This window comes from Talpa europaea, assembly GCF_964194135.1.
Source record: "Talpa europaea genome assembly, chromosome: 13".
NCBI classification, from domain to species: domain Eukaryota; kingdom Metazoa; phylum Chordata; class Mammalia; order Eulipotyphla; family Talpidae; genus Talpa; species Talpa europaea.
This window is the reverse complement of record NC_140080.1, coordinates 93,412,488-93,484,576: the sequence shown is the minus strand read 5'-3', so window position 1 is coordinate 93,484,576 and position 72,089 is coordinate 93,412,488. Positions and strand designations below refer to the sequence as shown.

The 72,089-nt window shown below is 34.1% G+C and overlaps 1 protein-coding gene across 1 annotated transcript; it reads left to right on the top strand.

The window, feature by feature from the left end:
• Positions 1-17,191: 17,191 nt before the first annotated feature.
• On the top strand, positions 17,192-63,773 carry CDH19 (cadherin 19; the record flags this gene model as incomplete). The annotated part of the gene is made up of 11 exons (XM_084251777.1): positions 17,192-17,386; positions 20,184-20,478; positions 26,294-26,413; positions 29,215-29,379; positions 35,135-35,316; positions 35,843-36,096; positions 42,996-43,117; positions 49,525-49,646; positions 58,394-58,511; positions 60,661-60,912; positions 63,283-63,773. 11 exons carry the CDS (start codon positions 17,192-17,194, stop codon positions 63,771-63,773), a joined length of 2,316 nt encoding a protein of 771 aa, XP_084107903.1.
• Positions 63,774-72,089: the final 8,316 nt, after the last annotated feature.

The window sequence follows — 72,089 nt, the reverse complement described above, 5'->3', positions numbered from 1 at the left end:
GCTTAATAGTTTAAATGCAAATAAACCATTAAAAGGTGGGCAAAGATCTTGAATGAATTTTGTCCACAGAAAGCATACACATAGCTAAACAGTATATGAAAAGTTATGCAACACAGCTAGTCATTAGGAAAATACAAATCAAAACCACAATGAGATAGTACCTCATATTGCTCATACTGTTAGGATGATGATGATGATGATGTGTGTGTGTGTGTGTGTGTGTGTGTGTGTAGTGTTTGCAGGATATAAAGAAATTGGAGCCTATGGGTACTGTCATTGGGTATGTAAAATGATGGAAAAGGATTTCTTCAAAAATGAAACTTGAAACTACAATTTGATTCAGCAATTGCATTTCTGGGTATATACTCACAAGAGTTGAAATCAAGATCTCGATGAGATATCTGTACTGTCATATTCAATTTGGTATTATTCACAATTTCAAGAAAACATAGAAATGTCTATCAATTAATGAGTGGATAAAGAAAATTGACATATATACAGTATAGTATTATTCAGCCTTAAAAAATGAAACCCTGCTGGGGCCTCCTGGGTGGCACATAGGGTTAAATTGCAGCACTATTGAGCTATCAGCAGCCACTGTAGCAAGAGTTCGATCCCTGGCCAGGGAGTTACCCACATAGTGCAACAGGCCTCTCCTGTCTCACCTGCTGCTCTTTTTTTCAGTAAATCTGCCTGTTCAGCTTCCAACTCTGTCTCTGGTGAATCCTTTTAAAACCACCACCACCCCTCACCTCTGGCCTACATCCCAGTTCTTATATGCATAAATGAAACCCTGTTGTCATATGCAATACTTGGATGAATCTGAAGGATATAATGCAAGTGGAATAAGTTGTGCACCAAAGGGAAGACACTGCATAGTTTCATTTATATGAGGTATCAAGATTAGTCAAATTCATAGAAACAGAATAGAATGGTGAATGTGAGGACTGGGGGAGGGGGCATGGTGAATTGTTCAATGGATATAAAGTTAGTTACTTAAGGTGAATATTTTACAATAGCATCTAGCATTTATTTGGCAAATAAATAACATCTGATTGTTGTTAATTCAAAAGTGAGGTAAGCACTAATCAGACATCATATAATCATTCTAGTTCTCACTGTTATTTGTAATACTTTTCCTACTATCCTTCCTTTGTCAGGATTAAAAATCATCCTTGGTGGCACAAGGGGTTAAGTGTCAGCACTATGAAGCAATCTGCAGCCACTAGAGCAGAAGTTCGATCCCAGGCCAGGGAAGTAACACATATGGCAGAGCAGACCTTTACTGTCTCACCTGCTGCTCCCCTCAGCAGTGTATTTCAGTCAAACCACCTGTTCTGCTCCTCACTCTGTCTCTGGTGAATCCTCTCATCACTCCTCCCGCACCTCTGGCCTATACCTGAGCTCTGGTATGCATAAATAAATAAATCTTTTAAAAAATAAAAAGCAATGAAAGTGTATACAGTTCCAATTTGCAGGACTCAAGTATTTCTGAACCTTGAGACTGTCTTCTCACAATAACTGCATATGTAAACATTTAAAACATTAAATAGAAATCAACCATAGTTTTAAATACTGTTCATGTTTTTAACCTATCTCTGATTTGGCTCCAAGATTATTTTTAATGAAACACAGCTTGAGTAAACAGCATGGAACTCAATATAATGCATTTTATAACAAATAACAGTAACTAGTTATAGCAAAATGTAATTATAAAAACAAGTGTGTTTAGGTAATAAATACACCAAGGAAAAGAAGAGGTTGATTCAGACATTGGACTCTCTTTCTGTGTCTTACATGACTTTTGAGCTAACATGACTGAATTAAGGAGCATCCAGAAGGCAGAGACACGCTGTGGAAAAGTACTTCCCTTTTTAGTAACTTTTGTGCCTGCTTCAAATTCATTATTTGTCTCAACAGCTAATCTTCCCCCATGGAGGGTATGGTATGTCCTTTCCTCTTGCAGAATTCTCTTACATAAGTTCATTATCCTACTTATCACTTCAAACCAACAAGTACTTTATTTTCTTTTTGCTTGTTCTTTGGAAAAAGGAAAAAAAAAAGAAATATAATCAACTCATACTCTCATACTTCTCGCTGAACTGTCTGCATTTTAATCCCTGACTATGAACGGTCATCAGAGTGCCCTTATGATATTTTGCACAAAAGACTCAGTGTTCCTGGCTCTTCTCAGAGAACCCAAAATAGCATCCAGTAAGCAGTGACATACTGAGGGTCGTGGTACTAAAAGCGCAAGCATCTGTATCTCAGAGCAGTGAGGCATGTACAGCTTGAGGAGAAGTCTGTGGAGCACAAAGAGACCCATCTCGCCACTAAACCTTCTGTCTTGACGATGAATTCTGAATTTCAATTTCTACAGAACTAGAACTCAGAGACACATAGGTAAGAATGTACCAGGCCTGTACTGAATCATATAACTTGTCTCTTGAATAGAGGAGTCAAAAAGTCCTTGAAAAGCTGTTTCTTAATTTGTACATCATAAGAAAAAAATATATAATATTTTAGAGTGTGATCTATATATTTAATTTTCTCTTTGATAAATGAATGTGAGAACAAATCTCCATCTCTAAAATTCAGTCTAAAGAAAATTAAAGTTGCTTATATCTAGAACATGTACAACAAGTTTCTTCAGGGGAATTTTTCGTTACTACTTTTTTTTTTTTTTTCAGGATTTTGTTGTTTAGTTTATTGTGTCTTTTCCTCTGCACTCTCAGATGCTCTAAACAAAGTTGTCATCCTTAAAGATATCAGAAAATAGTTGCAGAATAGTTTTTAAATATCAACTATCTTTCAGTAAATCCTATGCAGTATGAAGCTTTCCAGTATCTGAAGAACACTAAGTGTTCTGTTAAAAGACTATCTGTTTTCATGTAAGTATTTCATTGTTTTTCCTCCTTGCCAGGTTTCTTAGTCATGGAACTTTCTATTGGCATTCAAAATTTCTTAAATAAAGCAAAAAGTTTAACTAAGTAAACTATAATCATAACACCAATAAAAGGTAATTATTCAGAATTATTATGGATATGAATGCATGCATAGTCAAACATATGTGCATTTATTTCTAATATATTTTATCCATCACATGCACATATGGGCTAATTAATCGAATATGAGAAACATAAAAGTATAATAAGCTAAGGCATGCAAAATGTGAAAGACATTTAATATAGTTTCAATTCTATTTTGTTACAAATTATTTTAATTTTGGAGTTAACTAATTTCAATAATATCATGAAAGTGTTTAGAAAGGCTGCACCTAGCATCTATATAAAACACATGATCAAGTTAGCCACAAAAATACCTACAGTGACAAATGGATTTTTGTAGAGTCGTAAATTTATATTTTAGCTCTATGACTTCATGTTTAAATCAGTATATCAATAGAGAGACGATCATTTAGATAAAATCTTTGCAAATTTTATAACTTACTTTTCAGATGTATTTGCACTGTCAATACTAAAACATACACACTCATACAATTTGTAGAAGTATTAAAGCATATTATCCATTTATATTTTTTGTTTTGTTTCCCCTTTGGCATGTTTTCAGGATACCCTCAGGAATTTTCTTAATCAAATTAAATTATTATCAATTAAAATGCATATAAATATTCCCATGCTCCGCCATGCATTCTTAAGAAACCGGACTCATCTTTCAGGAATTTGTCATACTATAGCTGAATGTAATTTCTTAAATAATAATCTACAATGAAATCTAAGTTAACAATGTCTTCTCTTCAGCCACTCATACTCTTAACATATGCCTTTTCAATAAATGTTATATTTAATGTTTTATAGAGTAGTATTTAACATGCTATTGAGTAGTAATATAATACAATACAGAGTTTAAAAGTATACATTGATCTTTTCTTAAACCTTTCTTAATTTGGGATTTATTGCTACAAACCTAGGGGTTGAGAAGCATGCTGACAAATAAGAGAAAATGATAGAATGAGGTTGAAACATAAGCAAATATGAAACCTCATGTCCCCTGTGAATCCTTTCTTTTTGGTAGCGCCACTGACAGCTAACTCTTTTGACAAATGAGTTACTTTTGCCAAAGTGACCAGAAAGATATTTGACTCTTAAAAAAAAAAAAATCATATCATTATAGTTTGCTACCGACCCTTAGCATCATTCCATTGAGCAAATCAGCTAAAGTGCTCTGAATCCTGACCCTTCAAAAGTTACAAAAAAAAGTCAATTTCTTTTTGAAGTGATGTATGTCCTTTTAAAAGTTCTATCTGATCCAGTAAGAGAATTCTTGTCAGACTGAAAACACTCTAGAAACGCAGAAAAGTTTTCATCAGAAATTTGTCCCATTGATTGCTCAATAAAAAACATTCAGAATCATCAAAGGATGTCTTAAAAATAAAGCAAAACATAATTTTCAGAGACTCTTTGCTTTGGCATGCCAAGTCAAATTTGAAATGCTGTTATAGGACAATGATTCATCAACACAGAGGATCACTGCATTTGCATTTTGTCTATTCCTTCATTCTGAGAACTTACATGATAAATGAACCTTGTAAATTTGCAGGTTAGTGTATTAAAGTGGGAATAATTTTGGCACATCAGTTATAACTTACTATTACCAAGGTAATCTTCTCTAAGTGCAAAATTTAGAAGTGTCATTACTTTGGAAATGAACAAATTATACATAAATCACAGGAAAGGAAAATACCACCATTTTTCTGTCTTTTAGTTGGATTATAACTAAATTATTTCAGGGAGTGTGCCATTGATATAGTTTTAAGTATGTCTAGTGAAGTCTATGATTTCTTTTTTTTTTTAAGTCTATGATTTCTTTTGATAAAAAAAATAACACCAACACACACATACACATGCAGTGTTGCAGTGTACAACTTTAAAAATTTTCCCATTTCTGAAGAATTGGGCCTTTCAAAAAATCATGTTTGTATTATGTCTCTCTTCAATAACCAAATGATATTTTCCACGCCATTTGTCAGTGGTGCTTACTAAGTATTGCTTTTGATGGTAGAATAAATTTATAGATATTACAGTTATAAAGAAGATGTTGTAAAACTATTGATAATTGAAGAAAGAAACATTTGGATGATATATTTGACTCAGTATTATCTAACTACTAACACAACATCAGCAAAAAACATCAAATTTAATACAACTGCATCTTCATTTACTAGAGTAAGCAATGGCTAAAAAGATTTTCAACAAGTGAAAAACAAAATAATACCTCCATGGTGGAAATTGAAAACAAAAGAGTAAATGTTCTAATCAATTCTGAAACAGTAGAATACAAAATTGGCAAGAAGAAAGAGTATTTCTTCCCATACTTTGTCTCTGAATATGAGGTCAGTTCACCAGATATTATTTATGTGGGAGAAATGATTAACTGATAGTGTTTTAATGTTATCCAAAATATTGTTTAAGGTGGGAAATGCCTCATTTTGTGTAATTCTAAAATGGAGGAATTTTCAATTCTTTACATATAGTTAACTGTTCTGTCAAACTGCGATGATTTGTCATGGTTCATGAATTCGACAGAAGTGTACCTTATCTATCAGTCTTTGCTTAAAGATATTAATTAACCACTCTTTCACGTATTATCAGTATTGACAACCATTGTGTGTTGGTTCTATACTAACTCAAGGCTGTTAATTCATTAGGACTAGACAGACAATTAGAAAAGCTGGCTACCCACTACATTTCCCAGTTGTGGGTTCAGTGGGATGACTGAGTATATGACACTGTAGTCTTCAAACTGTGTGAACTGCACGCACACACAACAAACACACAAACACTTACATGCACACAAGAAGTCTGGAATAAATCCAATGTTCTGTTTGTTTATGCATGGTATTTTCTGCGTGTATAAAGCCATTAGGATTGCTTCCATTTATAAAAGTAAGAATAAAGCAGATTCAACTAATTGTAAAGGTAAAATCGACTTGGGATAAATTAACAAATAAGTCTACCCTCATACAATAAAATATAGTGATCTAAATATTTGTAATTCCTCAGTTCAACTATGTAGATGTGAGATCCTAAAGACAAACAAGACCAGTGTAGGGGAGAAATAGGAGAAAAATTTTATATATGAGCCTGAAATCACCATATGTTGTGTATCTATCTTTTATATATATATATAGTATATAGTTTATGTATTAGGTACTAAGATTTTGATTATATATTATATATATGTATATATACACATACACATAATTGTGTTTATATCAGGCATATAAAATGCATCAATATTATTGAATCTATTCTCTGTTCTGCACATTAGCAGATCAGAGGAAAAGAAAGATACAACATATTAATATCAAGCATTAATCTTAATTTTAAAAAATAGTCCTATTCATAGTAAAATTTTTGAAAACCAGCAACAGAAACTAACTTATTTTGTCTAATGCACTATTTTTGACAAACCCACAGTAAACATCTTACTTAATGTTTATTTTATTCCATTTATTTATTTATTTATTTATACAAGCACTGGGTACAGTCAGAATCATGGGAGGGTGAGAGAATTCACCAGAGCCAGAGCGGGGAGCAGAGCAGGCAGAAGGACCGAAGTACACTGCTGAGGGGAGCAGCGGGCGGCAGACCCTCCTCCGGTGGCCGGGGACCGGGGAGCAGCCGGGAATTGAACCGGCATTGCAGAGGCTGCAGGCAGCTTCGCAACCCAGCGCTCAACCGCTGCGCCACCGGGGAGGCCCACTTACTTAATGTTTAAACACTAAAAGCTTTCCCATGTGAGGTTATTGGAAAAGTGAGAATTTTGGAATTGTACACAAGTATGTGTGTATGCTGATTATAATACATAATATACAGATGTATAATATATATAATGTATATACAGATGTTGAAAAATGATGCGGTATACCTAAAACATGTATAGCATTATAAACCAATGTTGTTTCAGTGTCAATTTAAAAATCATCATAATTCTGAAGATTTGAGAATTTCTTGCAAGTTTTCATTTTTTTTAAAGATTTATTTATTTATGCATCCAAGAGCTCGGGTACAGGCCAGAGATGCGGGGGGTGAGAGGATTTACCAAAGACAGAGCTGGGAACAGAACAGGCAGACTGACCAATACTACACTGCTGAGGGGAGCAGCAGGCGAAACAGGAGAGGTCTGCTGCGTCATATGAGTTGCTCGCTGGCCGGCCGGGCATTGAACTTGGGCTGCAGAGGCTTCGGATTGCTTCATAGTGAGGTGCTTAATCCTTGTGCCACCAGGGAGGCCCACACATTTTCATTTTTAACAGTATGCCCAAAACTGATCAAAATATGTCCCAAATTGTAGGCATGCATATGAAAAATCTGGCTGTTTTGATGCTCAAGGAACACACCCAAATTTGTATGCACCTGATACATGGGGAAATCACAAGGAAAAACAAAACACAAGAGGGAAAATTATAAGCTTTGCTTTAAAAGCAGTGACTAATTGGCAGAAGAATTAATTCATTAGCGGGCCTCCCTGGTGATGCAAGGGGTTAAGACACAGCCTCTGAAGCTATCCACAGCCACTGCAGCATGAGTTCTAGCCCCGACCAGGGAGCTACCCCCATGGCGTGGCAGACCTCTCCTGTCTTGCCTGCTGCTCCCCTCAGCAGTGTATTTCAGTACATCTGCCTGTTCTGCTCCCTGTTCTGTCTCTAGTGAATCCTCTCATCCCCACACCTCTGGCCTGCACCCCAGTTCTTGTATGCATAAATAAATAAATCTTTTTTAAAAAGAATTAATCCAGTAGCTAATATAAAGTATTCTAGAAAGTTCAGCAATAGGTTGAGCCAGAGAAACCAAGTGTTTCCAAGTGCAGAAAGAATTAGCTGCAGTATATAGATGGTGGATATTGGTAGTCTAATTATGTACCCTTCACACATTAACTTGGAAATGGTTTAAATTCGGCTGCTGTCTGTGATAACGTTTATGATGTTATTATGCAAATGTATTTGTCCCTGGGCACATCATACTTCTCCCCAACTCTGACCCTCCTCAACCTCTTGTATTCTTTCAGGTTAGGCTTTTTATCTGTTCTATTACTCTGACAAGTCTTTACTCCAGCTATCATCTGTAACTGGCCTTTGTGACTCCCTTTCTCTCATTAGCTTGTATAATCTCGCTTTGATCTCCCAGCTTCCCTTTTTAAATCAAGGTTAATATTAGTATCTCATTGAGTTACAAGGAAGATTAACAAGGGAATGCATGAAGAATCTTTTGTGGTGCCAGAGACATAATTGGTGATTTATTGTATCTTGGCTACATAACCAAGTAATTCCCCAACTCTCAGGAACCCCATGCCACAAATATTTGATTTGAGCATCAATATGAGTCCAGTAGTAGCCACTGCTGCCTGCTCAGTGACCCAGTTCTGTTTGAAGTGCCACCATATCTTAATTTCAGCATCTGGGGCCAAAGAAGCATAAGACCAAGATAATGTGTTATTCATTGGCTTCTCGCTGCCTCACTTCTAGTTATTTTTCACTAGCAAAACTAATTGCATTGCCCTTCCAATTTTAAGACGGATAACGGTAATCAATAGTATATCTATCATCAGGACCAAAAGATTTTAGTTCCCTTTTTACTCTCTTATTTCATACCTTAATCACAGTCAGTCAGTTGACTAATCAATTTGAGGTTAGAGGTAGTTTATGAAATCCTGCAAATAAAAACTAAATTTGTCTTACAGTGATGAGGTTGAAGGAAGGGTGGAAACATTTGCAGGTCTCCCTGAGTTTGGAATCACCAAATTCTCATGTATAATTTTTTGCAGATATCTTGACCACATATTTCCAAGCCTACCTTTGACACTCCGGACACAAGCAGTCTCTCTTGACATGCAGTCCATCATCTTTCTTTGTCAATTCTGTTTCTATAATATTTATTGATCCCTTTACTCATGTCTTCTCTCTCTGGGGATGTGCTTACTTTGGACGCTTTCAGTGGGCAGTGGGTCCAGGGTGGGAGATGGGAGAAATAAAGTTACGCACCAATACAGGCTGCTTGTTTTGAAATGAATGTGGAGGCAGTCAGTGATATATCATAAAAAAAAAAAATCAGACTTCAAGGTATAGTCTATGACTTGTCACCAACCATCCATGTGCCTGCTCTGTAAATAATTATAAAAGGTGCTTATGGGATAACAGGGGCTGTTAATAGACATTTAAAAGACTCCATTTTATCCTTTTATAAATAATCCCTCAAATTATAAAGAAAAGAAAAGAATATCCAACTACTTCCCCTGTGATAATATCGCCACACATAGTCCCAAGAGACTCATTTTGCTACTTGATTCACACTGAGGTTTTATAGAGTTTGCTTGTGCCCCACATTTAGATCCCAATATAGGGAGTTAAACACGCTTCCTTAAAATGATGAAGAGAAGCATTATATCTTATTTTTAAAAGGTACCATTTTAGAAACAGATTTTAAGAGTTTTCTTATTTTTAAGCTTAGGAACTTCCTGACCATTGCAGTGTCTTTATAAATATAGTTTGGGCCAAGCCTACTCAATAGTTTTCTAAAGATGGAGACATTATATTAATTGCCATCTGCTTTTCTCTATGGGAAGCTAGCTTAGTTGAGCTTAGTTTCAGCTCTCCCCAAGCCTTCCAGAATACATTATATTTTTATAAGTCTTCACAGATGGAATAATTATCTTTATGTAACCAAGAAGAGGTCATAGAAAAGATAATTTCTAATTAGATTCAGATACAAACTGTATAAGTGCATAGATTATAATATTTTTCATCCCTGAAGTCATAATTAGTCTTCTTTGAAAACATAATTGTCCCGAGTCACAGTGGGATCATTTTCAGCCTATATGTGTCTATGCAATATCACATAGTGCTTGAAGCATGACAATGTTTATTTGTCATAGTCACTTAGCCATGCTTGGCAAAAAAAATAATGGCATTCAAAACATTTGAAAATATACACAGAATGCATACAGTAGGGAAATGTATCCACTATCTTGCAATAGTCATTTATAAAGTATTTATGTGTGTATTATTTGCATACATGGCAGTAGTAGGATATTTCAAAGGTTTTTTTAATAAAAAAATCATTAGATCTTTACCACCCACCTATATAGGTAGCTATTTTTATGTAGTTGGTTGATATATGCCAGACAATATTCTGGGCACACCAGCTCATTCAATCAAGAGAACAACTTTATGGGAGAGTCGCTAATATTATCCTCACTTTTCACTTTAGACAATTGAGGCACCCAGTGGGGAAGCCGTTTTGTCCAGTGACACAGCTGGTAGATGGTGAGGCTGGTCTAGTCGTTCCGTCATCTGATCCACAAGGTGGCGCCCGTCATGTCACTACGCAGCCTTCAGACTATTTCATGTCAATATAGCTGGGAAAATAATCCCAGCTAGTAAACAGTCATCTCTTGATTTTTTTCTTTTTGACTATGGTGCTAACTAAGTTTTATTTATGTAAAACAGTGTCATATATATTTCTTATAAATGTATGTGTGTATATGTGCATTACCTGAATAAATACGAAAAGGGAAATGCACACTAGGGAATTTTTAATTCATTTATAATTCAATTTAGGGATGATTTCTGTAGTCTTCCAGGTCTTCTTCTCAACATCTGACCACATGTTTTTCCTTCAATTAATGGAGTCATTTTCTGTGTACTTAATTTCTTTCTTTCCCCTAATAAAATGTTACAACTATATTTCCATATCAGTCAATGACTTTACAGCACCATATTTAATATAGTTTTTGGATACCATCATTCAGAATAATATCACAACATTATGTTAATATGAATTTGAAAATCTGTTTTTAATCACTTATTTCCTTGTCATCTATGAGACCAATTTTATGGATCTTTTGTAAATGAATAGAATTTGGCTGTTCCAGTGGAATTTTTTCAGTGTTTTCAAATTACACAAGAAAAAGCAAACTATAGATGTAAATATGTGAATTTCCCTCTTGAAATAATGTGGCATTAGGATAATTTTCCAGATGTTAGATATGATGCATTGTTTTATGTTTCCATGTTATGTATTTGCAGAAGAATATTATGAGAGTAATAAGTTTCAAAGTAGAAGGTTTTACAGATTTCATTGAAGTCACACAGGAAAATAAGTGTGAGAAATCACCTGTAAATATGAAATGGCTAAATTAGAATAATACTACAAAAATTTTAGAGACGAAATTAAGCTCTATATAGATTAATTGTATTGGCAACATACAGTGAGGATTATGGTCCATAATGAGCTTTAGGCAAATCTTCAATTCTGAGACATACAAGATTTAGTCTTGAAATAGTAATGAGCAATCATGTTTTGGTAGCTTGTGGAAAGCTCGGGGCAGGGGCTGGTAAGAAGGCTACTGGATTTTTTAAAAATGAGATTTTTGCCAGTGGGTATTTCATCAACTGGAATCTGTCTCTTCTTACTCTAAAACACTTTGCACTCTGTCAGTCTTGTCAAAGCTTTGCATCCGGAACAGGCACTCATTAATCCACAGGCCTCCTCAGAGCTCAAGGAAGTCGCCAGTGCTCAGCCCAGGATGGAAAATCACTTAGTCTGTACCTTGCACAGCCTCAGAAATAGTGAGTGGGGAGGGCTGTTGTCAAAGCTGTTGCAGCAGGGAGGATCGAGGTTCTGACTGTTGCTTTACCCACCACGGCACGTGGCTTTTTTTCATTCATGCCCATACCTCTGCAAGCTCTCTTTAATAAGAGTCCAAAAATGGGAAGGAGAAAGCTCATTTCACATAGGTCTGTGAAGAAAGAGTTGGAACGTGTTTGTTTGTTTTGATTTTTACAGATTTTTGGTTCAGAAATATTGCTTCCTCTTCACTTGTGTGTCCTCTTCACTTCACTCATATTTCTTTATTTCCAGCTAGAGGTTCTGAGACAGGCCTTTAAAAGCCTGTACGTATAGTGTATATGGCTGCCAAGGTTCCCTTGATTTTTAAAAGATCACAAATATGATTAAGTTTCTATATTTATCCTATCCACATATCCCCAGCTCCTACTTTTATCTCCCTCCACACAGCCACCAAATCCATCATTTTGACTGATTCTTCTCTTTCGTTTTTGACCTCAAGACTCTTTGTAACAAGAGAGAAAAAGGTGTCCTTATAGGAGATAACAGAAAACTTTTTATTATGTCTAGTTGCTAAACTGGCCAGAGTGTTACAATACAAGTTATAGATCTTCAGTCAATTAAAATAAGGTGAACTATGAGCCATAGATACTGTGTATGATTTTACCTAAATATGCCTTTCCTTCCGTTCAGTCAAACACAGTATATACTGTCCCCTCTCTGCCCTTAAGATGGGATTTCCAGTCCCAGCTTAACAGGCAAATAACTATTTGGTACTGGCAGTCATTTAAAATATCTTAATATAGGGCCTCCCTGGTGGCACAAGCAGTTAAGCACCGCATTATGAAGCAATCTGCAGCCTCTGCAGCACAAGTTCAATCCCTGGCCAGGGAGCTACCCACATGGCTCAGCAGACCTCTCCTGTCTCGCCTGCTGCTCCCCTCAGCAGTGGATTTCAGTCAGTCTGCCTGTTCTGCTCCTCACTCTGTCTCTGGTGAATCCTCTCACCCCCTGCATTTCTGGCCTGTACCCCAGCTCTTGTATGCATAAATAATCTTTCCAAAAAAAAAATAAAATTTCTTACTATAAATTTGTTCATGTGTAAGTATAACACATTAAATGAAATATGCTTTTCAGTAATAAAGCCAGATGATTCTACTTGGTCATAATATATTGCTACTTATGACAACTGTGTTATTCAAATATCAATACAATTATTTTATTATGCAATTGTGCTCATATCAAAGTAATTTAATTTCATGCACCAAAAATACTGATCGCAACATTTTATTTAATTAATATTTATAAATATGCTGCCAATGAGATTAAATTTAAACAAACTAATAGAAAACAAGTATTAGCATGAGTTTTCCATATTAAAATATGCAAGGTTTTAGTCAGTGTATTCACCTGATTCAAAAATACAGCCAGGATTGCATGGAGGGTGGAAATGCTACTGCTTGTTCCCCTCTGAGGCCCATTTCAGGAATGCTAATTGTTAGACTTTTTTCGTATTAGTTTGGACACAGCCCAGAATATTTCTCAGTCTGGCACTGCTGACAGCTGCCAACACTCTTCAATCAGAAGTGGACCATTATTTGAAACGTTTTTCCCTTCCCCTGAAATGTATGACCATTATGGAAACTTTGGAATACAGAAGAGTATAAACAAAGCCACCGTATTTCATCATTCAGACTTACATATTGCTCCCATTTCATTCTTGTGTTTTCATGTTAAGAGGTTCAAAGGAAAGGTTATTCATACTTTTGTTACAATTTAGTATTACAAAATGATATGTTAACTTTTAATTTTGAATTTATTTGAGAAATATTTCAATCATACACTTAAGCTATAAAATATCTATTTAGTTTATAACAGAAAAAAATCACCCAGATTTAATGAGTGGTATTATTTGACATGTTTACTTTAGACTGTTATAGAGGGAGGGAAATGTGACAGATATTTCTAAACTTCAACCTTTAAGCCAATTTCTCTTCTTACTAACACAGCAATTACCATAATCAAAATTGTGTGTTTCTTCTGTTTCCACACTCATTTCATAAAATCTATTTATGATGATATAGTCTCATAGGGCCTCAACTTGTAAGGATTGAAACTCTTCTATAATTGAAATGACATAGAACCCCAATTTAAACTTTCTTTTTCATGTATCTATACATCTTTTAAATTAATCCAATTTATCTGTCTACCAATGGAAAAATTCTCTAGGCATAAAACAGCAAAAAAATGACTTTTAGTTTCTATTATAAACTAAATTTCAATATACTAGATTTGGTCAATATTTTCTTTAAAATGGTTGCCCAAATTTTCAGTTTGATTGGCATGATATAGGAGTTCTGACTTTAATATATGCTTACTCATTTCCTGGAATTAGTTTTCAATATTTTGGTAGAAATACTTCTTAGATTGTTTTCTTTATATCATATTGTAACATACTAGAATTCATCTGTTATTTGCTGTATCATAAATGTTTTCCTGTTCCTTAAATTTTACCCAACTTGTGCAAAGTCATTCTGTAGCCAGATATTTGGCTCTTCTTCTCGAAAAAAAAATACCTGATTTGATCATCTCTGCCTTTTTTACTTGGTCTTTTACATCATTTACTCTTGGTCTGCTCATCAAGATGATCAAAATTGAATCCAGCATCTACCTACTTGTATATTCTTGCCATGTGTTTTTTGGTAATTTCTTTTCCTTTGGATTCTGTAGGCTTTGTCTCTTATGTATTATTTCATACAAACTTCTTTTTTACTTTAATTTTGTTTTAGGGTTACAGTATCCGTTTTATCCTTACTAGAGTATATTCTAAATTTTCTTATACCACTTCTTATATGGTTTCTAGAAATTAAAACAGAGCAGTCCAGGGCTTTGTGCTATTGGTTTCACTCCTGCTACTCCACCTCTGGTGTGGACCCCACTCTACATTGTTGTGGTTGATGCTTTAAACGCTAAACTATCTTTTGTGATATGCCAACAACAAATAGTCTTCCTATTTCTCTTGCACCTTCCCTTTCTGGATACTTGTTTCCATCTGTATCATTTTACTTCTTCTCTAAGAACTTCTTGAATGATTTCTTATAGGTCCACTGCTGCTCAGATTTTATCACTGTTGTATATTAGAAAAGAAATCCTTATGCTGATTTCATTTATGAAATATAGGGAGTCTACAGCCCTGGCCATAGGCAAACTTGAAGGCCTTTCCTGCAAGCTGTGCTGGGAAAAGCTACCTTCCTCACTGAAGAGGGAGAAAGGCTTTGGGGTCAGCTTCTGTGTGATTTCAGAGAATAGGCAGGGGTTTCCAGGAACAGCAGTCACATGTGATTTCAGAGAATAGGCAGGGTTTTTCTCCCAAGTTTGTTCTTAATAGGATCTATCTCCGTACTGGTGGGCATACTTTTGATTGTGGTCATGAGGCTGTGACTTAACCGTCAACTTTATTCTACCTCCTGTTAGTTTCAGCTGGCATTGTTTGCAAGATGAACAAGGCAAGAGTAAAGAATTTATTGTTACCAGGACAGCGACAATTAAGAATTTTTGTTGCACTCTGAATCATTAGAATTTTCTATTACAGAAATGATGTGTGGGTCTACTACACCTAGGCAGCCTATTTGGCCGCCATTTTGTCACCTAAACAAGGTCAAAGTGGTCCGGCCAGTTAGGAACAGGACCCCAACCCTCCAGCCCTTCAAATCAAACAAGAGCACAAAGCTGGATCCCAATGGGAAGGTTATGCATCATGAGGTATGTCCGGAACGCCCCGGGGGGCTGAGGACCAATGCATAACACCTCCTCCGAATTTATACATCACAAGGTATGACCAGAAACGCCAGGGGGCTGAGGACTGAGGTATGGCAGGGGACCCCAGAAGCTGATCAGTGGAATGCCTTGTTGATAAGATTAAAACCATGGCTGGGGATTAGGGTGCGTCATCGAGTAGATGAGAAGTGCCTGGAGGGCAGACTCACAATCCCTAATCTTCTACACCCTTCCCCTTTCTATAATTTCCTTCCCCTTAATCTCCTTTTGCTCCTCCCCCTTACAACCTGTACCTTGTGTCAATAAAAGGGCCAGAATCTTGCTCTTCAGCAGCATCCTACATTGTGCAGCCTGAAACCACAACTCCCGTTTGTCAGTGTGGTGTTGTCCAATGCAACAATGATGTTAATTTTTAATTTCTCTCTTTTTCCCCTTATTAAGCTGAATAAATATACATTAATTTTATTGATCTTTCCAAAGAAGAAGCTTCTGGTTTTAATTTTCTTTATGGTTTTACCATTTATTTTTTATTAGTTCCTACTTTTAACTTTATTGCCTCCTTTTTACTGCTTATATTGAGATTAATTTAATTTCCTTTCTTTCTGATTTCTTAATTGTTCTCTAATAAAATTTTGAAAAATTAGTATGTTTTAAATTTTTTAATACGTGTCTTTTTCCTAATACCAATTTGTTAATTGATTTCTACTTCAATTTCTTGCCATCAGAGAATATATTATGTAATATTACAAACTTTTGACATTTATTGATATTTTTTCTAATGGCCCAGCAAGTACTCCTTTACTGGGAATAAATCATGTACATTTGAAAACTATATTATTTTCATATAACAATCTATAATTCTCAGTTCTTTTGAGTCAGTTGATTGTGTTTCTTAAATCTGTGTATACTCAGTGATTTATTTTTGTTTTTTGTTCCTGCTAGTGTTCCAGTATAAAAGAACAGTTCTAAATGCTCCAAAATTATGGCTTTTTCTACTTTCTTTTAGCTTTGTTGATTTTTGAATCTTTTTTTTTTTTAAACTCTGCTGGTAAGTTCACCCTTTTTAGATTTGTACATTTCAAAAAGTGATTATGTTTGCTTGCATCACCAAAATTGTCTTCATTAGTCATTTTAATAGTAAAGAGATGAAATGATGATGCAGTTAAAACCTGGGGTGTTTATTAATCTTTCTCATCAAGAAGTTTGTAGCCATTCCAAAACCTTTCATCATTCACTAGCTATCAAGAATATACACTTTAGGGCCTACCTCGTGGTACAGGGGCTAAAGTCTCTGTGCTATCAAGCTATCACCAGCCACTGTGGCATGAGTTCGATTCCAGGCCAGGGAGCTGACCCACATGGCACAGCAGACCTCTCCTGTCTCCCCGCTGCTCCCCTCAGCAGTGTATTTCAGTCAATCTGCCTGTTCTGCTCCCCGCTCTGTCTCTGGTGAATCTTCTCACCCCCCACCTCTGGCCTATACCCCAGTTCTTGTATGCATAAATAAATAAAATATATATCTTTAAAAAGGACTGTTCCAGAGCAAAAAATGTTCCAGTCAAATTATTGCTGAGCAACAAGATATAATCAGTTCTCTTAGTTAGATGATAAATGTGTATTTTTGTTCCACTTTTATTGATACAAAAGTTGTATGCTGTCCTTAAGAGAGAAAAGTATATTTTTTAAATGTCAGAATTCGTTGTGTGTTTTGTTCCTCAGGAGTGTCAGAGATACTTAAGGATAAAAAAGATTACAAAGGAAGAAAAGATTGTTGCCTGCACGTACCATTCCCTCTGAAGAGCACCAGTTGGAACAAAAAGAGCAGAATGCGTTGTTACTGTCTCCTTCCTTTCGTGTTGGGGATTCCTCTCCTATGGCCATGCCTCACAACAGCTGCACCCTCCAAGGCAGGGGAGGGCACCCAGCCAGCAAGGCCTCACTGGAGGGTGAAGCGCGGGTGGATATGGGACCAGTTTTCTGTCCCAGAGGAACTGAATAACAGCAACTATCACGTAGGCCAGGTACTGATTTTCTAACGTGGTACAGGAAATAACATTATATGAACGCAAACATGTGCACTGGGGAAGTTTTGGTATTTGATGATTGGACATTTCTCAGTGGAATCACTAGAACATTTCAAACAGCAGCATAATGACTGGTTTCATGTTTGTAAGCATCAAACATATCCCAAAAAATAAGGGAAAGGGAGGGGTACCGCTGGTATTCAAATTATTCTTCAGTCTCCCATCTGAAAAGACACCATCCTTTATCAACATCTGGATATTTGATGGTGTTTTTTGGATGATGGATCAAAGCAACCACAGTGAAAACCATTCAAGTTTACCAACAGTATTTAACCTGATTTTCTATTATGCTAAGTAGGTATTGATTTACCCCTCATTAATTTTTAATGAAGCAAGATGAATACCAAATCCTTTCACAGTTAAGTTCCTTCAGGAAACTACACCCTTCATTTGATTAGTGAAGTTGAGGACAAAGAAGAATTATTTTCACTGTCTTACAAGAATATAACTTAAGAAAATTTCCTTAATGAGACAGATCATTTCCTATTTATGTTTTGGGGTTTTATTATTATTTGGTCTTCTTTAAACATGGGTAATTACAGTATCGTGTCCTTTTCTGTAAGGCTCTTTCTTCAGATGAATGAACTGAAATAAGTTTAACTGCTAATTAACTGGCACTAAAATTTAATTGGGCCCAAAGGGTGAAGCACTCAAAATTCATTAACTCTCCTTTTCTAGTACTTTCAGGAGAAGTGCAGCATCATCCTCATGTCTAGAATTCATAGGAGTTTATTTATACCTTCAGTCAAAGGTACAAGGGTGCATTCACCCAAAGGCTTCGAGTAGGATCTTAGTCAGGTTCCAGTCTCTCTCTCTCTCTCTATATATATATATATATATCTATATATATATATATAGATATATATATCTCCCCCCACCCCACCCCCGTGTGTGTGTGTGTATGTGTGCATGCATGTGTTTGTGCACACGTACCAATCCTTTTGCTATACTTGAAAGGTTATCTAGTTTGGAAAGCACAATTAAGTAAAAATTCAAAATGATATTTTTTTGCCAAATTGAGAGTAACTTTCCAATTAAAATATTTTTTGAATGGAAACAGAAAATTTCATGATACTAGAATCCATGAGGTTAGAATTTATTTAACTTGTACATTTTGTGACACTAAGTGGCAGATGTTAAAGTAATAACTGTTCCTTTACCAAAACCTGAGTCCTTAAAATATCACATTTACTGATCTATGAAAATTACAGAGGGAATATACTTTAAATGTTATTCATTACTAAATTTGATTTATCTTCATTCAAATATTGAATCATATTCTTAAAGGTGTGCCCAAAATATTTGAAATATACCAGCCATGCATTCCTTTAATATGATGTGTTTACTGGAGAGTACATTTGTTGTCCTTAATTTCTTACCATGATGGCACCAACACTTCCTTTTATCTTATAATAATGACGTGTTGTCAAATTAAAAGAATTAACACCAGGAAGTCAATCTGGATGTTACTATTCACACATTTTCTTTTCATTGCATAGCAGTGCTATTCAGCACATTTTAAAATTAGGTGTTTTAGGTATCTTTAGCTATCGATCCATCATATTGAAAAATATTAATTATTAATTTTTAATTAGAAAAATAGTATTAATAGCACATCACAATATGTGCTATTAGAAAAAGCATGAATTTGCCTAAGATTGTATTTCTTGTTGAACTGTAAATTTTCAGAGGAACACTTACTTTGAAGAAGAACACAGTAATAAACAATCATGACACTCACGCATTCACAAGTGCTAGGGAATTGTTCTTTTATGAAAGTAATTTAGATGCTAAAAAAAAACACACACAACCAATGTTAGTTATGACCTCTGTTTGTATATATTCTAAATGATCACTATAAATTCCAAATAATCATTAACACTATGAAAGATTACCAAATGTACTTGCCTTTAAAAAATAACAGTGAAGGCAGAAGAAGAAAATTTGAGAGATTTGAGAATTGAGTAGAATAAGGAAGGGAAGAAAAGAGTTTATATTGATCTCACTAAAACTCAAGGACTAAATGACCATGTTATCTGTGGTTTGCAGGGGAAGATCTGGGAGCAGACTGGACTGGGGTCAAAATCACAAATCTACATAAAAACCACGTGAATGAAAGTTTTTCAATCTCACCTTCCTACTCTATAGAAAGGAGTGATCATATCAATAATATACATCTCACACTATTTTGGGGAGATTGAGAAAATTAATGTAAAACAATTTGTAGTTTTTAATAAATGCCCAATAAATGGTTGAGTTTATTATTATCAACATCCTCCCTGTGTTTTTAATAATACATCTATGATTTCTCTGTATTTTTTTACCTCAAGGAAGAACATTAATGTCCAGATTGATCTGTCCCTAAGTCCCAATCTAATATAAATATTTGAAGTATGACTTAGTGACTAAAAATGTAACGACTGAAACAATTAGAACCAACACTGTTGTGTGTAAATTATGAAAGGGTTTTTGATTTTAAATTATTGCAGTTTCTAATTAGAATCCTCTATTTAGAGTAATAATATTTGTATTTCAATGAGAAGTCAAAGACTCCTCTGCCTAGTGATAGATTTCAATCGTAAAAATAATATTTTAACTTATTTAATATAAAACAGGTCTAAAATGTAATTATTCACTTGGGGAATGGTTGGCAGGCATGAAAATGAAATGATTAAAATCCATTTGTTCATTTTAGCATATCTGGAAACTAAATTCTCCTTCTTTGCACTTGCAGCTGAAATCTGATTTAGACAATGGAAACAACTCTTTCCAGTACAAGCTTTTGGGAGATGGAGCTGGAAGTATTTTTGTCATTGATCACAGAACAGGTGACATATTTGCCAAACAGAAGCTTGATAGAGAAGAACGGTCCCTCTACCTGCTAAGAGCCCAGGTAATAGATGCCACCACTGGGAAGGCTATGGAACCCGAGTCTGAATTTGTCATCAGAGTTTCGGATATCAATGACAATGCACCAAAATTCCTAGATGAACCTTATGAGGCCGTTGTACCCGAGATGTCTCCAGAAGGTATTGCATATTAATTTATGTCAAAGATTATTAAGAATGAAAGCATTTACATTTCTAAACATTTGTATTAGAAGTAAATTATTTTAAGTTCTATCCTCCCACTTTATTCTGCAAGCATGTTAAGTAAAATGTTTAAAAATTAGTTGATAAAAATGTAATAAACTATGGTGTTATATATTAATTAACTATATGTCTGTCTGCTTAAAATGTTATCTTAGTCTGCAAGCCATAGGAAAAAGGTAAGGTGTGTTTGAGTGACAGGTAAATTCTTTAGTTTGTTCACTTACTGGTTTCATTAATATGAGAATGTCATTCTTAAAAATTGTATTTTTTGTCTCAAAAAAGCAAAAATATTATCCTGAAAGAGATGAGATTAAAATTAGAAAAGTTTATAAGTCAAAAACGATAGTATATGCATGAAAACCATAGAACATGAAGACTAAGAACAAAACAAAATACTTGAACACCTCTCTGTGACTGTATTCATTTTCAATTTCCCCTTTAAACACATTGTTGTTTTTATAAATATTTTAAGTGAATACATGTAGAAGAGAGCACTTTCAAAAATATAAGAAGTGACTGCCTTCGACATCAAAAATGTCTTTCCAATAGGGGAAGATTATGGTATGGCTATGCAAAATCTTCCATGTATTTTGACAACACTCCATATAGTAAAACATAATTCATAAAATTTCCTTGTTGGATAAAGTTAAATAAATTACAATAATGGCTATTTTAAAGTGTGCTATATGCTGGAAAACTGCTTGATCTAAGTGTTCGATTCATTAGCCAGCAAATCTAAAAGTGTCTATTCTGTTGCAGTTTCCTGATTTTTAAGATTTTTTTTATTAAGTACAACTGGTTTGTAACACTGTATATAATTCAGAAATATAGGATCCCAGGTAGTAATCTAAAGATGACTTTCTACTTGTGTTCAGAACATAGGTCTTTAATTATGATATCACTAACTTAGTTATGTAATACACATCAAGACCAATTAACACTAGATGTAAATGACACTTTAATATTATACTATTTCCCTGCTAGGTAAATAAGACAGCTCTTCCTCTCCCTCCTGTTCCTCCTTCTTGTCCATCTCCTTCTTCAATGATGAACCTAACATGCTCTCAGAACTTTTCCCTAAATGTGAGAATTCAATTGTAAAAAAGATACAAGAGGTAATTGCTGTCAGTAAATCTATATCTTTGCTATAATACATAAATAATTCTTTTAAATAAACAAGGTGATACTTAATCTGTATGTTTTGTAAGTATTAGGTAAGGTTAAAATATAACGATGATTAATTGGCTAGGGGACATAGAGATATTTAGTAATGAAAATTAGGAATGATACAAATAGACCAGTCATAATAATCCTAAACAAAAATTGCAGATAACAGGGTGATGAGATTTGCATAATAAAATGAGAATTATTGGCAGGTAGCAATCTTGTAAGGAATGGCATTAGAATGAGATCATCTTGGCAGTGAACGCTGGTAGAGATGAGGATGGCAGACAGGGTAACCTGATTGTTAAGTAAAGGGGGATTGGCTTGTGCATTCGAATTTAAGAGGTTACCAGTGATGAGGGAAGAGGAGGCAAACAGAAGAGATATTCCAAAAGAATAGATTCTCCAACTGTGTGGATTTCTACTGTGAGGTGGAACAAAATCAAGTCAAAGCAGTGACTTGTGATTTGGCAAACTGAAATGCCCCACTGAGGTTGGTAAGAGCAATTGAGTCAAATTTTTGCAACTGTTAGAGATTGCAGTGTGTTGGAGAGTGATGCATGAACAGAAGGAGATTCAGAGGTGAGAGTGAATGTAGCCATTTTAAAAGATGTTTTACTACAGGGAAAAATATGGTGATGTGAGACCCTAAGAAGAAGCAGATGAAGGTGAAAGGGATTTGTTGTTGTTGTTTAACATTATTTTATTTTTTATTAAGATGGGGAATTTAGTAACAGTTAGGTACTATAGGGACCAACTCAGCAGGAGAGTACTTTCGAAGCAAACTATAAAAGGATCTAAGGACTGAAGAACTATTTTTGAGAAGGGACAGGGCCATGGAATTCAGGGTATTAGAGGAGCCAGATCCAGATAATTTAACACATTGATAATAAACCAGTTAATTAGTGGTTGTTGTTATTTTTGTCAGTGAAGTGGGAGACCAAAATAGTAATTGAGAGCAAATGGGGCAGAATTTTATATGGAGAAGAGGAGGTACAGAACAGGAATTTTGCAGAGTGAGCCCAGGAACAGATAATAATGTGAATGATACAGTAATTATAGCATGCCATCATGTGCAAGCCTCACTGTGGTTGATTCTATAGAGATTACAAAGCATTCATTTGGTCTGTGCAATATTTGGCTCTCATTATGCATTGCAACATGAGGGACATGTACATATTACGTTGTCAATCAGTGTAATTCAATACATCCCCTTGGAGTGCCTTTCAGGATTTGGGTTTTGTTTGGAATCACACCAAAATCAATGAGCAATTTTTATAGCTTCCCTTGGGAGGAAGGAGCCCACACAGGCTGGTCAGCTGCTATCAGAGATGTTACCTAATATGGAAATATGAGAATATCCTTTTTGCTCTTTCAACCATTTTGTTGATGGTTTCCTCTGAAACATTCTCAGTTTGTCATTGATATTGCTTTAAAGAAACGGATTAATAATATATGTAGTTTCTCCATCTCTTTCAATGTCAATATTTAGTTAATGAATCATGTGGATTCTTTCACCTGAATAGAATAGAATAAAATAGAATTTCTTACCATACCCTTAATCATTTTATAGGTTCTTGAGAGTTGATATTGTTTCTAAGTTCCGCATCCACCAATTTTACCTTTTAAAAAGCAACCAATGCAGACACGTCATTCTCCTTTGTCTCTTAAAAATAGATTTGTGTTGTATTATAGATAACTACAAAATATTTCATTTAAAACTGTACTTTAAACTTAGAATTTGGTACTTTAAACTTAGAACCTGTACTTTAAACTTAGAAACTGAACATGTCATCAGAAGAATCAAACAAACAAAATCCCTACAACTGCTTATTAAATATGCATTCATTTATATGTAATGATGAACTTTCATCAAATATATATATATATTTGAAATGACATTACTTTAAAACAAACACTTTCAGAAATTATGATAAAACATCAAGTTTTTCTCAGTCTGGATCTGCACATTTATCTTTTGTCCACACAAAAATATAAGACCTACATACTAGGCCAGGAGTCAGTGTCTGAGATTGTAGGTATCTGAGTAAATGAATGAGTTCATGGAGGCACAGGAACTCTACATAAGTGATTAGACTCTCTGGGGGATGAAGAGACTATGTTGGTGGGTGTAAAATCCATTTTTTTGCAATTCTCTCTATTATAGTAATGCCATAAATTATATTATTTATGCTTCTATTGGTTAAAAAAAAAACATTGACTTTTTGATAAACTCAACCTTTCAAGTCTATTACAACTTCATAATGTTCAATGAATTATAACCTTATTTATGAGGGATTGTACTTACAAATCTTCTAGAATCCTAGCTATGATCATTTTCAATAGCTCCCTAGATTTTCCTCTAAGTATTTATACAGAACTTATTTTATAATCTTATAAATATATTATATCACAAATATTTACTTGTGAGTCAGGTTTAAAAACTCAGAATTTTCCTGTGGAAATAAAATTTTAAAATTAGTTCCCTAAGTATGCTGACATCACCGATATACACCACAGTTCTTCTGTAGCATGGGCCCATAGTATTTTAGAATACATCCACAGTTCATAGTGATTTCTGTGTTGTTGGGGAATGGAGTGAGCGGGAGACTAGAACTGCACTTCACAGACCTATTGGGAGTGATTCTGACTGTAAACAATGTTCACAACATGAAAAGCAGCAATTATGTGGGCCTGGGAGGCTGCTGTGCTTGAGAAGGAGCTGTGACTTTCATTTTGATTTACGTGCACCTCTAATATTGCTAACAAAGGAGGAGTCATGTGTTTGTATGAAAATGAATGTAGAAATTAAACATTTATCTCAGCCACCAAGTGCCTTTATAGCTGTATTTAACATATAATATGAGGAAGGGGAGATTAAAACTATTGTTGATTGTTCCCATCGAAAGACAGCTTATTGGCATCATATTTTCCACAATTCTGTGTGTATTATATATAACCCTAGTTCTGGAAACTGGGGATGGGAAACCCCAATAGAAGAATAAAATGAGGGCATAATGAGGAAAGGTGTGGGGATTAAATGGATGTGTGTGCATGGAAAGGTAGTTAAAAGAACAAATTTTGCCAAAAATGAAGTAATAAAATTGATGATCACTAAGAAGCCTTCATAATTACTATAAGAATATGTACCTTCAGCATTTGTTTATTCACTTATCTATTCAGTCATGTGAGATCTTGTGTAACCTAAGATCTAATTCTTGTTGATTTGATAGTTGCATATTAGTGATTACCCTGTGACATTTCCAATCATACCATGCAGTATCAGTAAAGCTCTGGTCTCTTAGAAACTTTAAAGTATAAACAAACACCAAAATGTGGCATTGCAGACCATAATCACAATATTGTACATCCGAACTATAGAATTGAACTAATTTTCTGTCTACAAGTGTGTCCCCTTTGACTATTGTCTCCCCAACATTCCCACACCCAGCCCGGGGTAACAACCAATCTACTCTGTTTGTGTGATTTCATCTTTGTTAGAGTCCATACAGTCTTTATTTTTCTCCATCTGCTTATTTCACCTCACATCATGCCCTCAATATCCATCCATCTTGCTACCATCTGTAGGAATATATTTAAAAACACCTGAAACTAACATATACCTACAGGATGATTGACTTGTTACATAACAAAACCCTTGTTACATAACAAACATAAAAATACTAAAAAAATGGCAGTAAATAATTCATATAATTGAGGCAAAAGTTGTACAGTTCCATTATTGGGAATTAGAAGGGCTTCCTAGTAGAGTATATCAGTTTTTAATATCAGATCACAGTGCATAAAATCATGATGCTCTAGAGATAATCACAGGCCGTGTCATTTTGTGCCATTAGTTTTGCTGTTCTTCTTGGTGTTTTAACGAATGTGAATTTGCAACAAGACCCAGAATGCTAGATTCTAGGTTGATATAAAGAAAGTTAAAAAGCTTAATATTTTTAAAGACATATTTGAGTACTAACTTGAAGGCACACGTTTCACATAGCTTTTATTATTTGTGACTGAATTTTAATGAGAATGCTTACTTTATCAATATTTGCTCTTTAAAAAAACTCTTCAAAGCCAGTAACCATTTTATAAAATAGAATTAAAGAGGCAAAATGATTATGCTCAAAGTCAATGTGATATTATTTCAAGCTCATTTCAATAACCTTTTTATCAACTTTTATTAACTTCTTATTAAATTTTTATGAATATTCTATAATTTTCTGAGATACAGGTCACAATATGATTTTTGAAATAAAGTGTTTCCAGTTTCTTCTGATTTCTCCACTAATAACATGCCTTTGAAAGATCGTGAATTACATATTGTAATGGGTTTCATTATGTCATAGAACCACAATGTAGAATGTTTAAAATTCTACATTGATATATGTAGGCTTTTTGTATGTGGTATATTCTCCTTATCTATCCAGAATGATATATACTTTTATAATTCAGAAAAAAGATGATGGACTACACTTTATTATCATCTTGCTTGAGAAAGATAGAATTCCTTACAGAGCTGAATTCATTGCTCAATAACCCCACGCTCTTAATTTCTTGTTAATACTCATTTCCTCTTCAGGATCATTCGTCATCAAGGTAACAGCAAGTGATGCTGATGACTCTACAAGTGGAAATAATGCACGTCTCCTCTACAGCCTGCTACGAGGTCAACCATATTTCTCTGTTGAACCAACAACAGGTATTTCCAAATAAAACAAAGTAAAATTCAACATTATTCTAAGCAGGCAAATGTTAGAACAAAATTTCTCTGCATGTTTTACAGTTGTTTCAATAATTTCAGCTTTACTGGATTCCACATATATACAAAATAATGCAGTCTCTGTTGCAATAAATAATATGTTGTGACTTTAAATCATTCTTGTTAGTCTTTTAATTGACTTTTCTAAATTTGAGAGATTTGCTATTCCATGTCCATAGCACATTGTTTGCTTTTGGGGTGTAACATATATAAGGATTCCTACAAATCAATTAGGACAAGACAGACAATACAATAATAAAAAAATATGGGGAAGACACATTCATAAGAAGTAGACAAAGAATTGCCATACAAAAAGCCTGCAAGCATATTAAAACTGTTCAACCTCATTAGTCATCATGGGGATGCAAATTAAAACCACAATGAGATACACCTGCATGCCAATGGAATGCAATTAAATCTGGATTCACAATTGTGTCTATAAAGTGGTCTGAGCCATACAATTTTTTAAACTCTTTTTTTATTTAGATCAATACAATATTTTATATTTCTGTCTTTCCTTTTCCATTAATCAGTTCAGTATTTTATAAAATAAAAAAAAATAATTCATGCAACTGAATATAAGAATTATGTGACAATAATTCATTTTAAGAACTGTTGTGCCCAAAAGTTTGCCTATATAAATACTCTCTTTAAGAACTCATAGTCTGAAAAGATAAAAATAATACCCATAACTAGTCACAAACCAACTGCCCAACAATGTAGCAAGTGTCAATAGAAGTAAACCTCTGTGATTGTTAATAAAAGACAAATACTATCACCTTTTCTGCTTACACTTACATATTCAAAGAATTAAAGCATTTTGTTGGATTTTTAATATTTATTAAACATTCAACTCTTCTTATTGCTTCATTCAGCAACTATTAAATGGTTCTTTCTCAACCAGAGTTTTTGAGGGAATCAGCTTCTGAAAAATACTATTTGAGTGACTGTATTCTTAATTCTTCTAAGTATGGCACCTGGCTTCTATTATTCTGGATACACAGGGCAAGTTATTTTATTATTCAATATATGTTTAAGATGTTAGACTTTAATTCCCTCAATTCATCATTCTTGGTAGAAAATGGTTGAATAAGTAACAGGCATTGTAAAACATACTGTTTACATCATGTTAAGAAAATGACAATAAATACCCAGCTCGGACTCCTCTTTCTGAGAACTTGCAAATAGATGCTAAACATGTGAATATTGATGAATACATTTAAATAGGAACAAGAAAATAAGGACTATGTTATATTATGTGTTGAAGGCAGAATATACTGAAACCCAAAGTCTGTGGCAAAGGTGATGAGAGAGTGGAAAATTCTACATTATGAGAAGAACATAGGGGGAATTTCTGAGATGGGGGGAGTGTTGAAACTCTTGGACTAATTAGAGAGAATGTGGGAAAGCTTAGGGAGAGTGTAGAAATTGGATCACATGATGAATAGCTACATGTTAGGCCCTACTGGACTTTCTTCATCATGTTAAACCCTGTCTTTCCCCCAAATTTCAATGACTTTTACATTATATTGAACAAGTTTGCTGAAACTATTAATTGCATTGATGGAAGAGAAGGGGGGCTGGGCAGCAAAACAAATGACAACACCAACACTGAAGTAATAAGTTTTGGGGTCAATAAGATGATCTGAGAATATGTGTCCTTTGATGATTCTAAAGGTAAGAAGAACAGTTGAAAATAAAGTAGGCAAAGTTAATTGAAGCCCTCACCCGTGGGGAGCAAAGGCCTCCATATCACTCTCACCCACTGCTTAACTAACATCTATCTCTTTGGATATTATTTCCAAAAATTCTAATACTGTTCTTCCAATATGAAACACAATTTGCTCTTGAGTCCTACATAGCTAGATGCTAGCAGCATCTATTTAATAGTTTTCATACCAATTCATATAATAGTCAATAATTATGAAACATTTTGGACCACAGTTACAATCCATCACAACGTGATTCAATGTTTCTCTTTTTTTAACATACATCCCGATTATTTTAGTGGACACTTTTTCCTAGATGTACTTATAGATTGGCTGTTCTCTTTCTTGTATCAACAACAAGTGTTCTATGTTCCCAAAATTGTGAGAATTGCAGTCCCCTCACCTATGCACATTGTCCCTACTTGAATTTTCTTTTTAGTGAAAATTAATTTCTACAATTTCAGCAATTTCTCTCGAAATAGAAGACATTTATTACAACACCATGGTCTCATTTGAATTGGAATATGAATACATATACATGTAAGTTTCAAGTAATTGCGATTCAAAAACCAACCCTTCTTCATATATTATGATTCAATAAGATTTTCACATCATACATGCACCAACTTTTTTGCCTAAATCTGTTATTATAATTTACACATTTACCCCATAATAAATATTTTTCTAAGTTTAGGGGAACAGTTCATTAAATCTGTATTAGAGAAGAGAGCAGGAAATAAGATTGAAGTAAAAATTAAGTTATTTCTCTGCCTTATCTGTGGATTGACTTAACATAGGATTTTATCAAGGGTCTACTCATGGCCATAGTTTTGATGTGACTACTCAACTCTCAGCAAAGTAGTGTGTTGTCTTATTACTTTTACATTCTTTTCTCCACTACAGCATTTAGCACACTGTACTGGCTCAGAGTCTTTCAAAAGAATGACTGTTGGTTGAATTCTTAACAAATTAACTAGGAAGATACCGTGGTTAATAATAAAATAATAATTGAAGTCTGTTACATTTTTAAAGGAGTCATAAGAATATCTTCTAAAATGGATAGAGAACTTCAAGATGAGTATTGGGTAATTATTCAAGCCAAAGACATGATTGGTCTGCCTGGAGCACTGTCTGGAACAACAAGTGTGTTAATTAAGCTTTCTGATGTTAATGACAATAAACCTATATTTAAAGAAAGTAAGTAGACAGCATCTTGAATTTTCATTATAACTTAACTAATAGTACAGGTATCTCCCACTTTTATAAAGTTCACATAATACCACTTCACTTTTACAAAAGTCCTGCCTTACCCAAATGAAATCAGAAGAGAATATTCATGTTTATGAAAAAGGTGAAAAGTAAAATTAGTGTGTGGCATTGGTTTTGCAGCGCTGGTTTTATTTATTTATTTATTTATTTTGATGTTAAGCTTTTTTTTTTTTTTTATAAATTTTATTGTGATATTCCCCATACAATTGCAGCCCCCCATTCTGACCCCAATCCCTCCCCTCCCACCCCCGCCCCCCTAAAAGTGTCTCTGGTTCATAGTTTTTTGTTGATTTTGATTTTCACTTTCTTATAGTTATTCATTTTCCTGGTCCCTTATTTAAGTTTTCTAGATTCCTGCTATGAGTGAGACCATCCGGTATTTTTCTTTTTCTTTTTGGCTTATTTCGCTGAGCATGATCCCTTCCAGTGCCATCCATGTTGCAGCAAATTGCATGTGTTTATCTTTTTTGAATGCTGAGTAATATTCCATGGTATATATGTACCACATCTTCTTGATCCAGTCATCTATTTTTGGGCATTAGGGTTGTTTCCAAAGCTTAGCTATTGTAAACAGTGCTGCTATAAACATAGGGGTGCAGGTGTTCTTTGGAATTGATGTTTCTGTGTCCTTTGGGTAAATACCTAGGAGTGGAATTGCTGGATCATATGGAAGCTCTATGTTTAGTAGGTCCAGAAATCTCCACACAGCTTTCCACAGTGGTTGGACCAGTTTGCACTCCCACCAACAGTGCAGAAGAGTTCCTTTTTCTCCACACCCTCGCCAACATTTGTTGTTGCTAGTTTTTTTTGATATGTGCCATTCTCACTGGTGTAAGATGGTATCTCATGGTAGTTTTGATTTGCATTTCCCTGATGACAAGTGATGTTGAACATTTTTTCATATGCCTATTGGCCATTTGCATTTCCTCTTCAGAGAAGTTTCTTTTAAGCTCTTCTGCCCATTTTTTGACTGGATTATTTTCTTTGTTGTTGTTGAGTCTCATCAGCTCTTTGCAGATTTTTGTGATCAGTCCTTTATCATTAGTGTTGGGTGCAACCCCCAGTTGGTGGGGTTTCTCTTTGTTTTTGTTATTGTCTCTTTTGCTGTGCAAAAGCTCTTTAATTTGATGTAGTCCCAGCTGTTTATCTTTGCCTTCACTATCACTGCTTTGGGTGATGTGTCTGTAAAGATGTCTTTGATGTGCAAATCACGTAGTGTTTCGCCTATATTTCCTTCTATATATTTTATGGTTTCAGGTCTTATGTCTAGTTCTTTAATCCATTTTGAGTTGATTTTTGTGTATGGTGTGAGGTGGTGGTCAAGCTTCATTCTTTTGCATGTAGCGACCCAGTTTTCCCAGCACCATTTATTGAACAAACTTTCTTTGCTCCAATGCATATTCTTTGCTCCTTTGTCAAAGATTAGTTGACCATAAATCTGTGGGTTTATTTCTGGATTTTCTATTCGATTCCATTGGTCTGTATGTCTGTTCTTGTTCCAATACCATGCAGTTTTGATGACTATGGCTTTGTAGTATAGTTTGAAGTCTGGGAGTCTGATGCCTCCATTCCCTTCTTTTTTTTTCAGGAGAGCTTTGGCTATTCGGGGTTTTTTGTGATTCCATATGAATTTCATCAATAATTGTTCTATTTCTTTGAAGAATGACATTGAAATTTTGATTGGAATAGCATTGAATCTGTATATTGCTTTTGGAAGGATGGCCATTTGAATAATGTTTATTCTTCCAATCCACGAGCAGGGGATGTCTCTCCATTTCTTTGTGTCTTCTTCTATTTCTTTTAACAGTGTTTTATAGTTTTCTTTGTATAGGTCCTTTACCTCTTTTGTTAGATTTATTCCCAAATATTTGATTTTTTTTGTTTCAATAACAAAAGGGATGGTCTTTTTGATTTCTTCTTCTTCAGATTTATTGTTTGTGTATAGGAAGGCTACTGACTTTTGCGTGTTGATTTTGTATCCTGCCACTTTACTGAACTGATTGATGAGTTGAATTAGCTTTTCTGTGGAGTTTTTGGGGTTCTCTATGTATAATATCATATCGTCTGCAAATAGTGATAGTTTGACTTCTTCTTTTCCTATTTGGATTCCTTGGATGTCTTTCTCTTGTCTTATTGCCCTGGCTAGGACTTCCAGTATTATATTGAAAAGCAATGGTGAGAGTGGACATCCTTGTCTTGTTCCAGATCTTAATGGAATTGCTTTCAGCTTTTCACCATTGAGAATGATACTGGCTGTTGGCTTGTCATAGATGGCCTTTATGATGTTGAGGTATGTTCCTTGTATCCCAAGAATTTCAAGGGCTTTTATCATGAATGGGTGTTGCACTTTGTTGAAAGCTTTCTCAGCATCTATTGATATTATCATATGGTTTTTATATTTCTTTTTGTTGATGTGTTGGATAACGTTGATTGATTTTCGGATGTTAAACCATCCTTGTGCCCCTGGAATGAATCCAACTTGGTCATGGTGAATTATCTTATGGATACATTGTTGGATTCTGATAGCTAAAATTTTATTGAGGATTTTTGCATCAGTGTTCATTAGGGAGATTGGCCTGTAGTTTTCCTTTTTTGTGTTGTCCTTGTTCGGTTTTGGTATTAGTGTAATGTTGGCTTCATAAAACGTGTTTGGTATTGTCCCTTCCTTCTCAATTTTTTGGAAGAGTTTGTGAAGGATACGCACTAATTCGTCTCTGAATGTTTGGTAGAATTCATTTGTAAATCCATCAGGTCCTGGGCTTTTGTTTTTGGGGAGGTTTTTTATTACCATTTCAATTTCGCTAATTGTAATTGGTCTGTTTAGGTGTTCTATTTCTTCTTTATCTAGCTTTGGGTGATTGTAGAGTTGTAGGAATTTGTCCATCTCCTCTAGATTGTTAAACTTGTTTCCATATAACTGTTCATAGTAGTTACTGATTATTCTTTTGATTTCTGCTGTGTCCGTTGTGATTTCTCCTCTTTCATTGATGATCCTGTTTATTTGTGCTTTCTCCCTTTTTTCCTTTGTGAGCCTGGCTAGGGGTTTGTCTATTTTATTGATTTTTTCAAAGAACCAGCTCTTGGTTTCATTGATCTTTTGGATTGTTTTTTTAGTTTCAATTTCATTTATTTCTGCTTTGGTTTTTATTATTTCTTTTCTTCTACTGGTTTTGGGGTTTTTTTTGTTGTTCTTTTTCTAGATCTTTGAGCTTCGAGATTAGGTTGTTTCTTTGCGTTCTTTCTTGTTTCTTGATGTGAGCTTCTATTGCTATATATTTTCCTCTTATTACTGCTTTTGCTGCATCCCATACATTTAGGATATTGGTGTCCTCCTTGTCGTTCAATTCAAAAAATTTTTTAATTTCTTCTTTGATCTCCTCATTAGTCCAATGGTCTTCCAGTAGTGTGGTTTTTAATCTCCATGAGGTAGGAAAGTTCCTTGCCTTCTTTTTATGGTTTATTTCTAGTTTGATGCCTTCATGGTCAGAAAAGATGGTTGATATGATTTCAATCTTGGTGTATCTGTTGATGTTTGTCTTGTGCCCCAGTATGTGATCGATCCTGGAGAATGATCCGTGTGCGCTTGAGAAAAATGTGTACTCCGTTTTTTTGGGGTTTAGTGTTCTATAGATGTCTGTTAAGCCCAATTGCTCTAGGTCTTTATTTAGAGCTTTGGTTTCTTTACTTATTTTTTGTCTTGTTGATCTATCCATTGTTGATAGTGGTGTGTTGAAGTCTCCCACTACGTATGTGTTTTCTCTGATGTCTGTTTTCAGAGAGGACAACAGTTGTCTGATATATTTTGGTGCTCCTTCGTTTGGTGAGTATATGTTAATGAGTGTTATTTCTTCTTGAAGTATTGTCCCCTTGATCATAATGTAGTGACCATTGGGGTCTCTTTTTATCTTTTTGAGTTTGAAATCTGTTTTATCTGATATAAGTATAGCTGTTCCTGCTTTCTTTTTTGGTCCATTTGCTTGTAGGATTGTTTTCCATCCTTTAACTTTGAGCCTATTTTTATCTTTTGTAGCTAAATGTGTTTCCTGGAGACAGCAAAAGGTTGGGTTTTGTTTCTTAATCCAGGCTGCAACTCTGTGTCTTTTTATTGAAGAGTTTAGTCCATTTACATTTAGAGTTAATATTGATATGTTAACATCTGTATTTGCCATTGTGTTTGTCTTTCTTTTGATTTTATTTATTTATTCTTTTAATAACTTTTTTTTTTTTTGGCCTTCTTTCATTGTTATTCGTCGCTCTGAGGTTCTGGCTTTTGGACTCCTTGTAGTATTTTTTGGAGTGGGGGTTTAGTTGCAATGAAATTCCGGAGTTTCTGTTTGTCTGGGAAGGTCCATATTCTTTCTTCAAAGAGGAAGGAGAGCTTTGCGGGATAGAGTATTCTTGGTTGGCATCTGTTTTCTTGGAGTCTGTTGACTATGTCCCTCCACTCTCTCCTTGCCCGTAGTGTTTCTTCGGAGAAGTCTGATGTCAGCCTGATTGGTTTTCCTTTGAATGTTATCTGTTTCTTCCCTCTTGCCAGCTTCATTATTTTTTCCTTGTCCTGGATTCTTGGGAGCTTTACTATTATGTGTCTTGCTGTATTTTTTCTTTCGTCGTGGAAGTTTGGTGTTCTTCTTGCTTCTTGTATATCAATTTTCAGCTCCTTCTTCACATTTGGGAAGTTCTCTTCAATTATCTCTTTGAATATTTTCTCTGTTCCTACATCTCTCTCCTCTCCTTCTGGTATTCCTATAACTCTTATATTTCCTTTCCTCATGGAGTCAGATAGTTCCCGAAGTCTTTCTTCGTTCTTTTTCCTTCGTACTTCTCTTTCCTTTTCTGTTTTGGTTCTTTTTATTTCTGTGTCTTCAAGATTACTTATTCGTTCTTCCATTTCATCTATTCTGCTTTCATTGCTTTTCCCAGAATTCTTTAGTTCTTCCATTAATTCTTTGATCTCCTGCATTTCTTTTACTTCCCTCTTTAGGGACTCAATTTCTTTCTTCTGACCATTGTTTTCCCTCTCTAGGGACTCAATTGCATTCTTCTGATCGTTGATTATTTTTCCCTTATCATTGTTTTCCTTTATGACTTCTGTCAGTTTTTTAATCACGGCAATTTTAAATTCTCTTTCTGGAAGGCTCAGAAATTCTTCCATGTTATTGTCGTTGCAATCTGGGGGCTGGCTTTCTTTTTGTGGTTTGCTTTTTCTCTGGAGAGTTGCTAGGTTGCGTGTGGTTCTTCTCCTCCCTACTGTTTGTTTTCTAATTTGCCGTATGCGTTGGGACACTGTGTTGTTGGGACTGGCCGGCATCTTGGGTGGGCTTCTCTGTTCCCCTCTGGTTCTTCCAGGAGTCATCTGTCAGTTTCAAGCAGCCTTTACTGGAGAAAGGTCCCTGTTCTAAAATGCCGATGTGGGGACACACTCCCCTGTGTTGCAGCGCTGGTTTTAAAGGCAGCACATACCATGAGCCCCAAGGGTGGCACTAAGCTCCATCCCCAGATTTTTGCAATCTGAACATTTCCCTCATTACCTATTTGAGTAGTATGTGGCAGAAAGAGAGATTTAGAATAAGTTATTGGTGGAAAGTGTGGGTATGCTTCCCTACAGTCCATAAATAAAGGGTGTTATATTAGGAGTTTCTTATGTGTATTAGTTATGCAAAATATCTTGATTTGTTTAAAGGTTTATACCGCCTGGCTGTCTCTGAATCCGCACCCGCTGGTACGTCTATAGGAAAAATCATGGCCTCTGATAATGACATAGGAGAGAATGCAGAAATGGATTATAGCGTGGAAGATGATTCACAAACATTTGACATCATTACTGATGATGAGACCCAAGAAGGAATAGTTATATTAAAAAAGGTATATGTATTAAAATTATTTCCTTAGCAGAGTAGTATAAAATCAAATCAAAAATACATACAATTCACTTTCTCTAGCTGATTAGTTTTTGTCTTATTTAAGTAATTGGAATGAGAACCTATTATTTGTGGTTTAAGGAGAAAAAGTTTAGAAAAGAAAGTGTTAGTTATTACAAAGTATCTTGAGCAATATGTAGAAAAATCTAAAAATAAAAAATCTTTAAGTAAAGCACAATTTGAAAAGATCTTAAATAAGAGAAAATTCTAACTCCCTAAGAAATTTTGCCCAGAAAACTATATTTTTATCCTAAAAACATATAGTTATTATCCACAAGCATTTTATAATAATTTTGAAGATTAAATACCAATGGGGATTTGCTGTGCAAATGTCTAGTGATCCCAGTGCATAAAACGTAAATCTAAAAAACAGTTGAGTCTTCATTATAACTAAGACTTTTTTCACCTAAATAATAAATACCTTAGATTATTGAAATTATGTCTTCTTTGTACACTATATTTCTTTGCAGAAAGTGGATTTTGAGCACCAGAATCACTATCGCATTAGAGCAAAAGTTAGAAATTGCCATGTTGATGAACAGCTCATGAAATACCACGCGGAACCTTCCACCACTGTCATTAAGGTCCAGGTGCGGGATGAAGATGAGCCCCCTGTTTTCCTCCACCCATGTTACATGTTTGAAATCTATGAAGGACTCCCACGTGGATCATTTGTAGGCATGGTCTCTGCCACAGATCCAGATCAGAGGAAATCTCCTATTGGGTATGTTGGATGACCAGCTTGCAATAATACATCAAGGAACACAGAATAGCTTAAAAACAATGATATAGGGGTAGTATCTACATTTATAGAATGCTGATCAAATTTGAAATTACGAATCAATAAGTTAAAATAGACAACCCATCTACAATTACAAACATGCACAAAATAGACAATCACCAACTAAAATTCCATACTGTATTATTTGGAGTAAGAATATGCAGGGGAAAAGCCCATAAAATTGAGAATATTTTTACAGATACCCCTTAAAGGAGTAAAAACGAAATAAGAACATTCAGAAATAAATTATTGCATCACAATTAGACAATATTTGCCTCTAGAGTAGCTTTATATTCAAGTATTATATTTTAGCTTTTCCCCAATAATCCAATTTAGATATGGTTAAACATAAAGACCAAAATCTGTTGCATGTTTCCTTCTGCCATCTGCCCTTACTCACCTGTTTTCCACATTTAAAAGGCCACAGAATTAAACAAACTTGCATGTGTATATTAAGATTCTGAACAGTGAATCGCTCTTTCAAGGGAAAAGAGCTTCTGTTAATTTTTGAGACTAAGGAATTCTCCTACGGCTCTAATAAAATTCCTAGTCATAAAAGTCTCCCCTCTAATATGTAGCTATAGTTTTTATTTAGGAATGTAATTTTAGTAAAATATATAAAATATATAAGGATTATAAGTATGTAAGTAATAAATATAAGTGTATAAACAACATATATCTATGGACATAATTTTATCTCTATATGTAATGATTTAATTATAACCCTATATATATATGTTTAAATATTTTAAATAGTATATCTATTAATCTATTCATTGTTCTTCTGGGAATAGTAAAGAATATGTAATTGCAAAAGTGCTTTAATGATTAATTTATTCATTATAGTATATTTTATTATCATTTATAGTGTTGGAAACAATTTAAATATTTAATCTTAGTGGTGTAATTTAGGCAGTTAATGGGGAATGCTTTACCAACAAAAACATGGTATAATTTTATAAATCATACAAAATTATTGTTTATTATAAGAAAAAATGTTGCAAGTACATTAGACAAATTAGTGAATCATGCCTAAATTTTAACAGAGATCATGTGTTTTGGTGTGTCATCACTACTTGTGGTTACTTATTTTATGTCAAAATGTTTTGGTAATAATTTTCAGCTTTATACTAAAATCAATTGCTTAAAAAAGTGTTTGTGAGCAACTACCAAAAGAGTATATTCTAATACCTTTCATAGAGGTGCCTTTTAAATAAGATTGCTTTGCAGATATTAGAATGACAACTTTTTGTTTGCTTGTGGTATAATCTGATTTTAAGTAAGAAAGTAAAAGATCCAGAAAATGATTAAAACCAAAATGCTAAATAATATCAATTTCAGCATTAGATTAATAATATCTATTCTATAAGCCTCCATGATAGCACAGGCAGAAACCAAAGGGAATCATAGATAATTGTACTTTGTCCTCAGAGTTATTCTAATACTTGAGGAAAAAAATACTAAACTATAATAAACAAAGTGAATTATACTTAGTCCTAAAAATTCATGTTTTCTAGCCCCCACCCCAATTAAGAATCACTTGTGTTTTCAGATTTAGCAAATCTAGGATGGAATAAGTAAAGTGGTTTTCAGAAAATTTTTATCACTGGTAGGCCACAAAAACTTGAGAACTAAGATATACCTTTATATGAATTATAATAATAAGCTGTATACTTAAATACCAAGAAAACCCAGGGCATAGGTCTGAAGGAAGAATGCACTATTTAGATGTGCAAGTGAAATGATGTGATTATTTAAGCATGAGGAAATTTCCTTAAAATTTTCATTTTATACCTGCACTATATATTATGATATTATCTATATTCCAGATATAAGAGGTTTACTGCCAGTGTTCTGTATGACTCATTCTCTGAAGATTTTTGAAGTTCCCTTTCTAATTAAGTCTATAGTCAAATTTAAAAATTTTTGTAAATATGATTGTGATGGTGTATTACTTTGTTAGAATGAAAGCACAAGTTAAATCCAAGTCAAGAAGTGAAATAAAAAGGGAAGTAAAAAAGCAGTGCAAAAATTATACAAAATTACAATGAAACCAAAAGCTGGTTCTTTCAAAACACCAATAAAATTGATCAATCTCTAGCTAGACCACCAAATGAAAAAAAAGAAAAATAGACACAATAATCAGAAATGAAGAAAGCACATAACAATTAAATCTATAAACATCAGACATCATAATAAAGAATACTATAAACCTGTAGCCGATGAATTCAGACAAATTACTTGAGAATCTACCAACAATCACATACATAAAAAGATACAGAATGTTGAATAATTAAGTGTCTGAGAAACAACCCTGTTTATTTTGTGGGTGTTTCAAAAGTGTCAGGGATAGTTTTCACCTTTTAAAGAAAAGGCTGTCATTAAACACTCTTTATATGCACAAAAAAGGATGCCTCCAAATCCTTGAAAGACACTGGGGAGCTGCATCAGGCTTGGAAAGATAAGGCTTTATGTGTCTGTGCCTTTGGTCTAAGACTTCTGTAAAGGCCTTTAGAGAAACATCCATGGGAGAATCATTTGTTCAGATGATTCTTGCAAAAGCTGTTAGCAATAAGAAAACATTGCAAGGTCATGTTTTATTTATTCAGCACTTTGAGAGGAATGAAGACTTCCATTAAAAGGAATTTTGAGGTGAACCAGAGATTAATCTTCTAAACATCAGAATCTCATGTTGTAAGCTTTCCAGCTCAAGTTCTTTTCAAAATGAATTGCATACTCCTTTTCTTTCTTAAATGGTGTGTATTGGCTGTGATATAAAATGTTACTGATGACTCAAGGCCACAGTTTTGAAAACTTTTATTTGAGAATAACCTCAAACAGAGAGCTTGTAAAAATAAAAATAGTACAAAGAAAAATGTGGAAAGAAAGTTGTAAGAAATATATGCATATATAGCATGTATAGTCATACATCTATAAACATATAAAATCATAAAACGTACATATATCTCACCTAAGACACACATACATAAATTTAATTTTTTAATTAATAACTTTTCAGGCCCAGATAGTGTCACTGGTAAAACATATAAAAAATTACAAGTAATTAATGAGTTGGTATTGATATGATTCAATAGCAATACTTTTTTTTTTAATGTAGCAAATTTATTGGATGTTAAACAGTCACAATAGATCAATACACATAAGCAAGATGAAAAAGCTCTTGACAAAAGAATAATTAGTCCAACTCTTTTTTTTTAATAGTAATGCATAACAGGAATGCAGGAACATTTGCACATATAAAATTTTTCAATATAATTTGGCGTGTTAACAGATTTAAAAAAAAAGTATGGTCATGTCAAAATATGTAAAAAATCATTTGTAATGTTTGAAACCCATGCATGATTTTTCAAAAGCAACCATGGACATACTAATGAATAAAAGGGAGGCTTTTAGATTTGATAAAGAGTATCTTCAAAAAACTTGCAATTATACTAATAATGACCCAGTCCTTCTTCCCTAAGGAGTGTATTCCCTAAAGGTGTAATCTTTCATCAGTCCAAAACAATGTGATATTGAAGTCCTAGCCACGTAATAGCAAGAAAAAGAGATGCCAAAAGAATGGAAGGAAAGGAAATTTGTTCTTTCATTACACATCAATTGATTTTCTACATAGACATTTCCATGGTATTTACAAAAAAAAAATCTAGATATAACAGGGGAGTTTATCAAATTAGGAGGATGCAAGATTGTTATGAAATTAACACACATTAACCATATGCCCAGATTCTACTCTTGAGCATTTCCCCCAAGGAAAATTAAAATTGGCCTCTGGGTTGAATTATTTATCCAAAAAGATCTGCTGAAGCTTTAACATGCTGTACCTCAGTTGTGACCTTCACAAGCAGTTGTGACCCTCACAATTCAGAAGCAGAAACATAGTGAAAGTTGAGATGAGGTCCCCTAGAGTGCGTAGAACCTTTCATCCTGTATGGCCGGTGTCCTTGTAAGAAGAAAACAGCAAGGCCCCCATGGAAAATACAGACAGGTGGCAATGGAAGTAGATTGGAGTGACACTTCTACAAACTAGTGAATCCAAGGATTACTGGATCATCTTGTGGTTTCAAAGTAGAAAGGAATGAAATAATTAGCACATATGTTGAAAGGGCCCAGAAATCATGCTACGATTACTCCTGATATCCAAGATTGTCAACATTTAGGCAACATATACATAACGATATTCTGTACATTTCACATTTGACCGCTTAAATATCCAAAATAAATTCGAGTTGATACTGATATGACTTAATAGAGACACATCTTTCTCTTATTTTAAATGTAATAAATTTGTTGGCAGTTAAAAAGCCACAACATGAGTACATTTATCGTTAAAATAATAATAAACCAGGATATCATGCAGGGGTGTGGTTCCCAAGCAGAGTTCAGTGCCTCTCATGCTGCAACCCAAAGTTAAAGATAAAAGTTGTATATAATTATAATGTACAATGTGATGATATAATTTCATAGTAAAGTGGTTCTTCTGTCAAGGTAATTAATGCATCTTCTCACACAGTTACCATTGTGTGTGTGGGATATCTGAAATCTACACTGATAGCAAATTTCCAGTAAAAGTATATGACAGTGGTAATTATTTTAGACATGTTTCATCTAAGGATATTAACTTATCAAGATATATCCCTGGGAACAATAATTACAAAGGGACAATAGTAAAGAAACCTGGCTGGCACTCCCTTAATCAAGTGACTAAAGTTCTTACCAGCATTAATAGCCTACAATGAATATATGTACCAATTGACATGATGTCAAAGGAGGGCACAAGTTTTATTGTCATTCTTGCCAAAAATATGGAAATTACTTACTCATGAGAAAAAATCAGACACACCCAAGTTGATGGACATTCTATGGAAATGACCAGTGTTCTTCCAAAGTGTCTAAAGCATAAAAAGCAAGAAGATTGAGAATAGTGGAGGAGACATGGAAACTATTGCAATATGCAAGCCTGGGTCAGCCTATTTCCTTTTTCATAAAATAGAAAAAGAAACTTAGTTGAAAACTGGTGAAATCCAAATACAGTAAAATGAATATATTTTGGAGATCTAATATACAGCACAGTGTAGCTTTTAGGTGATGCCTCATGCACAAAGAAGGTCTCTCTGTGAAGCAATGGACATGTTAATTCATTTGACTGTGATCAGCTTTCACAGTATATAAAAATATTAGCCCATCATTTGAGTATCTTAAAAGTTCATGTTGTACAACTAAATATATAAAAATTGTATTCATCAATCATAGATCCATAAAGCTGGAAAAATATATTAATGCCAAATTCCCAAATATAGTCTGTTTCGTTTGTAGCATTACAGCACTTAGTTTCTTAGTGTTTACACAGTAATAATGCTGTGGTTTAATATTAGATGTTAACATTAGGAGAAGCTGGGTGAAGACCATATGGAAACTCTCTGAACTATTTTTACAACATCTCTGTAAGTCTAAAATTACTTCAAAACATGTTTTTAACTGGGAAATTTACCAATGGTAGAGGAGGCTGAGTTAGATGAGATGAATATCAAAATAACACTTCTTTATTTATCTATTAATTTTCTGATGTTGATCTCCTATTTTTAAAAAATAAAGTTAAAGGAAAATATTTATATCTAGTATTAGAATATAAATATTTTAATTGGTTTTACATTTTGAAAAAATATATGTATAATTTAGAATGGGGAATTTTAAATAGTCAAAGCCATCTGTATGATTAGCATCAGTGGTTCTGGAAGAGGCCAAAAGAAATAATACATATTTCACAATATTGCTAATATCACAATAAGGTTTCTAGTTTCTCTGTTCTACCTAGAGTCCTATGTCAGTTTTTATTTCTGTTTTATTTTTTTCAGTAGGTCCTGGATTTTAATTGCAACCTAGATATTGCTTCCTAATTTCTAATGGATGCTTAATATTACTAGAAACTATGATTTCCTGTCTAACTTTTGACTGGTGTTATTTGGGGTGGTGTATTGTAGAACCACGATAGATTCTTAATTTTTTATACAAAATTAACTGTTAATCTGCTGTTTCATTTTTGTCAGTAAATCTCTTAAGAAATGTGATCACTTGTCTTGATGTAAGTGAATTGCTTATAAAGATTTAAAGCACTTTAAAATAGTTAAAACCAAACTCCTCTAAAGCTTAATTTTCTGTAATTTCTATTTTAATTCTCCTCTGAACACCAAGCTACAAATTAGCGTGATATTTTTAGAGACCTGTCAATTGAAGATTAAAATATTCTCATCTTTTGCCACATAATTATGGCAAACCTCATTGATGTCTCATCAAAGTCTTTGGGAATGTATGTGCAATGAGAAGTTATCACTGAACCCTAGCTATTACTCTTCTTTAATTTTTATTATTAATCATTTGCAAGCAGATAAGACATGCTGAGTACTTCAAAGACTTCTTTCATTGTGGAATTTGAGATCATTTTCTAGGCTTCTGCATGACAGAATTTTATTACCTGGTTTCTTCTTCCCATGCATGACCTAATAACACCTTACATCTATCATCCTTATTTGGGGGATAAAGTCTCTTTATATAGAGACTTTAGTTCTTATTAAATATTACCAAACTTTTTTTCCTTTATACAAGCAAAAACAAACATTGCTCTTAAGTCATCTTGGTGTTTATTTTCCTATCTCCACTGAGGTGAATCTTAAATATATGAATGTACCTTATTGAAAATTATGCAACATTACATTGATTATGTGGCACATGCATTTAATGACTTGTCATTACTTAAGAAGAATCTTGTGTATAAACTGTTACACAGAGAAAATTATGACAGTGGGAATATCTCCCTCTTGCTGCAGGTATTCTATCACCAGAAGCCAGGTGTTCAGTATTGATGACAATGGCACCATCATCACAACTAACTCTCTTGATCGGGAGATTAGTGCTTGGTACAACCTAAGTGTTTCAGCCACAGAAAAATGTAAGTACTCACCTCAGTGCCACATGTTGTTTTGCCATATTTTTACAATAATGGTGGTTAGTGCAAAATATATTTCATGGAAAGAAGTAGCCATTTGCATTATAAAATAAGTTAGGAGAACAAAGTATACACATGGGGTTCATAGGCTACAAGATTATACTGTAAATTTGAAAAATTGTCAAGACATGTGAGTCTTGAGTGATCATTTCAAACAGTATATAAATGTCACATCACCACACTGAAAACCACAACCTAATATGTTGTACATTATATTTCAATTGAAAATAGAAATAAATTATGTAATTTAGAAAATCAGTAAATAAAACTCAGTTTTCAATTTTTAAAACTGAAGTTTTAAAATCCTTTAAGTAGTTATATGCTTTTTAAAATATCTTAGTAAATATATTTCTTATCAGTTTTCCTATAACAGGTGATATTATACATATCTTTACATGTTTCTGTGGGTTCCTTTTGAACTTTAGAGTTTATTGAAAAAAGATCTTTTGAAAACATATTTACTCTTGAAAAATAGTTATGGGTAGAAATAAGTCATACATAAAACTTATTTCATCGGAATTAGTCCCTTAAAGCAAAATTTTCAATTTAGAGTAATATCTAGTTAATGTCATGCTTTATTGAACTTGAACTACTATTCAAATAGTAAAAGTATAGAGTAGAAATTAAAATTTTAAGTTTAAAATAATTAAACATTGACCAATAATATTGTATCATTAATCAAAATCAGGGTAAGTCTAACTTGATAGACTGTGAATTCATGAGTAGACTATTCCAGACTTCAAATATAGAATTCCTGTATCTTAGTTCATTTCTAAGATGATATTAGAGGTGATTTTACATAGTAGGGCCAAAGTGACTCTCCAACACATGCTTTTAAAATAGAAGTACTCAAAAGTAGTTAAGATTCAATTGAAATTACTGGGAAGAATATGAAGGCTTTATAAGAATTTATTGGTTGTCTGTACATCATAAACATATTAATATATACTCAAATTGAACTCATCTGGCTGTCAATTAAATCAATAATCAATAGAGGCCAGTTTTTATTTTCAGTAATAAGCAGATATCTCAGAATTTTCAGTTTGTAAATCATCTGGATAGTGTCTTCAAAATAATCAGTCAACTATTAAATGATTATATTGATTCAAACTCAAAGGAAGGGATATAACAAAATGTAGAATGATTATCAAAATCATTCCTATTAATAAGTTGCAAGATTTAGTCTGGTGCAGAACTAAATTAAATTTTCAACATGAAATGTTTTAAAACACATTCTTTCATGTAACAAATTTTATATAGAATTGTAATAATCTCGTTTATTGCATTGTTTTTTGAAAGTATTTAAACATATCTCTTAGTCTTCACATCATGGAGCAGTTGGCTGGTGATATGGTAGAGTGAAAAGCATCGCCTGCAGATGCTTTTGTCCTGTATTGAATAGCACTATGGAAACACTGCAGGAGGACTTGGGTCTTGAGTCTGGGTTTTGCATTTTCCATTTAACTAAACAATAAAGGATGGGGGAGCAAATGTTACAAGGGAATAAATGTTGCCGGCTACTGCAACAGAAGAAAAACCAAGGCTCTTGGTGTCAGAAAACACAAAGATGTTTATTTGAAAAGCAAGAAGGTTTTTATTCATTGGGGAATTCTGAGAACAAATTATTTATAATGTCAGTATTTACAAAACTATTGAATAAAGGAATTGAACTCAGCTCAAGGGAAAACTGCACAGCTTTAAAAAATGCTTCTCTATAAAATAGTTTCAAAAGAACATGCTACATAAATTATGTAAATGACTATTCACAATTAACTTATTTTAAATATTAGATTGTGTTTTTGTAAGAATATATCATTTACTTTTGTTAAATTAGAAGTACTATAACGGACTTATTAGATAACAGTATCTTTAAAATTTATTATATGTATTCTTAGATACTCTTATCTTTTATGAATGAGTAGGAAAAAAGATAAGTAAGTATTGATATGAAAAGTTTGCCTAATAATTTATAGTATATCCCATTAATTTGATGCTTGCATTTCATCAGGGAGATATTATGAAGATTTCTAGAGGAACTTTGAAGTATTTTGATTGCCTTTTTTAAAAAACAGTGGAAGCAAATTGTAGTATCATAAAATGGATCAAAAATAGTCATACAAATATTTGGGTTGCAAGATAGCTGTTTACAAAGAATTTAATACATAGAAGTTAATCACTGTTACAGGAATAAGTGGTTAGAGATGTTGTCAAGTACAGGAATTAAACAATTCATGCAGGTCTGTTCTTGGTGCTATGTATATTTTTTAAAATTAAAAATTGTGGAGATTTGATAATTCCATTTTTATTTTATCATAGTTGCAAGATATGCAATGAAATTTCTAAATAATGCATAACTAGATCGTCTCAGAAACCCACAAAGTTAGTGTCCATTTAACTCATCTTTAAGATGTATTTTTGAATTTTTTTTTCCATTTTAAGGGAAAACTGGTTCGAACAAGTTTCTATAATGCTGGGTAACCAAGGATCTTGCATTTCTTTTCTCTGTCTTGAATATTTTTAGGAGCAAAACTCATTGTAGAGCAATTTTGAAAAAAGTATTTGTTAGGTGCCAATATTTTCATTACTACGACAGTATGAAAATAAATGCTTGACCATTGAAGTCACAATTGTACTATGAACCAACCACCTGAACCTAAAATTGATATAAACACACTTGCCTCATGGAACTACCTTGAAGATGGTTGCCTAACAGTTTTGCTGATTGTTTTTCCAACAAATGAAGTTCATAATACTTAGTCTTCCCTTGGAAAGCTTCCCAAACTAAGCACCAAACAATTTATCAGCATGCCAGCTAAGTGAATAAAAATATTAACCACTTTAAAATGAGTCTCTGAAGATATGTGTTTGTTTTGTGCAGTCTTGCCAAAGGTTTAATTGAAACTTAATTTTAGACAGATTTTTCAGAAAAAAGATAAAAACTTTTAATGAATTTCTCACTAATATTTCTTTAGTTTATTTGTACCTGGAATGATTTTTCCATTTAACTTACTTAAGCAAAATGCTGTTCTATGGTGAAATATATAAAGTATTGAAAGCATTAAAATGAGCCTCATTTTATAATAATTAAATTTTAAAATATTTAGCAATATATATTCATATTTTAATATTGTTTAATCTGTTTTCACCCTGAATGTAACAAAATAGAGGCAAGTCTCAAAATGATAATTTCTAATGATATTGTCTAAAGGTCATGCATTTTTGTAGGTAATAAGCCTCACACATTTTAATATTTAATTAATTGAAAATTGCCATTTGTTAAGGAAATGTGATTACACACAAAACCTCATCGCAAGCCAGAGAACTTGCCAGCAAAGGTGGAATAATTAAAAAGCACTGAACCAGATGTGATGTGATTCACAGGAAATCCACTAAGAAATTGCCAAGATAGAAAGAGATTCCACCTTTTTATTTAGTGTTGGGAAGAGGAAAAAATTTCTGTACCTCTTTGTGTTTTTCTTGGACTAGTTGAGTAATTAAATCAACATCACAGAGATTTGTGGGAGGAAAAAAACACATGTTATTTAGACATGTGGATTCCAAAGACAATAAGGCAAAATAGCAGAACATATCTTGAGCTAAGAAATAAAAGAGAGGCCTGGGGCATCTTGGAGAAATGAGGGGGAATCTCAAGAGGAGAGGAGAGGGGAATCTCAAAAAGAAGACCAGATGCTCTGTAATTACATGTTTGACAGTGATTCTGAACAAGAGTCATTTTCCCTATTCATTTAGTTAGTTAAGGGAGTGGTAAAAGTCCCCCATAAGCCTGCAGGACGTCTATTGACCTCGCTCAAAATAATAGACGTGCTAAAGTGCCATGTCTTGGAAAAGCCCTTTCTAAATATATTGGTGAGGCCCCTGTGAGCATCTCAGGGAGTCTAGCCTTCAGTAGTCCAGAAGATTCAGCTCTTTACAAGCATCTTCTCAAGAGAAATAAGTACTAGCCTTTAAGTAGGAGGACATCATCTGTCAGACGTATTTCATCCTAAATTCACTAGCTAGTTGGGGTGACAATTTGTACTTGCTAATTGGTAATAGCCAAAGGAAAACTAAAATTTTCTTAATTTTGTGAGGTTTATAATGATGCAACCTGGGACAAGACCTTTGGTGAAGTGAGGCCCCTACACCCCCACCGACACAGGGGTGTGTTCTTCCCTGGCGAGCACATTTCAGAGATGGCCCCCATGTGAAAAAGACAAGCCTGAGTTGTAAAGTTGACAAGAGGTTTATTTAGTTTTTAATTGATAAGAAAGCATTTCAATGAGACAAAGACTTCAGAGTTGTAAATTTTCTAAAATTAAATTCTCCAAAAAAAGAATGAGGAAAAGTTATTTATTTTCAACAGAGAATTATGCCTTTAAAAAAATTGTAGTTTTCCATACAAATTGCAAATATAATGCTGTTCCATTAACAAAATAGCGCATAGATTAGAGACATTAAGACAAACAATGGTATCTTCCTCTCCTCATTCATTAATAACATGTACCTTTCCACTGTTCTTTTTTTTTTAATATAAAGGAATGGTTTAAAGTAATGAAATATAAATATATAGTATAATATGCTGCAGCATACTTTATATAATTTTACAAGATAGAATACATGTTTCTTCTGGTTAATAGACAAAATAATGTTTAGTAATTTCACAGTAAATGCTGTTCTAAATGCGTTACATGTGTTAATTTAGTCTTCAAATGGTGCTGTAAGATACTTGTTTTGTTTCCATTTTACAGAAAGCCAACTGACAATGGTTAAGCATTTTTTCAAACTAAGAACCGAGATTAAAATTTAAGTCATGCATGTATAATGTTCATAATAGTAATAAATTTGTTTCATTGACTTATTCATTTTTAATAAGCATCCACCACTTCATATTATGGTTGTAATTTATTTTCCCCAATTTCTTTCTGATTTACATTTGGGTTTTTCCAGTTATTTAGGAGTAATATAAACAATTCTGTATTAATTTAACTGGATCTCACGCATTTACATACCGGTGTCTTGGATACTATGGTAGCTTTCCCAGTGTAATGAGTGAGTCAAGATATGTCTAATTGACCTTTTTAATCTAGGTCCTAGAAGAGATTTATGTCCTGCTCTCGGGGCTTCACCATCTCTTACTCTTGCATGATATTTAACACAAATATTGAGTTGGGGATATTTCTGTTACATAGATTAAATTATAATTATTTTATACTAACATATATTCAGATTATTCCATGTCCATTTTCTTTTAAAACCGCAATGAAAAATGCAGTCATTAAGTACATTGAGAGCTGACTTTTTAAATATTGAGGTGTAATTATCATGTAACATCAGTTTTAGTTGCACAATATAATGATTTGATATTTGTATATATCGCAAAATAATAACCACAAGAAGTCTCGTTAACATCCATTATGACAATTATGGCTGCTTTGGTGGTGGAAGAACTACAGAGACTATACCAGAGGGGAGAAATCATATATTGTACCAAAATAAAGTAAAATAATAAAAAGCCATCACTGCATATAGTTACGTTTAGTATCTGTGTGATAAGAACATCTAAAATTTACTATCAGCAATTTTCAAGTATATAATACAGTTTATTAGCAGCAGTCTGACTACTGTCTTCTTAAACTGCCTTTACCTCTCCAGTCAAGACTAAGCAGTCATTTAACCGTAATTGGTGAAACTAAATGGTTTCCCCATGTTTTTATCGGTAAAGTTGGGGTAGATGTTACACTTATTCATCAGGACTTAATGAGATAATGGATATGTCCAACAGCTCCTAGATTTTAAAAAGATGTCTATATACCCATCTTTTTTTACTATGCTTTTTCATCAGTTCCTGCAGGTGAAAGTCACCAATAAATATCAGTTGAATTGAGTGAATTGAGAACAATATTTCTGGGTATTGTTAATAAATGATCTATATGGAGATTTTTTTCTTGCATAGCTTTTAGTCAAGTAAAATAAAAACATACCATATTAGATCTCTCCCGGTGGCACAGGGGTTAAAGACACAGCAGTATCAAGCAATCACCAGCCACTGCAACATGAGTTCGATCCCGGCCAGGAAGATTAGCACATGACACAGCAGACCTCTCCTGTCTCTCCAGTAGCTCCCTTCAGCAGTGTATTTCAGTAGATCTGCCTGTTCTGCTCCCCACTCTGTCCCTGGTGAATCCTCTCACTCTCCCCCACCTCTGGCCTGCACCCCAGTTCTTGTGTGCATAAATGAATAAATATTAAAAAAAGAACCATACCATGTAGCCCCTAGTGCAATACTCCTGAGCCTGCCCCCCTAACACAGCATTAATGTTTGTGCTTTCATTCCCTTATTCAATTTGCAGACAACACGCAGCAGATTTCTCAAGTTCCTGTGTCTGTGCAAGTTCTTAATATTAATGATCATGCTCCTGAGTTCTCTGAATACTATAGGACGTTTGTTTGTGAAAATGCAGACTCTGGTCAGGTAAGAACCCACAATAAATTGCTGATATCTAACCTTTTGCCATGTATTCCTCCCATTTTGAAATTATAAAACTAAGCTTTATTTAGCCATATAAATTACATGCCCTTATGTTGTGAGAGCCTATCTATTTTAAACTCTTTTTTTTTTAACAGCTAACATGGAAAATTCAAGTTGTCCACTTCCAAATTTCTCCAGTGTTTAAAAAATCTGCTAACCCAAGGGATTCAGTAACTATTTGTTTAGTCAATAGAATAAAAAAAAATCTTCTGTAATTTGTAGCAGTCATCACATTTAAATTAATTTGTATTTTTAATGCATACCATGGCAAAGATAAAGTAATATATAAGTATAAACATATTAAGAGCAACACTTGGACTTTCCCTATAATATATAGCTACTGTGTCTGATATATCAAAACAAATGAATATCAATTTCAAATAAGTGTCACTACCATTTAAAAAGTATCTGTACTTTGACCCTGTGATAATGCCTTGGTCCACTGAGAACATGACTTCTACTGCAGAAGGAGAGTGAGCATTTTTTAAATATTACTTAGAGAAAACTTGTCAATGAATTACCTATGTGTATAGAAATACAGCAGAGTGAGTTTATAAACAGAGTGTAAAATATAAATTAAGCATATAGATACTTTTATTTGATTTAGAAATAACAACCAGAATAAAGGGTACTTTGGGATGCTGATTATTTAGTAATGCACCTCAAACCAAATGAAAAAGAAAAACAATATTACAAATTGGCACCTAGATTTTGAGTCCCCACATAAATGAGTCTTGAAGTAACAGAACATAAGGCAATTAGATTTTGAGCAATCATTAGATTGTCACAGAGATGCAACAATTTCCCTTTCTATCTTTATATGGACATCAAGATTGTAAGATTTTTAAAACATGTTTACAAATATCAATGCAAAATGCTTTGTGGATGTTGTTTGTTAAGGCTGATGATGTGACTGTGTGAGACCTTATGAGTTTTTCCATGAGTTTTGCTGGTTCATTTTCTTTTAAAAATTTATTTATTTATACATGCAAGAACAGGGGTACCAGCCAGAGTTGTGGGGGATGAGAGGATTTACCAGAGACAGAGTGAGAAAGAAAACAGGCAGACTGACTGAAATATACTACTGAGGGGAGCAGCAGGCAAGTCAGGAGAGGTCTGCTGTGCCATGTGGGTAGCTCCCTGGCCAGGGATTGAACTTATGAGGCTGCAGTGAGGCTGCAGTGAGCTTCATAGGTTGTGTCTTAACCCCTTGCACCACCAGGGAAGCCCTGCTTCATTTTTTAAATGCAAACTGTAAAAAGTGGAGGGAGCAAAAGTAAAGCATTAAAGAAATTCAGAATTCCCCAAATGCATTTCCATGAAGCTGCATATATCTTAGGACAAAAGTTTATTTTATAGAACATTTTCCTAATTATCTAAAATCGGATCTTGCTTGTTTCTTAAAAAAAAAAGGCAGAAAATTAAAAAATAAACCCTTTTCTTTCAAGATGATGTTCATTGTTGACTACAAAGTGACCAAAATTTAAAAAAAATAAAGATATTTATTAATTCAGGCATAAAGCAGAGAGAGAGAGTGTATTTTCCAATCATAACTGAGTGTATCTGTGTAAATTTAATGGATATGCCTCTTTTATCATTTGAGAAAAAATGAGAATTGCAAAATAATTTTATTCCTTTTATGTAATCTAATGCTTTCCTTTGTTTTGCTTTTTTTTTTCTTTGTTTGTTTGTTTTATTGTTTAGTCCCCTATTTTGGAGAGACAGTTGGTCCTTCAGCGAGGGTTGCTGTGAATATTTGCTTTGCAGTGTTCTCTTAGGTACTTGTGTGGACAGATTGGTATGCCTCATTATTATCTAAACATTGTGTGTGTCAGAAACCATGGGTTTTCATTCAAACATGTTTCCTCTCATGTGGGAATGAAGATCAAACAACAGTAAATAACAATAGCAGGAAGATTGCCTGGTGCATAGCAAAAGGGCTCCCTGCCAGACATCCTTACATCCCAAATCAGATAGTAACCTAACCATGCTGAATACCAATCTCCTCCTTAGGAAAAGGAAACAAATGACACCTTTGTCCTGCCTTACAAGGGTTTCATAAAGATAAAGTACTTTCATAAGATAAAGAACTATTGAATGATAAATCAGGAGGATTGAACTTTGTAAATATTAACAGTAGCAGTGAAGAGTAGGCTTGCAGTACAAGTTCTTCAAATGGGACCTATTCCAATCAAGAGATTTTGCATGAATTCTAAGGTGTCTGTGCACTTGACATTCATAGACACAGCCCTGTCAAGGTGCATTACAGCAGAAGGTGACAGCAGGGTAATGCCTTCCATTTGATGCTTGAAGGAACCCATTGGTTATAAAATAAATATTAAAAAGTTACAAATGCCAATATAAGCATATTATTGAGGTTGCTTTGTGGTTTTATTGAATTTTTGATTTTGTCAGATTCTTGATTTATTTTGATTAGGTTGACACCAATTAAGTTTTCCTAAATCTCTAGAGCAATAATTCAATGACTTGCATTTGCCATTTTCCCTCTAAAGTAATTTCATATTTGTTTATTTGTTGACCAGGTTATTTTATTTCAAAAGTGCTTTCTGCATGATGATGAAACACCTCTGAGTATGCAAATCAAAACAAAAGATGGTGAATTAGTTGTAAAAATTAAACCCATATTTTATACTCGCATCTTTCATGTTATAGTAGATTTGAAAGTCTGAATGATATGAACAGTATTGAAGAAAGACATATAGATATGTTCAAATGTTCCAGTCTTTTCAACAAATTTTGCTGGAACAACTGGATATTCACAGGAAGAAAATGGAAAATTCCACATAAACCTTACACACCTTATACAAAAATTATTTTTAAAATATCAGAGATTTAGTTTTCAACTTAGAACTACAAAACTTTAGTAGCAAAATTAGTTATAAAACTAAAAAAAACTTTTTTAAAGATTTGTTTATTTTTGCATACAAGAGCCGGGGCACAGGCCAGAGATGCGGGGGGGTGAGAGGATTCACCAGAGACAGAGTGGGGAACAGAACAGGCAGACAGACTGAAATACACTGCTGAGGGGAGCAGTGGGCGAGTCAGGAGAGGTCTGCTGCGCCATGTGGGTTGCTCCCTGGCGGGCTGGGGATCAAACTCGTGCTGCAGAGGCTTCGAATTGCTTCATAGTGTGGTGCTTAACCACTTGCGCCACCAGGGAGACCCTAAAACTACAAAACTTTTAGAAGTAAACACAAGTAAAATTTTTCTCTTACTAAAGAAAGAGTTCTTAGATGAATCATCAAAGCTGAATTCATAGGAGGAAAACAGTTTATTAATTTTACTTCATTGAAATTAGAAGCAGAGAATAGACATTAAAATAATTAAAAAATAATTTGTGGTCAGGCAGGAAATATTTGAAAACAAAATATTTCCTAAGGACTTATATCTAGAACAAAGGAAGAACCTTTAAAATTCAACAGTAAAGAGGAAACAAGCCAATTCTAATGTCAGCAAAAGGCATTTAACTGAGAGATTATAGCAAAGAGACACGTGAAATGATGTTCAGCATCATTTATTTGGAAAATGCAAATTAAAACCATAATTTAATATCATTACACACCTACTAGAGTGGCTTAAATAATAAAAATCAATGACAACACGAAGTGATTGAAAGGACATGAAATAACGAACATTGCTGGTGGAAACATTTTCAACAACTTTCAAACATTGCTGGTGGAAATAAAAAATGAATAGTAATTGGGTGGTTTACTATGAAACTATGCATACACTTATTGTACCACCTAATGTATTTGGGCAGAGTGTGGTAAACAGTTATACCAGAGAAATAAATACTTCAGTTCAAAAAAGCGTGCACACAGATGTTCATAGCAACTTAATTTTTAATAACTAAAACCTGGAAATAACCCAAGTGTCAGTCAACAGATGAATGATTAAACAAACTGTGGTACTTTCATAAAACAGAATACTATCAGCAATAAAAAGGCACAAACTATTGACACATACACAGCATGATGGTGCTCAAAGGCATTATGCTTAGTGCAAACAGCAATTCTCAAAACCTTCCATGCTATGCTCTGTGATTCCATTTATAGTATATCCTCCAAATGGCAAAACTGGGGGTGATGGAGACCAGATTAATGGTTGCCAGGGGACAAGGAAGGTGTGGGGACCAGCGTGTTTCTCTAAAGGCCCCCTGGTGTAAACGAGCTGATGTGTGGTGATGTCAATCTTCATTTTTTAACGTGTTTGTTTTATTTTCAACCTGATTAAAATTATTGTTAAAAACTTATTATAAATAACATTTTCTAAAAACAGTTTAACTCTGATGTCAGACGTTAACATTTGTGCAGGAACTTGATGTAACTGGAAGAGGTTTATTTCCCCATGTTCAGGCATGGAAGCAGTGCTGGTCAGTAGTGGTTAAGCAAGTTTGTAGTCAAGATCCTGGCTCAGCCTGCTGCTTGCTGTGTGATCTTAGGGTACTACTCCCAGTAAATTTCAGTTTAGTCACCTGTACTATGGGGATAGTGATGGGTTATTTATTCATGGTCTAACTGTAAAGATTAGAAAGGCAGTCCTGATGCGATATTTTGCACATAGTAGATGACAATATTTCAGACTGTTTAGTGGAATGCATCCAACATATTATCTTCCGGCTATTCTCTCTCTCCAGCAACTCAGAATATAATGGATAGGATTTTTTTTTTTTGAGGGGGGGACTCAGGAGACATGCCTTGGGGTAAATTTTTTTTTCACAAAAGCACTGCAGAAATTCTTTTACTTCCCATTTGATACACACATTAGTTGTCTTCGGTGAAAGTTACATTTATGAATCCATACAAGACTAAAATAATAAAATACTGAACATGGTCCACTTGGTACTCAAAAGCTCACAAATTATTTCCTTTTGTGCCTTTTGTCTATTGTGTCTGAAACAAACCCCATGACAGCTAGTGAGACAGAGTCTCTACTTCTTGTCAAAGATTCAAAACAAGTGATAGATACCACCTGTAAGTAGAATCAAATTTATGGCTTTGCATACGTAAACACACATGCATAGGTGATGTAAAAAAAAACAATGATAATTGAATAAATTCTGTAATCTAACCATAATTTACTCTTGTCACTTTCCTGGTGTTGGTATTGGACTAGAGTTAAGTATGAGATATAAGATTATCTAACACAGTGATCCCATGTAAATATAGAATTTCTGGAAGCTACATTTAAATGTGTAAAAAGTAAAAATGGGAAGTTACTGTTCAAGTGGTAGAAAGTTGCAGTTAGGATGAGTAAGTTCTAGATCTTCTATACACATTGGACCTACAATTAATAGTATTGTATTGTGCACTGGAAATTTGTTAATAGGGCAGAGCTCATATTAAAGGTTCATACCACAATCTAACAAAAAAAAAATTAGATGTAAATAAAAAGGTGAAATTAATTTTAATGCTTGGCACAATCAAGAAAATGTTATTTTCACAAATAAAAATATTCAGAATGATTAAAGAAATACTTATATATTTTCTCATGCTTGCCTCATTTCCTGCAGACTCAAAGAGCCAGACAAATGATAAATTAAAAGGTATCCTGCATTACATTCATTATAGAAAATCAAAACACCAGAACATTTGTTCTCTATTCTGGATGAATCTAGACATTTTCTTAATGACCTATGTGCGCAAATAGAATTTTTGTTTTTGTTCTTAATGTATAATGTTCAAGGTGGGGAGAAGTAAAGAGAGAATTTTCAATGGTTTGCAAATATAATAAATGAGCTGACATTTGGGCAATTTCCTTTTCTTTTTGGTGAAAATAGTTATCATTTTTCAAATTAATGATTCCCATTATCTTGACTGATACCAAATATATTTTCCAGAAGTAAAGTATAAAATTAGTGATATTATAAAGTACCAGCTTCTATTATACTGATACCCATCAACTATGAAGATGTCTCCATGTAAAATATTCTCCTTCCTAAATTGTACAATCCCACATTGTGATTCTGGTTTGCTTCTCCCCTCCCTTTCTCTCTTGTATCCAGTCCTTTTATTTATTTATTTTTTCAAATTCACTTTTTCATACACCTCTCTGTATCAAAGTTTACATTCAAATGATTTCCAGATCTTTCCTTATACCAGGTATTCATAACAGGTATTCTTTTTGATCTTTTGAACAGGTATTCATAATCTTTTTTAATCCTGCTGATTTATTTAGTCAAAACAGGTCACTTTGGTATCATTTTCTCTGTTTTCATGGTGGAACAATGATGTATTGTTCACACTTGCTGAACAATAATTTCTTGACAACATGAGAAGAATTTGCATATACAACTTGATGCAGACAAATCCTTAGAATAACTAGATAATAAGCAAACTATATAGGTGAGGTGTTTTCAACAATTCCTATATGTGTTAATTTATTGCATTGCCTGCCTTTCATTGGTTAGTAGATATTTGGTCCAGTCCAAAACTTGCATGCTTAGAAAATGTGCCTGGGGTCAATAGCTCATAGTATTTATTTATACTTTTGGTTCACAGGTTTAATACATAAACAAAAAGATCAAGGTTGATTGGTCTGATAATTGTATTGTGGCTATATTGCTGATCATAACTCATCTTGACTCTGTAGTCTGGCTGCTAGTGGCACATGGAACTGGTAGTTGGATTGGGGTTCATACTTGCAGTAGTCTTATTTGTGTAACTATGCACATAGAGTAGTCTTATTTGTGTAACTATGCACATAGACAATGGACCTCACAATGTATGGCACATGTATTGGGTCAAAAAGAAAAGGGACAACATTTTACCCAGGGAGATAATTAAAAATCTGAACTCTCAGAATTTTTCATAACATGACTGTTCTTTGTATTCATTTTGTTTTAGGTTTGTTTTTGCTCCTCTCAGAAATGTATAAGGTCTGTGATAGACCCATATAAGTAGACCTAAGTAAATAGTTTGGATAGCTAACCTAGGCAACAAATAAAGATTTTTCTTAGAATTTTATCTGAAAATTTTAAAAAACCTTCCATTGTCATAGTAAGAGGGAAAATGCACAGGCCCAGTTGACAGGGCAAATATATGGAAGTATAGTCATTGAAGAAGGGAGCAGAGTATTGAAACTTCCGAATCTTCAGTTCACCCATGCATATTTAGAGGAAAGTTTGATCAATTAAAATATTTAGAAATATATACAAAGGCAAAATCTCTTCAATGTGCTTAAGCCTCCCTACATGAACGGGAGATATTTTAACAGCAGAGGCATATCTTTCAAACAGAAATTCAGGTGTAAGATAAATTGCCCCTGGTCTAAAAATTAAGATTGTATATGCTAACAAAATAAACATCAATTTTTACAGTTTGCTGTCATTCTAAACTGAACAAATATGCATATAACAAGATTGCCCACAGTATGCAGGGAATCATCCTATGTGACTCCCCACAAGACATCGTTTCAATGAAAAAAAAATCATAATAAACACGTACTGTTATACAGCCAGCACTTTGACAAGCTAAGATATGCAGTCCTAAAAATGGATGCTAACTGTTATTAGATCTCCATTTTTTCAACTTAAAAAATATGTATGTTGCAAAGCCAGGATTTAGAAGATCACCCCAGCCCCTAACCTTTACCCTGGCAATACACAACCTTATGATAATCCAACATTAATGGCTTACCCTAATACAATGCACATGTATTATTTAGTCATGGACTGAATAATAATGCTTTATTTGGTTATTTAATTAACGCCATATGATTATGATTTAATTAGGAATGTGTGATGAGGAAAAAAATAAATTGATGTAGAGAAATAATGTGCAAATCACATTAGTTTCGCAGGCTCTTTATGCACCTGGAGTGATACTTTGAAGTATAACTATAAATTTGGGTCTGTCATCTTGAAACTAAGGATATTTTTGTTTGACACATTGTTAAAAGCACTTTAATTCCAGAAAATTCAAAACAATAACTTCTATAATCAATTTACTTTAATTTCCAGAATTAATCACAATCTCACTGTGTGTTCTTGACAGCTTATCTCTTTTTTGACAATAACGAACTACTTGACTGACACATTCATGTCTTGAAAGAAGAGAATTAATTGAGAACTGATTTGCTCATAACTGCATTGTTTCACATTTTTATGATCTGAAATAGGGAGAGGAACTTATTTGATGTGAAACACTCTTCCTATAATCCGTATGGATCAGAGGAAATCACGTATATTGCCCCTAAACTTTAAATGCATTATTTCCCCAAATCAATTAAAAAACTCATTACTTTAGCAAATACTTTAGTAAGCTACTAATTCTACTACAATTGTGCTCTCAATATATGCAGGAAATCATAATGGCTGGAATTCAGATAAGAAGGAAGAAGGAAATAAGGAAGGAGATGAGAAATCTAGGCAGATGGATAAAAGACAGTCTTAATTCAAAGCAATGGAATTTGAGAACTACTAACAAATTTAGCTAATGGAAGCCATCTGACCTTTCAAAAGGAATGTATTGATTATGAAATTTCAACACACTCTCTGAAAAAAAGCAAATAAACATGAGAAGATATTGTAATATTCACAGATTTTTGACAGTTCCTCTTTTGTAATACCCATGAAGATTTTGGTAAACCAATTTTAATAAATGCTAATGATAAAAAATAACAGTGATATATTTCTTGAATTTAAAAACAAACTATCATTTTTTTTTTAGGTAATTCAAACTATCAGTGCAATGGATAAAGATGCATCTGTAGAAGAACACCATTTTTACTTTAATCTGTCAACAGAAGACACTAATAACTCAAGCTTTATAATCATAGATAATCAAGGTATGTCTTCCACTCATAATGACTTTTGGACATTCTTTGAGAATCATGTTTGATTTTAAGGGAATTTATTGTATTGTTTTTTATGTTGTTCCTGCTACATGATCATGCTGAGAAGGAGAGTAAGGGATGGCAATGGAAACGTGAGAAACACATCCCAAGGTCAAGTGCTAAAAATACTGGCCCCATTACACACTGAAATTCTTTCAATGAGAAGCACTTTTTTAAATTCTCAGTGGCCCTCAGCCCTATAAAGTTCTGAATGACCCTGAGTCTATAATGACAGATCCACACAATAGTTTCTTTCACATTCTCATGTAACTCAAGCTTCAAACTCTGTCTGGGGCTGAAAATGATAGATATTTACTTTATAGTCATGTTAGCTTGATTGATTCAAAGGTATTTGGAGTCATTCATTAGGAGTTATAAATACATAAAAATGGCTTAAGATTAGTGTTTTAAAGGATTTTGTGTGAAGTAAAAGAATTTTTTTACCTTTCACATAGAAGTGGATTAATTTTATACAAAGTCGCTCTTTTTTCCTCCACTTTAGTAAAAGACTTTAGTCATATGAATTTCTATTTTAATGCTGGTATGATTTTAATTATACCTTGGAGATGTGATACGCCATTGGGTTTATTACTTAAGTGTCTGTGACCCAATACCTGTAGATCTCCTACCTTACAGCTGAATTTTATGGGCAAATGTTTGTGGGAGAAAAATAAGAATATGACTCTGTAACTATAAACCAGAGACACACTATGGGGGGTTTGGGGGGAGGAGGGAGTAGGATCAAAACAAGGGGGGATGGGAATTGTATAAGGACTATAACCAAGATGAAAATGCATACATTGTGCAAAAATGAAAAATGATATAAAATATATAAAATTAAAATAATAATGAATAATATATATAAATCATTGAAAGCATTCTATGAAAATCAATTGGTTAATTAAATTTTACAATAAAAAATAAAGATATCCCTCCCTTTTATCCTTGTCAATTCCCCACTGAATGAAACTCAAATTTAGCGTAAAAAAATACAAACGTCAATATAAGAAATAAAAACTGTACTTTACTTAAGTACACTTAAGTAAATTTTAGTTTTACTTAAATTAATAGCTAAGATTATTAGGAAAATAAATATATTGAAAATAAAGAAAATAATTGATTTGTTTTAATGTTCTTGGCTATACGTAATTTATTAAAATATATATTGCAAAAAAAGAAATGCTCTCACCATATGTATTTGTCAAATAAATAAAGTGAAAAGATTTTTTATAGATTCAAGAGCATAATGGAGAATTCATTTAAAAATATGATTTGAGAAAATCATAAGTACGCATCCATTTGAAAGGCCTTCCATTTATTTGCATTTTATATTTCGTGTCTGTAAAGTTTGTCTTATTTCTCCAGAATATATTTTGGGGGATGACAATACAAAAAAAAAGGGAAAACAGTATTGATGCACAAGAAATGGCACCAAATAATGTTACTTAGAATATTTTGGGAGGCAGGTAGAAATTTAAAGCCTATTGAAATATTTATTGTTCAGTTTTTCACGTTCTGCTGGTTGAATCAATATTACAAAGGTTCAGTGATTTTCTGAATTTTAAGTGGAAAATGAGTTAATAAGATCAATGTGAAAAGAAGCATCTCAGTAGCATCTGTCCTACCAAATAAAAACTCTTCTCTCAGTTGATACAATATTCAAAATCACTTGCTGTTATACGTAGATGACTTTGATCATATTGAGTATGTATATTTGTGAAAATATGTGTTCCTATTAGAAAATATATATATTATTCTCAGTAATTAATCCAAATAAAACTGATACTGTCATTATTAATTTAATGCTAGTACCCCTATAATTGATTGATACCTGGTTTTAAAAGCATTCTATAGCCCACTTCTAAGTTTCCTGTTTTATCAAGACAATTGGATCATGTATATAATGTATCCAGTTACATAATTAGCCTACATGAAAGTCAATGATGACCTTTTGAGCGGCTCTTTTATCATTTTACAAGAAATGCCTTCTTCCCGTTATTTGACCTTATTCGATAGGACCATGCTGTTGCCTCTAGCACGTAGGCTGGCGTGAATTTATTTTATATCATTGAAAAACTATGCGCATGGATTTTTGTTTTAGATAACACAGCTGTCATTTTGACTAATAGAACTGGTTTCCGCCTCCAAGAGGAGCCTGTCTTCTACCTCCCCATCCTAATCGCCGACAATGGGATACCCCCACTCACAAGCACAAACACCCTCACAGTCTACGTGTGTGACTGCGATGCCAGCAGTGGAACGCAGACCTGCAGTAAGGAGGAGCGGCTGCTGGCCCTGGCATTCCGGACAGAGATCATCCTTGCTATTCTGATAAGCGTTATGATCATATTTGGTGAGTCGTGCAGAGATGAACCTGTCTTCCTTCGTTGAAAATAGATGATGACTGTGAAAAGAGTGAATTCCATTATAGCTGTAAAGTGTGTATTTGTGTGTGTATTTGCTTAACTGGTCTTCTGAATGGATTACAGTTTGAAACTCCAGTGAAGTGAAATGAAAAATAGAGTGGCTGTGCATTACAAGCTGAAAATCAAAGACCTTTTACAATTTGTATGAGTATGTGAGTACGTGCGTGCACATCCACTCAGGAGTGTTTGATCCATACATAGTGCAACAGAGATAGTTATATTAAGGTTGATAATGATAATGGTGAGCTTCTGTGGGGTGCTTCTTTCTGTCCAAGAATTATACAGTTTGATTCTTATATTAATTGATGAAATTGCCACTTTTATCGCCTGCAGTATAGGGATGAAGAAAGTGAAATTGAGTCATGCATAGGGTCCTACAGCTAGAAAAGAGGTGCTGGGATCCCACTATTCTAGCACAGCACTATTCAGCCCTCACTGCAGCTCGCTGGAGCCCTGGACACACTAGGAAAAAGAGTAAATGTGCAGATGGAGGAGTATAAAAGAGAGACTTAGTTAATCTATGTGCTACACTCAACGGCAATCGTGGTAACATAGCTCCATTTTTAGTTTGTTATTGCTGTTTTCACAAGCAGGTTTTAGTTGTACTCATTTTCCAGATCAGGAAAATAAAACCCCAAAATGTTGTAGTCAGACTTGCAAGACTGAAAATGATTCACCCAGCATGAGCTTTCCCTTTCCAGAGCATGCCAGTGTATGTCATCTACAGCTCTCTTGCCTCCCTTGTTAATTTCCCATCAAAAGTCAACACCACTGCGTTGAGTGTTGAGAGCAGTTTTATGCAAAACTTGTTCTAAAACCCCAAACACGTGGCTCACACCGACATAAGATGCGTTTTACAGCTTGCTTTGCCATGGCTCCCATTCTGTCACAGCTTCAAAAACTACTCATTCCTCCCCCTACTATTGCCATTCTTTGATTCCCAGCTCCATGTTTGCAAATTATTTTTAGTGACCTTCTATCATAAAAAACGAGTTTAGAATTGCATAACTCGATATAAATAGCAAAACACAGTCAGAGCAGTGTAGTTTACAGCATCTGACAAATACTGAATTACTCCCGGAAGCAGACTCGAACCAAGTCCTGCAGCCCTGGAGGGAACCAAGGCAGCCTCACCACGGAAGGCGTGAGTGATAGTGAGGCTTGTGCGTCAGCCAGCAGCCAGGAGTTTCTTCTTGGAGCTTCAAGAATGCCTTCTATTTTCTCCCCCTTTCTCTTCAATCAGATACCTCACATCAGCTTTAAAAAACAGTACCTCAATTCTAATATGATGACTTTATTGAATTTAAGAGCACTTTTTCACTATTTTTAAATGTATGTTTTATATAAAATACTGTCTTATCTATTCATTCTCGTGATCATAATAACAGTGGTCGGTGTTTGTTTCAAATCCTAGATACAAAATTCTGAATAGCTACATAAGACTCGAGGTTGAGTAAGAGCAACCTTACATACACATGCACGCATTTTTCTTCAAAATAAAATGCTATGAAATCCTGGTTCCACAAGATATTAAAAGCATCTGATATAATAGAAATGAATTGTGGACATATCAGTATTATGATTCAAAGCCAGGCAGTTTAGGATTTCCAAAATTAATGTGATATTATAGATCACAGATTCTGAACCAAATTTCTGGTGTGGAAGCTTTCACTTTCCCTGCTGTGTGATTCTGGAAAAGCGACTTACCACCTCTGTGCTCCCATTTGCCTGTCCTTAGAGGAAATGATAATATATGGGTATCCTAACAACTAAATCAGTGAGTGAGGCTTTTATAAAAATGCCTGGTACATACTTTGTAATCAGTAAATATTAACTCGGAAAATAATAATGCCACATTTGCTTCAAAGGGGAATTTCAAATTAGTTCATTGTGTTTAAATTCGATTAACATGGCTCATTGGTTACTAAGATTGACAAATGCACATAGATTGGAAAACGTTCCCTTATTCTACTATGTCCTATTGTCAATATATTCACAAAATAAAATTTTAAATTTCAACTCGATTCTCCTAAAAACAGCTCATTACATTTTTATGTTGTTTTTCTTCTCTAAAACATCACCCTGAAAGATTGTTGTCCTTAGGACATTCTTCAAGCCCCTTTTAAATCTTTCAACAGCAATACAGCTCCCTGTCTAATAAAGTCTGTTGCTTGATTTTTGAACAAAAACAAGAATCACTAACATTATTATGAATAATGTTTAAATAATAGTATTTATTTACAGACAATATTCTATCCCATATGCCAATTAATATTCTGGTGTGCTTTCTTGGCCAGGGTTTGTGTTTTTGATCCTAGGGCTGAAACAAAGACGAAAACAGACTCTGTTTCCAGAGAAGGGTGAAGATTTCCGGGAGAACATATTCCGGTACGACGATGAAGGAGGTGGCGAGGAAGACACGCAGGCCTTCGACCTGGCCCAGCTGAGGAGGAGCGTGGCCGTACGGGAGCGCAGGGCCAGGAGAGCCACCTCTGGGGACATGCGGAGCCTCTACAGGCAGTCCCTGCAGGCTGGGCCCGACAGTGCGGTCTTCAGGAGATTCATTCTAGAAAAGCTGCAGGAGGCGAACTCAGATCCCTGTGCCCCACCCTTTGACTCCCTCCAGACCTATGCTTTCGAGGGAACAGGGTCGTTAGCTGCGTCCCTGAGCTCCCTGGGCTCTGCAGACTCTGATCAGGATGAAAATTATGATTACCTGAATGACTTGGGACCTCGCTTTAAAAGATTAGCCTACATGTTTGGTTCTGCCACACGGTCAAATAATTAAGGGTTGCTGCTTATTAACATTTTAAAGTGCTCATGTGTTTGGGGGCCACCTAGTAGTATGTTGGTGAGAGTTGTGTGGTCCAGCTCTCTGGGGCAAAAAGCAGAGATTTCTAGAGGACTGGTGGTGTCTGATTGCCTTTGAGAGATGCTAATGATCAAGTCTTAAGGGCTGATGCCAGCCAGCTCTAGCACATCACTGAAATATCCCATATCCCATGGTCTTTTTTTTTTTAATACCATTCTATACACATTCTCAAAAAATAAAAATGTAATGCTTAATGTGAAAAGTTGCTGAATGAAATCATCCCTTTTTTTTGTTTCTGCATTTTCCAAAATCTTACAAAGTAAGAATTAAATACTTACGTGTGTAAAGTTTTTGATACCATACCAAGATGAAACACTCAGCAGAAACAAACTTGGGATGGTTTGGATGATTACATAAAACTTTTTAAAAAGATCTCATTTTTATGAATAAGTTTCTCTCTGAGACTCCAGGGTTCATTCAAGTTGATATTTCAAAATCATTGTCAAGACTGCATATAAAATATTTCATATTTAGATAGATATTTGGGATATGCTAATTAATGATAGAATGTAAATTCTTATTGTTTTTGATATTGTAGCTTTGTATAAAAAAGGGACATGAAAATATGTTTAGAAGTTTTTCATAAATTATTTTCATATGTAACCACAATGTATTTTTATCATGTCACAATACAGTGACAAAATACATGTCAACATTTACTCATTAAATCAAAACTTTATAAAAATGATGAAAAGTGTAAACAATTTAAGTTAATTTTACTGCTACTGAAATTGAGAGGTAAGTAAAAGGATTACCAGATTCAAAGTTGAATTAATATTTATCCTAAATACTATGATTAACTGCAGTGACTCTTACCATGCATAGCCTAAAACATGATAAAATCCTCAAAACCCTGTTTTATTAAGAGCTTAGAATATAACATTCCTCAGTGTCATTTTTTATTATGGAACATAAAATTAGGTTCAATAGTTATTTTTATTGTAATAGTATGAAGGAAGTATGCTAAGCTGCTCGGGATAAAGCTTTATGGTAACTAGATAATAAGATAATAAAACACTTTAATTTTAATCAAACTTTTAAGGATGATCCTTATTACCCTACTCAAATCAAGGTGAAATGCAAAATTCAGAGTTTGAACAGCAAGAAAGTGAATACAGGATTAGTGTATATGTTCATCTTTTATTAGTAGCATGTGGAGGTGAGTAGAACAAATGACCATCTGTGTTTAAATCAACTCTTAAATAATTTTGAGCAAAAGCTAGAGTAGTTGAATGACTACAGTATTTTTTTTTCTCTGTACTTTGAAACAGAAGCATTCATTCAATGGATTAGAAGAGTCTTTTCATCAATATCAATCACGTGTTACCTTCTTCGTGACACAGACGTCATCACTTTACAAAAGCCTGACAAAATCAGACTTGAAAGACAACAGCTCGGAAGTAGATGAGAGGACATAAGCCATGATAAATTCTTATATGGTCATATTATTTACTTAGAGACAAATAAGAAAAATAAACAAAATAAACTTTAAAGGGAGTCAAACCTCCAAGTAAAACAGAAATGTGTGAGTTGAGAGAATATTTATCTTTCTGTCATATTGGCACAAAACTTGAAAGACTTTAGTTAGAGAAAGTTTCATGAATTCCACAAGATTTTTTTTTTCCTGTATTAAGAAACAGTGCAATGGAATCTTGGTGGAAGAACTGGAAATTATGATAAGCAGCTTGATGCAATCCATGAAAAGTAGAGTAGAAAAAAAGAAATAGGGAATGAAAAAAAATGGAGTCTTTTGGGAATTGTCACAGATTCTGTCGTGGCTGGAAGTCTTACAAACAACTTGCAAATGTAAATGGATGCCTTATGAAAAAGCACCTTGCCACAGTATAGCTACATCAATAAGTTTAATGTTTATGTCCAGTACCAGTAGGCAGATGTATTCACATAAACTCCAATTTATCAAATGATAGGTTGTCAACCCGAAGATACATAGAAATAGAGGTTGCATATCTATTTGTTTGTCTAAAAGTGTCCTTTAAAACTGTAGCAAAAAATACTCTCTGATTTCAGTACAGAAGTTGCAATTACCTAAAAATTATACTTGATAATATTTCAGTAACTGTTTTGTCTTTTTTCTAATAACATGGGTGTTGTAAGAACACAGCTAAATCCTAAGGTAAAAACTTAACATTAAGACCTGATTTCTGTAAATTTAAATAAAGTCTAGATCAACACAAATATTTATGAAAATAGCACTGTTTCGCATTAATACCTGCAGTGCTTAACTACACCCTGAGTTAACTCCCAGGTTGTCTGTGAGTCTTACACAAGGAATGGTTGAAGCAGGCAAATATTTAGCCCTTTACAGGAATCAGAACTTGCTGGCAATATTATCTTTCACCCAGCATATGGGCTTGAGTCTCCCAGATCTGAATTTGAATTAGTTGACATTTGTTGAAGAATCTGTGCAGACTTGGTCCAATTACCTAATCTTTGTGAGTATTCCTTGATAACATGAAATTATGTCTACTCAACCTATTTCACATGATTGCTGCAAAACACCAGCACTGGTGGAACCTGGTGGAGGCAAAGGCAAAAGTCAACGTCCTGACTTGATGCATAAGGCCTTAAGTATCCTGCCCTGCTTACTGCTACAGCCCTTCCTTCCTCTCCCAAACTCACTGACTTAACTCTTTCAAAATTATGATCGTGGACTGAAACAATCTTCCTCCAAACACTTTTCTTGCATGTCCTCACTTCAGCCAGGACTGTGATCAACTGCAACATCCTCAGAAAATGCATCTTGACTTCATCTCCCCACTATGGCCCTTGCTATAATGGGCTTGTCATCAGATCACTTAGCCACTGGGTTATTGTGACTAGTTTACTTGTTGCCTTCTTTACCCCCTATTAGAATGTAAACTCCAAGTGGACAAGGAATCGTCTGTCTTGTATGTATGTTACTGTCTAAAATTGCTTCTACCACATAGTGAGTGAACAGTCATTGTTTCTGAGATGAATGTAACAATGAATCCCAAGTTATCTTACTTTGCCATACATAGGAATCATATTAATGCTTATTGGATACTAATATGGGACGGTGTTGTTTTTGTTTTTTCAAAATAGGTTAACATTATGTAGTTCTTGGGTTACACTAAAGACTTTTCAGAATCTTCCCAGAAATTACATATTTGGCATTTTAATTTGTTTTGATTTATTGATAATATGTACCTGGTGAGAAAGAAAGTAATGAAGTTATACTGTTCAGTCAAAACAGGTCCTTTGATGATCACTGTAGGAAGTCTCCTGTGAATAAGTTCCCATGAAGTGTGATGACTATGTGAAAACACCCTGCCTGAGAACCTGCACCACACTTCAGAGCACAATGTGGTAACAAAGGCAATGTTCAGTTTCAGGGCTGCCCGATACCTACAAGGTGGCTTCACATTCTTTTACATGGTATAAAAGTATATTCAATATCACATGAATTCTTGGGCACTATTAAGAGAGAAATGGAGGCAAGGAGTAAGTAGCCATCTACATATCCAATTATGCTGTCTATCTATGTAATCTGTCACTTATCAAATCTCTATATAGTCCTCTATCTCCTATCATCTGTCTACCTACTGTTTAATCTATTATTTCTCTAATGTATTATCCACCAAATAGCTATCAGCCAATCTAACACCTGTTAATCTAATCTCTCTTCTCTCTCCCTCTCTCCCACCTGCTCCCATCTTCTTAGAGAGAAATTGTGATTTCCTGGAGAAGGGCGGCAAGTATCTCGATCACAAAGTAGATCCTTGGACCTGTTAGAATTTGTTGCTGCCCTTTTTACCTAGATGGGAGAATGACTGATTGGTCTTAATGACAGGGCTAGAGAGAGGGCTGCAGTTAGGCCAAGTGTAGTTCCTAGTTTCTGACTAGGCAAAGTCGCTCTAGTTTTCTCTGGGTTAAGTGATTGCAGCTGTAGAAATTTTGCACAGAGGCTGAATCTGAGAGTGAGCTTAAATCAGTCAACCAAAGAATATGTCACATAAGCTAAGGAACAACACGGACGTCACATGCTTAAAACGTCTCTGAGCCCCAGGATAAAGTGCCTGCCGTCTGATGCCTGTCATCACACAAGACTCCGGCTGTGAAATTATGGTAACACCAGCCATGTTTATTGCACTGCTCATCTCTCATCACTCCATCCAGACACCGGAGTTTAGAGGCTGCAGAGTAAGTGGGAGGGGGTGAAAGAATTTTATATTGGATGTAAGGTTAAAATCTCCTGGAAAGGATTTTTTTTTTAATTTGTCAGTGACCAGAAGCTATATAAAATTTCTGAGATTTGGGCAAAGTAGACATCAGAAGTTCATGCAAATGTGTCTAAAAAGAGGAGATAGCATTAAACATGTTAATGATATTGCCTTCAAGGTACAGACTAATCAATAAACTGGATACATTAATGTACCAACTCAATTTGACATTTCATATAATTCCAATAATTTAAAATGCAATGTTCTAATATTGAGCATAAGTAAAATACATATATAACATAGCATTATCGAAACATTTGAGAACATATTAAAATAGTTACACAGCTTTATTTCATGCTGTTTCTTTGTACTCACACATTTTAAAATTTAAAATGTGATATGTTCTACTGAACTGCATTGCTTAGTGATTTATATCAGCTACAAGTAAGACTGGACATGGAAACTACAGCATATTCATGATTATATAGAATGTTTTGTCTTGAAAAGGAAATAATGGGTGTTACTCACATGTTTCTGTAATATTACCTCATTTACATGCTAGTGAATGTAGTACTTTTTGAGTTATTTTCTAGTTGCTAGCATTTCTCTGTTGTATAACCTTAGGCAAGTTATTTAATAGCTTCTATCTGGTAACTTTCTCTATACAATGGCAATATTAGGAATATATAATTCATTGGACCATTGCAGGAATTATATTAAATGGTATGTCTAGAGATTAGATCTATAGATAGAAAGTGATAGATATATCTATATATGTAAATGAGCTTTATAGAACATGACATTTTGCCTACTATTTTAACATAATAATTGTTATTGTATTGTTAAGTTTATCTCTAATAGTGTTTGTAGACTGATCTCCTTACAACAGAATTAATATAGGCAAGAACAAAATTAATTAATTCAGGACAATAATTAGCTTGCTGTTGCTTTCTGCCTCACCACCTTAACCCTTCCAGGATAATGTTCCAGATGGGAAAAAATAATTGTTCAAGTTAAATATTGTATATCAGATATGCTAGTCAGAAGGGATTTTGCTATGTTTAAGGAAAAACTGACAAGTTTGGTAATAACCACATTTTGAAGCAACTTGTGATAATAGATAATGTAGGGGAAAAATCAAGATGGTTGTTGCTCATTCTGTTACTAATGAAAAAAATATATTTCCATTTTATACTAGAACTACATGGAGAAAAACAGGCTTACCTCTGGAAATAAGACTAATAGCAAATAAGAGATCTAAGCTTACACCTAAAAATGGAGATCAAAAATACAATCCAAAATATCATGGAGACCAAGAGCTGGTTCTTCAAAAAGTCTAGCAAAATAGATAAATTTTTAGCCAGACTCACAAAAAAGAGAGAGAAAGCATAAATAAAATAGAGAATTGACAACAGTTACTACAGAATAAGAGTATTACAAGCAGAGCAATTATATGTCCAATAAATTGGACACCCTGGAAGAAATGGACAACTTCCTAGAAACATACAATATCCCTGGATTACTTCAGGAAAAGAATAGCAGGCCTGAACAGACATAAATGATGAGCAAGAGAAAGAACAACAATTAAGACAAAGGTATGGTTAAAACAAAATAAAACAAAACCACTAAATTCACGTTGGAGAATTCAGATCCATGACCACATCTCCATTTCTTATATTGGTTTTTGTTCTGTTAAGATGTTTTACTATTATCCATGTGTTTTATCTTTTCCCCCTAGTTTAATCCTCAACTAGAGACAGGTATTAACTGTATTTCAGCAATGACCTTTGAGAATCAAGTGATTGAAAATGAACAAGACTCAGAAAATTGGTAAATATCATGGCACTGGTGGACAACACTACCGCATTTCCATATAAATAAGCAAAGCTGCATCTCTGTCTTATCTTTTAGCCATAGTCTGTATCCTAGGAACAAAAAAAAAAATAATAAACCTGACATATTCCCTTAACTTTCCCCTTCTGTTTGACTGCATGTCTCTATCATATTAATGAGTAAGTTTTCCTTGTTTAAATGAGGTAGCAGCTGACCAGTATATGACCCAGCACCAAGGTAATAGACACCTTTGTCACTGACACCTGGTCAAGTCTGTTGAGTCTCCTTACACACCAAATTCACTGAGGGCAAAACAAGGTAGAAGTTTCCTTTTCATTCGCAACAACATGTGATTGTATAGTAGCATGTACAGTCATGGCACACAATAACACACTGAGATGCATATCAATCAACTGATTTTGTAGACATCTGTGTTGTGATGTCATTGTATTTTTGTCCTAACGCACATATTCAAATGTGGTGCTGACTTTTGAGGTGGCCAGTGGAGAGTAATATGGGTGCACTTAATTTCTGGTTTTCACTTGAAATTCCTTATTTTAAAATGTCTTCTTATCAAATTTAGTGTCAAAAACATAAAATCTTTGGAATAGTGAAACAGGAGAGGGCGAAGACAAGAGATCCTAACTCCGGAGGTACATGTCTAAACATATTTAGACAATGTGCATGGGAGACAGCTCACCATACTCTAGACTCTCCCTGGTGGAAAGCAAGTAAGTGAAGAATCTTTGTCTGTTGTCAGGAAAATTTTAGAACATGGTGTGGGGTGGAGGTGGAAAGCAGCATCTAATCAGATAATTAAAATGCTTTATTCCAATTGCTGAAATGAAGCTTGACTCTCATCTGGCAAAGGCAAGATAGATAAGGCATCAACACCAAAGTCTGCTCCAACAAGGGATGCATGCTTCTCATTTTTACAAAGATGGAAGATGGTGGCCCCTTCTATAATTTCTATCAAGGCACTCATTATCATTATCAGCTCAGAGGAGAAAATAAATTGAATATGCATAGGGAAGTAGCAGCAACCTACACAGAATTTTATATTACATTAAAATCTGAAATTTCAAATGCTTTCCATTAATTTTAAAATTATTAGTTTGCAATACTAATAAAATTAATAGATTTGTTGAAATATGTAGAAATAGCTAGAATTGAATGTCATAGCTTAGTGAATCATCTCAGAATATTTAACATTCCAAATTGCAGAAGGATTTCTGTCCTTGTAAATCACTTACTACTTTATAATGTGTTCTCTTCTAATTGAATCGCTTGCACAAAGCTTTGGAACCTTGGGAGTTGAATTCAAAGAGCATTATGGGGGCAGAGCTCTTAATTTCCAAACTGGCTCTTGTTCTGCTACATGCCTTACAATGTTAAAAGCCAAATTCTACTTTCTATGGTGTATGTGCTACTCCCTGAGGCGGATCTCAGTCCCAAATTTTCCCTTTCGTAATCACACCCATTACTTTTTGTACTGTATATAACATTAAGTAATCAGGGTACTCCATTATGACCCCTAATTGCTTTTCTGAAAGGTGGGATGCCTAAATGTACTAAATATGTTAAACATGGCAGCCAGCCTGCCTAGAGACACGGGATCATCAACATTACCACCTGTATAAAGCAATTTGAGATGCTTTTCTTGTTCTAGCCAGTACCTTAATTCAAAAAGAAATGATTTGAGTTGTGGCTCTTACGATTACCCTCTGCCTTAAGACATTGCCCCAGATGATAGAAGATCAGAGTAGTAATAAATTTTTAAATAACATACATCTACTGCTTTGCATTAATTATAAGAGTCAAGGGATATTGGTTTTGAATACTCAAATATTTAGTAGATATTCTGTGGGAAATTATAGTGCGTGGGTAGCATTGTTAATCTTTGCAAAAGTTAACTCCCATACAGTTAAAACAATGTTAAACTCCTTGTACAGCAATATGTCCTAATGTGCCCCTCAACTATTTCAGTACTTTTGTTCCGGGAGACATATTTTCTTCAAAAGATCCAATTGAATAATGCTATTAGATATAACAATGATAGACATATGATCTCTATATTCCATTTTTTCAAATGGCTTGAGTATACTAAGTAGTGACACATATGTACACACTCCATTTACCTCAGAGTGCAATAGAAAATACTGTTCCATATGTTTGTATACATATATATCATAGAAAC